The 71,676-nt window shown below is 46.7% G+C and overlaps 2 protein-coding genes and 1 non-coding gene across 4 annotated transcripts; 1 reads left to right on the plus strand and 2 right to left on the minus strand.

Annotated features, from left to right (window-relative positions):
• Window positions 1-12,649: 12,649 nt before the first annotated feature.
• LOC112937673 (small nucleolar RNA R71) lies at window positions 12,650-12,755 on the minus strand. The gene has a single exon (XR_003240336.1). It is a non-coding gene; the product is annotated as a small nucleolar RNA R71 (small nucleolar RNA).
• Window positions 12,756-19,428: 6,673 nt separating this feature from the next.
• On the plus strand, window positions 19,429-23,232 carry LOC4324537 (CRS2-associated factor 1, chloroplastic-like). Of its 2 annotated transcripts, XM_015766428.2 has the most exons (6): window positions 19,453-20,216; window positions 20,834-20,961; window positions 21,224-21,260; window positions 21,348-21,449; window positions 21,833-21,960; window positions 22,033-23,232. In XM_015766428.2, the coding sequence occupies exons 1-6, from the start codon at window positions 19,598-19,600 to the stop codon at window positions 23,035-23,037; spliced, it is 2,019 nt and encodes a 672-aa protein (XP_015621914.1). In that variant the 5' UTR covers window positions 19,453-19,597; the 3' UTR covers window positions 23,038-23,232. The 2 variants fall into 2 exon arrangements, with proteins under 2 accessions (NP_001415065.1, XP_015621914.1); NM_001428136.1 differs by having other exon boundaries at window positions 19,429-20,216; window positions 21,224-21,449; window positions 22,033-23,230.
• Window positions 23,233-49,829: 26,597 nt separating this feature from the next.
• LOC112937700 (uncharacterized) lies at window positions 49,830-54,247 on the minus strand. The gene is made up of 5 exons (XM_026022571.2): window positions 54,053-54,247; window positions 53,882-53,965; window positions 53,120-53,351; window positions 50,368-51,239; window positions 49,830-50,274 (listed from the first exon to the last, which is right to left on the minus strand). Exons 1-5 carry the CDS (start codon window positions 54,245-54,247, stop codon window positions 50,119-50,121), a joined length of 1,539 nt encoding a protein of 512 aa, XP_025878356.1. The 3' UTR covers window positions 49,830-50,118.
• Between the last annotated feature and the right edge of the window lie 17,429 nt (window positions 54,248-71,676).

The raw sequence follows: 71,676 nt of genomic DNA on the forward strand, positions 1-71,676 counted from the left end.
GTTCAAAACACTCGTACATCAATCAGACCTCACTCAAAGCCACCTACAGACTTTACCTATAGCCCACCTATTCGATCTTCATCTCGTAAAACTGACATAGTAAAATTACGATTATCGTGCAGTAACATAACTACTTGGAAGTGGTAACATGCACCCATTATGCAGTAACACTTCTACTTTTGTGCAGTAACAAGTATATACTTTTGTGCAGTAACAAGTATATGGTTAGCATGTGAGGCTTTAACCCATATATTTTTGTTTCGATTCCTGGTCTACTACAATTTTACTACGATGTTACTGCCAAAAGTGCAGTAACGTCCTATGTGTTCTACAGTAACGTCATGTGTTACTGTACTTTTACAACAATGTTACTACTAGAGCATAGTAACATGTTATGAGTTTCGGTAGTGAAAGATATTAGAATTGATAATCATATTACTTTCTCACAAAATTCTTGAAACAAATAGCATCATTAGATAAATTGGTTAGAAGAATGTTCTTTGAACTATGAGGTCATGGGTTCAAGTCTTAAATTTGGCAATTTATTTTTTATTTTTCTAGAAAAGAGAAAAAAATGTTTCAGGGAGAAAAAAAAACAGAAAAAAGAAAGAGAGAAAGATCAGGAGGAGGGAGGGGGAGCGAGAGAGATCGGGAGGAGGGAGGGGAATCAGCAGAGAGAGGGGGGAACAGGAGGGAGAGAGGGGAGGAGGGAGGGGAAGCAGGAGAGAGAGGGGGGAACAGGAGGGAGAGAGAGAAAAAAAAACAGAAAAAAGAAAGAGAGAGAGATCAGGAGGAGGGAGGGGGAGCGAGAGAGATCGGGAGGAGGGAGGGGAAGCAGGAGAGAGAGTGGGGAAGAGGAGGGAGAGAGAGGGGAGGAGGGAGGGGAAGCAGGAGAGAGAGGGGGGAACAGGAGGGAGGGAGGGATACGGATGAGAAAGGGAGGGGGTATAGAATAGTCTTACCATATATATATATATATAAAACTAATAAAAATATTTGGATTTTTCCGGTCGTCACCTCGAGTCCTTACGGTGATTTTTCATCCCACCCTCGAATCCCAATCGCAAGCCAAAAAAAAGAAAGTCCGAATCCCAATCGCTAGCCAGAAAAAAGAAAGTCCGATTCAATCAAAAGGGCGATAAAAAAAATCTATTCGTCTGCTTCGTCCGTCGCCCACATCACGCGTGCCCCCTCTCCAAATCGGAATCATCACAAAATCATCCCCTCTCCAAGTCCCAATCCAAATCGGAATCATCACAAAATCATCTAAAATCTAAAATAGTTCATAGGAAATCAACAAATTATAGTGTAAAACAAATCACACAGGAGGGAGGGGCGAGCGCTACTCCTTGCCAGACCTCCACGCCGCCTCGCTGCCGGGAGCTGTCGACCGGCTGCTGCTCCAGGGATCCGCCGACCAGCCGTTGCACCGAGAGGGATCCATCGCTGCGCCGGGGATCCGCCGACCCGCCGCTGGGCCGCCGCCGCCGCCTCCCCTCCTTCTAGATGCGGCGGAGGGGAGGGCGCCACCGCCTCCCCTCCCCTCCCGCCAGATCCGGGACACCGGATCTGGCACACAGGGCCGCCTCCACCTCCTCTCCCGCTGGATCCAGCGGATGGGAGGGCACCGGCGGCGCCGCCGCCGAGACACTGGGCCGCCGCCCCTGCCCGCCGCCTCCCCTCCCGCCGGAAGGAAGGGTCTGCAATTCCTTATTTCTATCATCTCATGCAAAACGAGGAGAATGCAAGGCAAGGGCGAGAACAATAAAAGGAACAAATCCTTTTAGGAGGGATTGCTGGTCTTCTTAATCCTCTATTGGGCACAAGAAAAAGGCTTTTTTGCCTTTTTCTTGTGTCGATTCTTCTTGTATTGTATCGAAATATGAATCTTTTTTCTTCCTATTCGGCAAAGATTACTATTTCTTCTTTATTTGGGTCTGTCTCTTGAACCTCTTTTGCTTAGGTTCAGGCGATGTAGTGGACAAAAAGAGGGAAAGAAAATATGGCGGGGGACAAATTTTTTGTGACCAAATAGAATTGCTTGACTTGTTCAATTAAGTTCAATTTAGAACTTACAGAAATTTTGCAAAAAAAACGGATACCACCTGCAATTTTCTCGTCGCTGGTAGAGGGAGGGAGAGCGGAGGAGGAGAGAATGAGAGAAGGCGCGCGGGCGAAAGAGAGAGGATTAGTGCGAGAGAAAGAAACGAGGCGCGGTGGGCGGAAGAAACGAGGCGCGCGGCTCCCACCGCTTTCTCGACGTATGCGGATGCAAAAGTCACGGACTGTGACTTTTAGTCACTCACGGTGTGACTTTCAGGTCATATCCATCCGTCCGTTCCTTTTTTTTTGACTAAAAAAATTAAGGTTGCAATTTGTTATTATGTGAAATAACGATATCTATATCTATCTACTCTATACCTAATTACAAAATAAGTAAGGATTCCGTAAATTTGTTTTGTCTGTCGTTATATTATTTTTTTTCTTCCACAACGCGGTTTTTTTATCTGGTTTATTTTCCGTCTGATTGGTTTTCTCTCAGGTTTTTTCCGTTCAGCTTTTTTTTTGGCGCGTGGGTTTTTATGGTTTGTTTTTTTCCCGTCCGATTGGTTTTCTCTCAGTTTAGGGTTTAGGGTTTAGGGTTTTTTCCGTCCGATTGTTTTGGATCGAAAAAAATAACTAACTGGCAACACAACAAAAAAACATGTATATTATTAAAAAAACAGATCAACCAAATCAAACGAAAAAAATGAGCGACCCAGAATAGACCTGAAAAAACCATGTTTATTATTAAAAAACCAGATCGGGCAAAAAATACTCGGAAAAAACCATGTGTATTCTTAGTGGGTCACGATTTTTTTGTTGTGTTTTTTTGGTGGGCCCTGTTTTTTCCAACGGCTGTTTTCGATCAGTTTTTTCTTGTGCACACGGAAGGATTGAATCCCAAATAGAGTTACCTAATCTCTATCTTTACCTATTATAAAAATTGAAGATGATTTCATACTCACCTTAATTTTCATCCGTCATCTGTGTTAGACACGTATAAAACCAAATTGGACCGGAAAAAACAACCAACTGGAAACACAACCAAAAAACCAGATCGAACAAAAAAAACCATTGTATTATTAAAAAAAATCAACCATGTCTATTATTAGAAGAAAAACCAAATCAAATGGAAAAAATGAGCGACCCGGAATAGACATGAAAAAACCATGTTTATTATTAAAAAACTAGATCGGGCAAAAAAAACTCGGCAAAAACCATGTGTATTGTTATAAGAAAAACCGGATCGGACCGGAAAAAATGAGCGACCCAGAGGTCACCGTTGTCGTTTCTGTCTCTATCAATAAAAACAATTTTGTTAGTCGCGTTCTGCTGTTCAGGTGTTCTTCGTTGCCAATGTCCACCATCAATAGATGACTCCAATTGTTGGACACATCCTACCACAGTCCGCACCACCGTTTGATCGTCAGACTATTCACGCTCATCTTGAGTACTATGAGAATATGAGTATATCAATGTGCAATGGTGGTTTTTATCCATCCTAATTATCATTAAAATTTATAATCAATACCTAGCCTAAGAAACAATTAATCCGTAGCGAAGCACTGGCATTTTGCTAGTGTGTGTGTGTGTATATATATATATATATATATATATATATATATATATATATAGAGTATGTGTTCCAATAGTATCTACTACTAGATAAACGCTTTTCTCTCCCGGTTCGCAACCCCTTTTACTCTCAGGTAGCGAACTGGGAGAAAGAAACTGGGACAAAAGATGACAATCTTTAGTCCCGGTTCAAATACCCGGGAGTAAATATTCATCTTTAGTGGCTGAGCCATGTCCCAGTTGGTCCCCTTTTCTTTTTTTTTCATTGTTTCTTTCCTACTTACAAGGTTAATCCCTGTATTTCTTCCCAAATCGAGTAGGATTCATATCCCAAATCAAACCCCAAATCCCCAAATCAAAGTAACATCCCAAATCATTCACATCACAAATCGTAAGTTACTTATACAAACAAATCAAGTACATCACAAATCCTTAAAAAAAATTACACACAAATCAAATACATCACAGATTATACATCTCAGATCCATGTAATGAATCACAAATTCTAAAAAGAGAAATTATACATCTCAGTGAATCACATATTATCAAAAAAAAAGAAAAAAAAAGAAAAAAGGGGACATCGACAAAGGAGAGGGCGACCGGCCGCCTCCATGCATGCGCGCCGGCCACCGCTTGCCACGGCCGGCCCCGCCGGCCGCTGCCGGGCTCTGGCCGGCCTGCCCCCCGCCGCCGACCGCTGGATGGGATAGGAGAGGGGAGAGGAGGAGGAGGAGGAAGGGGAGGGTGGACGAGGAGAGGGGAGTTGAGGAGGAAGGGGATCTAAGGGGTAGAAGGAGAAGGGATGATCCAATCTTATCTAAATATCTTGGTGAGGAATTTCTCGTGTGGGACTTAACCAATTAGAGATGGGAGAGAAATATTTACTCCCGGTTGAAGTTTCTAACCGGGACTAAAGATGGATTTTTAGTCCAGGTTGGTAATACCAACCGGAATTAAAGATCTAAATAAACTTTACTCCCGGTTGGTACTACCAACCGGGACTGAGGTGGTGATTTTTAGCCCCGTCTGGTAGTATCAACTAGGACTAAAGATCCTTGGCCCCCTGACATGCCTCTGACAGGGGATGAACCGAGACTAAAAATGATCTTTAGTCTCGGTTGGTAACACCAACCGGGACTAAAGATAAAAAATCTTTAGTCCCGGTTGGAACGGGACTATTGTGAAAATCGGCCGACCCAGCAAAGATCACTTCTCCAGTAGAGACCATTTATCTGCTTTAGGATCCATGTTACTGATCAAAACAGCGTATTAGATATGTTAGCGGGTTAAACCCGATTAGAGATGGATGATATGTCATCCCAAGATCCAGCTTTCCATTTTTACTATACTAGCTGTTTCCATATAAGCTTGCATGCATCAACTTTCCAAATGAATATTTGTCACGTCCCGATAAATTTATCCCGAAATAAAATTCATTCTCTAAAACGAAAAATAGAATTAATTAAAATTCGAATGTGGCCCGGAGAATTTTTGTTAAATTCTCCTTGGTCTAAAATGAGCCCTTAAATTTTACTTGAATTTTCAGAGCACCAGAAATAATTATTAAGCAACAAAAACAATTATCAGAGTTTATTAAAAAGAAAAACTAAAAATAAACCCTCTCCTCCCTTTGGGCCAAGCGTCCCTCTCTCTCCCTCGGCCCGCGGCCGAAGTCCTTCTCAACTCCCTCTATTTTTTCTTCTCTCTCTCTCTCTTGGGCCGCCCTCCTTCCCCTTGGCCCAGCTCCCTTCCCCTCCCCCTCCCTCCCGGCCCACTCCCTCCTCCTCCCTCTCTCCCCCGGGCTGCCTCTCCCTCCTCTCCTCCTGGGCCAGCCGCCCGGCCCAATCCGCGCCCCCCCTGCTCGAGCCGCGCCCCTCACGCGCGTTGCACGCGAGCTGACGTCGCGCCCGCGTGGGGCCCACGCGGCGGTCGTCGTCTCCTTCCTCCAGCCGCCCGGCCTTCCCTCTCTTTCCCGAAAACTTAGCTCCTTTCCTCCCTCAAATCCGTGCGATTAAATCATGGGATTCCAAAATTGATTATAGCGAATTAATCCCCTTTCCCTCCTCTCTCTTTCCCCCACAATTCCCCCTTGATTCATGCTTTTAATCACCCGGAACGCCCGCGCCAATCCCGGCCGCTTTCCATGGCCACCGGCCGACTTTTCTGCCGCCGTTCTCACCTCTCCCGTGCCCGGCTCCCTCCCTCGGCGTCGCAGCAGCCGCCCCTACCGCCTCGCCCGCGCGCCGGTCGGCCGCGCCGTCTCCTCCCTCGGCGTCGCAGCAGCCTCCCCTCCACCGGCGTCGCCTTCGTTTCGCGCGGAAACCCCCGGAGGTGCGTCCCTGCCGGCAACAGTGGTGTTGCCGCCACTGCTCCGCCTCCAGCCGCCTTTGCCGCCTCGCCTTTGCACCGGCCGACGTCGCCACCACCTCCCTCGGCTCCGCTTCGCCGTCCTCATCTCCGGCATCACCTCCTCCTCGCCTGAAGCTCGCCGGAGTGGCCTCCTCGTCGGTGTCCAGTACCTCCCCGTCTCCGGCCGGCTCCTGTTCGTCGCCAGTACGCCGATCGACGTCGCTGTCTCCTCTATCGACGTCGCAACGTCGTCCTCTCCTCCGGCTGCTCCTCTGTTTCGCCGGAACGCCGTCGCCCGTGCCGGCCTCTCCATCCTCCTCGTCGCCGACGTCCCTTCGGTCGGCCGCTCCTCCTCGCCGGCTCATCACCCCGCTGCACCACCATCGTCGGCATCGCAGCGGCGTGTTCCACGCCGTCCTCGTCTCCGTGCAGCTACTGTCGGCTGCCCTCGTCGCCTCATCGCCGGTCCCGGTCGTCGTCCTCATCGTCGTGGCATTCGTCCCTCCGTCAAGCCGATCGCGTTCGTCGCCCGCGTTTCGTCTAGTGTGCTGCTGCAGCCCCGTCATCGTCTTCGTCCTTGGCTCCGCGTCGTCAAGCCTTGTGTCGGCCGTGTCTCGCCTTCGTCCAAGGATCGCCGCCGAAGTCGTTCCCTCGCCGTTCGCCTCCGTCGTCCCTGAGTCGTCTCCGCCGCGCCCGTTCTTCGTCGTCGTACCCACGCCTCGTCGTGTGGTGGTAAGGATCTCTCCTTCACTGCTTCCGTCCTCGTCCTTTCGGTGTCGCCCCGTGCCCGTTGTGCGGCTGTCTACCCCGGTACCCGTGTACCGGTGTCGGTAGTCGTTCGTGTGTGCGTGTGGTGACCGTGTTTGTGTGCCCGCTCGGTAGCCGCGTGGTTTCCACGTGTGCAGCCCGCATGGTGTCTAGTGGAGTCCGTTTGTCGGCCACCCGTCTCGGTTGACACACGGGGTCCGCTTCCGTCGACCCGTGGACCGTCTCTGTGTACCCGGTCTGCCGTGGTCCCTTAGGTTGACATGTGCGGTCCGCATGTCAACAGCGCAGCCTTCCTGTCTTTTCCAGGCTAGCGCTTACACATGTTTTATAGTTGCAAAGCCTAATTACAATAATCCGTAAATCTCCATATAACAACATTAAACTTCGGATGACCATGTCTTGGTCATACGAGCTCCGAATCGACCTGTTCAAGTCTCCTAATGTTTGTTATAACCTAAAGAACCCTATGCTTTCTTTTTATGTATTGTTATTGTTTCTTTATAGGCTTGTAGCTTTGCTTGTGTGCTTCGCATAGCTTCTGTCGTTCCGGAGGTTCCCGAAGCGTGGTTCGTGGTCGTCGCCAAAGGTTCGGAAGGCTGTTCTCTCTGAGCAAGGCAAGTCACATCATCCTTGAGCATATTGAATCCCAGTTTATAAAATTATTTTGTTTTAAATTAATGCATTACCGTTTTATTTAAATTCCCGCGTTATCACTGTTTTATTTAGCCATGCCTATTTACCTTGGTTATGATTTTATTATTATTGCTATTGTTATTATTACCTTGTTCACCCTAGGATAAACAAAACCCCAACTAGTGTGTACTCTATTCATGGTTCCACTAGTATGAATTTAGGTAGATGCTTCGCTGATTAATTAGGCAACATTAGGTGGTTTTATAACTTTAGACTTTGGGAATTCTCATATCATTTGGACAGTATGGAATGGTTGGCTTATGTTGGAATTGGACACACCTCCCCCTCTTTTCAAAACCCCCAAAACGGTTTTAGGCTGGGCTCGAGGTGCGTGGTTGGGTTTTGTTAGTCGTACCTCGGGTACTATAAGGATTAAGCTCAGGCCTCTGTTGCAAAGCACTACCGTACTTCCACATGTCTAGTTGGTAAGGCATAGTTTGTGGCTCAGTCTGGTCATAAACAAAAGTACACGGATGGAGATGGACGAAGTCGGGGCTCGATGGACATCTCTAGGACAAATGAAGGCTACACGAGCTGCGGCTCGGTAGTCGAGACGTCATGGCACAGGGCCGGTGTTCTGCTGCTAGGGGCTCAATCCTGCCTACCTGTCTCGGGGGTTCCGGCCGTAGGCGGGGTTGGGTCGGTACTCTTGTTTATGGCTAGGATGGGTTGGGAACTATGTCACGTCTTTCGTCCGTATGCCGTGGTGGTATGTGGCACGTGGTTACGCGTGAGGAAGATGTGTCTTGTGGGTAAAGATGTACACCTATAATCAGAGTATAATCTATTCGAATAGCCACGCCCTCGGTTATGGGCAAGCCTAGCAATGTACCCAAGTTAGTGTTTTAATTCTTAAAACCTGCTTAACAACTAAAATATGGAATGGTTGGCCTGGGTTGGCTTGGGATGAGCTGGGACCTGGGTCTGGTTGCCAGTTCGGTCTGAATCATCGTAGGCCTTGGGTTAAGGCAGGTTCGTATGGGTTCACGGCCTTGAATAATAACATTGTGTAGCTCTAGAATCGTATTTATAAAATAGCTTTGGGCAACTAAGTGACTTTTAAATGCTGTTTACTGTAAAACTTAACCCCTATTATTATCCCCTTGTACCCCCTTGCATTAATCATGCATCTGCCGGTGTGGCTTGCTGAGTACTGTGGTTGTACTCATTCTTGCTCTATCTTCCCCCCCTTTAGTAAGAGAAGCTTTGGAGAAGAAGTCTTAGGTGAAGTCCTGGCTTATACCCCAGTTGAGCACCTGTGAAGATGGAGACGTAGGCCCGCTAGTCCGCTGCTGTTTATTTTTGTTTGTCAGGCCTGAAGTGCCTTTTTAATAATGTAAATATTATCGATATAATAAAGATGTGTCTTTTATATCATGTTTGTGTGGTGTACCCCGGCTTTTCCTGGGACGGGGATTAATACACTAGCGTTCTGGAAAAGGTATTTTTCCGGGCGCGACAATATGATTGTGATTGCATGAATGTAATTTATTTCCAAATTATATGTACATAATCAAACCCACTAATTTCGATGTAATTGCTTTATTTCCGTCCATACTAATTAATACTTTCTATGTCTTGTGTGTATATATATACGTGCAGCGATGGCATTCTATTTTTTACACACTCCAGTTTCATATCTCTATGCCGTTACACCGCTGGACGTCGACCGTATACTCGAGTCGCTACCGGCCTATCGTATACCGAGCCGTTACCGCAAACTGAGTTAAGTCTACTGGTCGTGCCACAGCTGTACACTAGCCATAAATCGTTCGTTCGCACGAAGTATAGTCCAAAGCCTAGTTCGTTCGGTCGTCCCGAGTTGCTCATTATTAATAGAGTCATTTTAAGCCACCGATTTTGTTCGCCGGTTCGGTTGACCGTTTGAGTGGTCTCGTATCACGGTGGGTTGACTCGTTGAGTTGATATCCCGCGAGGCTTGCTTACCAAAGTTATATTTCCATTGATCTATTTTGTTTAATATGTAATAATTGACTATGGTTTTCCGGTTAATAGTAATTACACATCTCATATTCTAAAATCTATATCCAAACAATCTGAGCTCCGTTTTAACCCATTCAAGTTTGTAGTGAATTTGTTGAAATGTCTAGAATCCATTAAAATTGGTTTCTTTTGCTGTTTCAATAGCCTTATTGCTTGTATTTCTTGTGTGCTTTGTTTGTCGTTTAGATTCCGGCAGTTCCGACGCTCCAGTTTATTTTGAAGTGGTTGTCGAGGTTCCGTCAGCTCAAGAGCAAGGCAAGTCATACATACAGCACTGATCATGTTGAACCTATTTTATAAAATCCCCTGCTTTCTATTAAATAGCAGTATTTTTGAACGTCATGTGGGATGGATGTCTATCGTACTCAGCCTGTTGATATCTCATGCCATTGATAACTTGGGATATAATTGATTAGATGATTGGTTTAGGAATGCTTAACCATGCTTAGATCAATTAGTTCACAATGGGATTCATAATAATTTAGTCCTTAATTATATGATGATGTACCACCATGGTTATTGTTTAATTAAACTAAATATGCTTAGAAGGTGGGTTGTGGGTGCATGGTTTTGCTAGTCTTGCCCATGACAATTAAGGACCGGTTCTCGAGAATCCCTGAAAGATATAATCATACTTACCACAGGCTAGCATGGGCTCCAGGCTAAATCTAGAGTATAACTTAACTTAGCTAACATACTACGGCAGTGATAGATGCGATGGTGCCGTTCGGACCTGGCTTTGGTCTCTGTTGTTTCCGGATTTACCTAGGCACGAGAGGGGACTGCCCGACTTGGCTAAAAAGGAGTAGGGCTGGACGAAAAGCTCGTGGCTCTTGTCTGGCTTGGCTCGGCTCGGCTCGTTTGAATTTGCTACCGAGCCAACCTAAGGTTTTAGCTCGTTAGCTATAATGAGCCAGCTCGAGCTAGCTCGCGAGCTGCTCACAAGCTAAACAAGTCTAGCCCAAGTAGCCATCTATGACTCATTTAGTGAAGGAGCCTGTTGACGGCCGTTATCGACCAGTTTCGACCATCAATATTACCCAATGTGTGAAGACTAGCTATTCTTGCAATGCATAAATTCCAAATAAAATATCTACTTCCACTATATACTATGCTACTAACATGTATGCAGGAGAAGCACATATAAATGGAGGAGAATCGACAGAAAATAGAAGAATGATCAATCAGACGCTGTCGAGAAGTAGCCTTGTGGATAGATGGGCTGATAATACAGAATTAACATGAGTAAACAAGCCCATAATTCACATCACTAGGCTGAGGAATAAACGAGGAGTACACTTGCCAAGTTCTGGGCCAGATGGACCAGACTAGGGTTCGGCCGAACCCCTAGGTTCTGCCGAACCATGGCCCAGAAATTCCACAGGCCGATAGTTATCGACATCCAATGGCGGTTATGACCGTTTCTACCTGAAGCAACCGCCGTGGACACTTTTCACAAGGAGGGAGAAAGATGCTCTTTGGATGCTTCACCATGCCACATGTCAAGAGGAGAGCAAAAATGCTCCTAGGATGCTTGGAGCATCTCCACACTCCCAAGGCACCTCTCCACCTATAAATACCCCTCCTCTCATTCATTCCCTCACACACCTCAAGAAGAAGATCAAGAGCTCTCTCAAGTATTGTTTAGTAGTTCTACAGATAGTGGAGTAGGAAATAGAATTGTCTTCATAGTCCTCGAGTTTTCAGGAGATTTCGGGTATGGCTTTAATAGCTTTCCTCTCTTCTTTTGTGAGACTTATTAAATTAATAGAATATTCTTCTTTATACAAGTTCGGTATTTTATTCCATTCATATTACTTGAGTGCTGACTTTACTTTATACTCGTGTAACAAGCTTTCCAGATAGGTGTATTGATGTGGGTTTAGTGTCCGATTATTCGGTTGCTCTATGTCGGTTGCAAGGATGTAGAGTAGTATTTTACTAATGTAAGCGCGGTGCTTAGATTATTAGGTACCACTAATTGGGGTTATATACTGCGGATGAGAGGTGGGCCGCTGATGGTTACAGCTAAGTACGGGTATTCCTCCGCGCCAGTATATAATCCTAAGTTAATTACTTGGGGAGGGTACTCCTCCGTATTTAGCCCTGGTTGTATGGTCATGACGGGCTAGGGTGGCTTCTCGAAACACCAAGAGGACACTGGGTACGGGGTATTGGTTGCATGACTGTATAATAGCAAGTATAGACTAAAGATGTATGTATACTAGAAGTACAGGAATGATACTTTTCTTATTCTTTCACCACTTAGCTTAGACTATATTTTAGAGTGAGTATTTCTTAGTTCTTTCTTCTGTGTGTCACCCTACCCTTTGAACTGAGTTAACCCCTGCATAGACTTTGATGTATATAAGTAACATATAAACTATTACCATAGTACTCTCTTATCATATCTTCCCTTGGGATAAAATAAATACGATACCTTGGAATACTCCCGGGTGAAATGCTACAATGGTATATCCGTGCGCTTGCGGATCACATCTGTAACCATAATATACCATGAGTATTTCTAGTGCTATTGCTGGAAATTATATTTCCAGTAGTGCCACTAAGAAATACCAAACAAGCATTTCTGGCGCCGTTGCCGGGGAAGATAAATGATTAAGAGTTCACTACTTGCTAATAATTTTATATTTACCTCTATATAAGTCACTGTCCTTTGTAGGCAAACCTTGTTTGTTTTCTCTTTTATGTGAAAACAGGGTAGTACAGGACTGGTTATGATCTGCCAACCAAATTCATATCTAGAGTCACTGGTGAAGTGAAGCCGACCTCGTGTCGTTCATCCTCAAGGTTACTCTATCGGCAACCAGACCAGTCAATTTCGCGCCACAAGAATTGCATGATACGGCTGAGAAGACCCTTTGCAAGTTTGCTGCTCCCTCTGTTGGGTAACATGCTAGATGGAACCCACGTCAGTATGGGAGATGGTGCTTTGATCTGAAAATCTGCTTAGTCAAGATGGCGCAGGCTTGCACATTCTGTGGCAAGCCTAAGGAGGATGCAAGTGCTTATTTACAGCAATTCCTGGAAAGCTGTAGCACGTATACCGTCAAAGGAATCAGACTCCAACTGTTGCCGCTCTCCCTCCTCGAGAGAGCAGAACAGTGGTTCTACATCAACCGTGTAACAGTGAATACCCGGAATAAGCGCTCAACGGCATTCCTCTCAAAAATTTTCCCGATGGGCAAGACCAACACTCCTCGTGGAAGAATATCTAGCTTTCAGCAGATGAGGGATGAAACCATTCTTGAAGCTGGGGAAATGCTGCAGGAGTACGTCACCACCCGTCCTCATCATGGGCGTCCATCCTGCAGAATTTCTTCAACGGATTAACCCTCTCGTCCTGGGATCACCTGGACGCTGCTGCTGAAGGAGCACCCTTCTCAAAGACGGTCAGTGATGCCAACCAACCTGATTGAGAAGATGGTCTCAAATATTGGTTGGAGCAAGGAACGACTCCAAACCCGTCAACGCGGCATGTACACCGTCGAAGGGATGGAAATGCTCGCCGCCCAGTTGGATCTCCTTATGAAGAGACTGGACAACAATGAGAAGGACGCCAAGCAGAGTGCCGTTAAGGCTTTGGGCTCTCACATAACATGTGAGGTCTATGGCAAAACCGGTCACTCTGGGACGGATCGTCCGGAAACCCGTAAGAACGTCATGCTCATGAACAACAACAATGGGTATCGTCCACAAGGAGACCAAGGATGGAGCATTGCTCCATAGGGTAGATCAAGAACGGACCGAACCCACAAGGAGGTCAAAGTAAAACCCCGAAGGACGAAAAGCCTCAACACTTTCATGATGAACTTCCTGGAGCGGGAAGAAACGAGGAACCATCAGTACCTTAAGCTGGCTTCCAAGAAGCCGGGAATACAGGTCAGGTCAACCTGCGCTCCCAGTTTCAAAGATGCCGCTGCCTGCACCTAAGACCAAGAAGGTATGGCGGATTAAGGAGAAGACACCCGTTCCTATACCTTCTGAACTAGGTGCCTCATCGAGCAAAATGCGTTGGAGGTACGGTCGTGCTCGTCGGACCTGAAACGACGTCGCTCTTGCCAACAGATAAATTGGTAGTTATCTCATATTTATTTTCCATTGCATCAAAGCATGTTTGAATTTTCAAACGCACATTGAGATTTGAATTTGAGGCGATTTCTTCAAATGAATTTTTGTGAGAAAAATAAAATGCAATTTTTGGCAAAATTTAGCACAGCCACCTTCACACTAGTCGTTGGACCCCAATGGCTGCTGATTTTTGCAGGGTAGCGGCTAGCGGGGCCCACATGCCATTACTAGCCGTTATCCATGCACTATATATGCAGCTCGGCTGGGAGAGGGAAGTCACACCACTTTAACTCATTTTCACTCCCTCTCAAAACCTTGCAAGCTTGCCTCAAATTCACACAATTTGCTGTACTTAGTTTAAACACTTTGCATATACAAGTTTGCTTTAGTTCGATGCAAGGTTAATCGGCGGGTATTTGCCTAACCCCCGTCCGAGTAGTCTTGTATTCTTGCTCTTTGTTGTAGCTATGAAGAAACGACTTTTGGGCATATTCAAGAGACAATCAAGCTCACGGACAAGAAGACATGATAAGCCGAGTACACCTTCTTCCGCGGATGCATCCATCGAGGAGGCGTACGTTCCACCAAGGCTGTACGACAACTCCGATCTCGACCTCGTGGGCGACCGGGAAATGCAAGCCTATCATATGCTGAAAGACCGAACGTGTGCTCAGACCTGAGCATACGACTCGACCTTCTGAAAAGGATAGGTGTGGATGCTGAGTTTCATATTGTTCAGCGTGCTATAGGTTGGGATAAATTTGCATGTGTAGATGTGCCGGGTTCCCGTTTGCTTAACATGCAGTTTTTATGTACCTTGCTAGAGGTAGGTGATGGGTTACCTTCCGGCTATTCTGCAAGGAATATCAACTTTCTTGGAAGACCTTAGCTTGCATCTAGGCTTTGACAAAACATGCAAGGTTAATTTCAGGAACACATTTCCTGATTTTAACAAGCGTATGTTTTAGCAAAGTATTTCGGGTCTCATCCTGTAAAAAGCCTAGAACTAGTGACATCCATAATCCTACCCTGGGGCTATTGCATAGGTTGCTTGGTTTTGTGTTGTTTCCTAGAGCTGATATCCGGATAGGACGAACTTATCCTCTTGTATGCCATGGTTAGAAAAAAAATCAGAGTTTCACCTGTTCAACCCATGATCAAGCAATGGTTAGAAAATGTGAAGTTGTCTAGTCCTGTTGAGTGTATTTATTTGGTGACTCATTTAGCATGAGGAGTTGGGACTATGCTTTATATGCAAGTATCTTGTATCCCTGCTACCCGCTCTTATGTTGGTGAGGCCTACTTGGTTCAATGCCACATACTCAAACATGGTCCAAATGATTCTCTTATATTTTTGTTTCCTGGCTATACAAATGAGATTCCGTAACCTATACGGGAGTTTCATTTGTATAACTACCAAGAACTAACCATTTCTCTCCAAGCGGAGTTGCCTTGTGATGTCCTATGCAGGTAACATGACGGATGGCGAGAGAAGCACCTCAGGAGGCGTCTTCCTCTTCACCACCAGAGCAGATGTATTTAGACAGTTGGGACCCGACCGTGCATGCCCTTGATTGGACCCAATTCATGCAACATGACACCGGAGGTTCGTCCTGGCAGAGTGCCAGCGACAGCCGGTGGCATGAGCCATAGGAGTTGCACTGGGGATACTCACGCTCCTTCAGTCCAAGTGGTCAACTTCCATCTTCTTGGATGCATTGCTCAGTCTCCTCTCGAGGGGGGTCTAGGAGAACTCATCCGGGGGACGGATACACTTGAACTGCAGGCAGTGAACGAGCAACACACCTTGGAGGATCATGTGGTACAGTCACGTGAATGGTAGCACTCTGTTGGTGCACAGCTCGCAAACTTCAACACTATGATGCAACAACAACAAGTTGGCAAAATTTTGCACGGCCACCACCACACTAGTCGTTGGAACCCAATGGCTAAATGTGGGGCCGGTTGGGTCCACCAGGGGTTCGGCCGAACCCCTGCATGGCACTGGCTAGCTGCAAATATCTGTAGGGTAGCGGCTAGTGGGGCCCATATGCCATTACTAGCCGTTATCCATGCACTATATATGAAGCTCGGATGGGAGAGGGAAGTCACACCACTCATTCTCACTCCCTCTCAAAACCTTCCTCTCAAAATTCATTCAAAGTTTTGCAAGCTTGCCTCAAATTCACACAATTTGCTGCATTTAGTTTAGACACTTTGCATATACAAGTTTGCTTTAGTTCAGTGCAAGGTTAATCGGCGGGTATTTGCTTAACCCCTGTCCGAGCAGTCTTGTATTCTTGCTCTTTGCTGTAGCTATGAAGAAAGACTTCCGGGCATATTCAAGAGACAATCAAGCTCACGGACAAGCCAACACGATAAGCCGAGTACACCTTCTTCAGCGGATGCATCCATGGAGGAGGCGTACGTTCCACCGAGGCTGTACAACAACTCCGATCTCGACCTCGTGGGTGACCGGGAAATGCAAGCCTATCATATGCTGAAAGACCGAACGTGTGCTCAGACCTAAGCATACAACTCGACCTTCTGAAAAGGATAGGTATGGATGCTGAGTTTCATACTGTTTGGCGTGCTGTAGGATGGGATAAATTTGCATGGTAGATGAGCTGGGTTCCTGTTTGCTTACCATGCAGTTTTTATGTACCTTGCTAGAGGTAGGCGATGGTGTACTTCCCGGTTATTCCGCAAGGAATATCACCTTTCTCGAAAAGACCTTAGCTTGCATCTAGGCTTTGACAAAACATGCAAAGTTAATTCCGCAGGCCGGTAGTTATCGACATCCAATGGAGGTTATGACCGTTTCTACCTGAAGCAACCACCGTGGACACTTGTCACAAGGAGGGAGAAAGATGCTCTTTGGATGCTTCATCATGCCACATGTCAAGAGGAGAGCAAATATGCTCCTTGGATGCTTGGAGCATCTCCACACTCCCAAGGCACCTCTCCACCTATAAATACCCCTCCTCTCATTCATTCCCTCACACACCTCAAGAAGAAGATCAAGAGCTCTCTCAAGTATTGTTTAGTAGTTCTAGTGCTAGTGGAGTAGGAAATAGAATAATCTTCATAGTCCTCGAGTCTTTAGGAGATTTCGGGTATGGCTTTAATAGCTTTCCTCTCTTCTTTTGTAAGACTTATTGAATTAATAGCATATTCTTCTTTATACAAGTTCAGTATTTTATTCCATTCATATTACTTGAGTGCCGACTTTACTTTATACTTGAATCAATATAGTCGTGTAACTAGCTTTCCAAATAGGTGTATTGGTGTGGGTTTAGTGTCCGATTATTCGGTTGCTCTGTGTCGGTTGCAAGGATGTAGAGTAGTATTTAGTAATGTAAGCGCAGTGCTTAGATTATTAGATACCATTAATTGGGGTTATATACTGCGGATGAGAGGTGGGCCGCTGATGGTGACAGCTCAGTACGGGTATTCCTCCGCGCCGGTATATAATCCTAAGTTAATTCCCTAGGGAGGGTACTCCTCCGTATTTAGCCCCAGTTGTATGGTCATGACGGCTGTCGTAATGAACTCGGCAGTAAGGGGTGGCTTCTCGAAACACCAAGAGAACACTGGGTACGGGGTATTGGTTGCATGACTGTATAATAGCAAGTATAGACTAAAAATGTATGTATACTAGAAGTACATGAATGATACTTTTCTTATTCTTTCACCACTTAGCTTAGACTATATTTTAGAGAGAGTAGTTGTTAGTTCTTTCTTCTGTGTGTCACCCTACCCTTTGAACTGACTTTGATGTATATAAGTAACGTATAAACTATTAGCATAGTACTCTCTTATCATATCTTCCCTTGGGATAAAATAAATACGATACCTTGGAATACTCTCAGGTGAAATGCTACAATGGTATATCCGTGCGCTTGCGGATCACATCTGTAACCATAATATACCATGAGTATTTCTAGTGCTATTGCTGGGAATTATATTTCCAGTAGTGTCGCTAAGAAATACCAACAGAGCCCACGTATGTAGCCAACGAGCCCAAGTGAAGTGGCTAAGCCCATGAAGGAAAAATGCAAATAGCCCTGTAGCATCTAGTCCTTTACTCATTTACTTGTCTGATGTCTCCAACTCTGGATCGAATCAATTGATTCCTTCTCTTCTCGTTCACCTAGTGACGCTGCTTCCTTGTTCTCGTTCCCCTCTTGCCGATTCTCTCATCTCGCGTTGCCATTGATTATCATATCTTCTCGTAGTGCCGTTCTAGGCCCCCAACCATCGACGCCTACCCTATTCAGATTCTCCTCGCCGTCTCCTTCACCGGCTTTGCCTCGCGGCACTCGACCTCTGCCACTCAACCTCTGCTTCGCCGGTTGAAGCACTGCCACACCACGCCATCATATCCCCTCTGTCGGATATTCCTCGTGTGCTTTTTCCTCGTTGACCTAGCTAGCCTGTTGCCAGTAGCCTTCACTGGGCAACAAAGTCGTGGAGGTCGCGGTACCCCACCTCGTCGCCCCACGCAGCAGTCATGGCTCCACCTCGTCACCTCACTAGCTTGGCTCACGAGCCAAACGTGCTAGCTCGAGCTTGCAGGCAAGCCGAGCCGAGATGGGGTTCTAGCTCGTTAGGATAACGAGCCAAGCTAGCTCGTTATAGCTCGTTATCCTAACGAGCTAGACTGAGCCGAGCTGAGCCGAGCCAGCTCGATGTCCATCCCTAAAAAGGAGGGGGTGAAACCTGAGGTGGGTATGTTTGGTTAGGGAGGGTTATATAAAGGGTTTTTTCATGATTTCCCCCTTTGCAGTATCGCGGTGGTACTTTGGGGCATGGTAACATATGTAGAATCGTGTCTTGTGAGTAAAGTTGTACTCCTCTGATCAGAGTTAAAACTATTCGAATAGCCGAGCCTGCGGTTATTGGGCGGTCAACCAGCTCACCGTGATTAGTCTCATTCTAGTTAATATGACATAATTAACTGGTGTAGTTAAGGTGGTTTGGTTGGGACTATTGCAACGTGGTTTAGCGTTGAGCAGTGATTTTTAATATTGCTTAATTATAATTATTGTTTTATTGTATTCACTTTATGATTTATAAATGCTGCTTTTGTTGCAAATATCCTATAGCCTATCCTTTGTGAATATCTTGCATCATACCTTGTTCCGGACATTGAGGATCCCTGTGGGTTATGAAGGAAGCAACGTGTTTTGGTCGTGAAGATTAAGTTTAGATTATTTGTTTATTTCTATAGCATTTGTAAAAATTATTTATTATTTTTGTAAGACGTGGATTTGTTTATCAAATTATCGTTTGTGTACTCTAGCTGGTCCTGGACAGAGATTTTATTACACATTCTACTTGGAGTTCAGGTAGGGAATTTCTGGGCATGACATTAGCTGAGAAGGAATTACTGGCGGCTAGCTTGCCATCGGCTGTGTGGCCGATGGCTGTGAACTTTTGGAAATTTTCATTGTCTTGAACAATTGAGCCAGCCGTGGCGACTGTTATCCCTAATTTTGCGGACTTGCTCTGATTTTGGGAAATGGAAAGAGGAGATCAAGTGGATAAATAACTCTCAACCAATTTTAGGAGATAAAAAAAGGCTCAACTGGATTTTGATATAAGGGCACACAAGAATTGTCATACAAGGATTGTCTTTCAAAGGTTCTAGACGCTGAGTGAGGCAGCCGGCCGTGCTAGCTTGGTCTACGACTCTATTTGTGGACGGGATAGAAGAGCGGCAGGCCGAGCGAAAAAAGGTAGGAATAGACTGTGCTAGGACTGAAAAGGAAAAACTTAATGGGCTTTTGGCTCAAAACCAAGAAAAAATTTTGATTAACTTTTTCATTATAGTGTATAGCAATCATAATATTTCAAGTTATTGCTCAGTTTATAATAGGTGTTGTTTCACTATGAAAAATACATTTACCCGTTGCAATTTTTTTCAGAGCGTGTACATTCCCGTGTTTGTCTGCTCCGGCTCCACCCGAACTCCGGCGCCCAATCCGCCGGCCTCGACGCCGGTTCGATACCCCCGATGTTATCCTGTGGGCGGAGGACCTAATCCTATCTATCCTGTTCCCCAACACCCATGGCAACTAGCCACCTCACCTCTCGCTCCCTCCTCGTCCAAGCCCAGTACCCCATCTCACGGCTCCCATCCAACCTCCGCCTCTCCCTCTCCCACCACAAGCAACCAGCCGCCGTCGCCAAGCGCCGCCGAGCCCCCGCCCCCTCCCACCCGGCCTTCTCTTCGGTCATCCGCGGCCGTCCCAAGAAAGTCCCCATCCCGGAAAACGGCGAGCCAGCCGCCGGTGTCCGCGTCACTGAACGTGGCCTGGCCTATCATCTTGACGGCGCGCCCTTCGAGTTCCAGTACAGTTACACAGAGACGCCGCGCGCGCGCCCCGTCGCGCTCCGCGAGGCCCCGTTCCTGCCGTTCGGGCCTGAGGTAACGCCGCGCCCATGGACCGGGAGGAAGCCGCTCCCCAAGAGCCGCAAGGAACTGCCTGAGTTCGACTCCTTCATGCTCCCGCCGCCGGGCAAGAAGGGGGTGAAGCCCGTGCAGTCGCCGGGGCCATTCCTTGCCGGCACGGAGCCGAGGTACCAAGCGGCGTCCAGGGAGGAGGTCCTCGGGGAGCCTCTCACAAAGGAGGAGGTCGACGAGCTCGTCAAGGCGACCCTCAAGACCAAGCGGCAGCTTAATATCGGTGAGTTGCATCTGATGCAGCATCACTCAATTGTACACATGGAACATCAACTAATTCGACAGATAAATGTCTGCAAGATTTGTTTCCCCCTTGGGCTCTGGTACCCTGTTATGTCTGTCTGTGTTCTTTTGTTTTCTTTCCTATAAAAGACTCGTGCTCTATGTGTTTTGGCTTTCTTTACAAAGCCAGATCAATAATAAATATTGAGTAAATTTCACAAAACTACAGGTATTTTTGCACAATTTATCAGAAAACTACAGATTTAAGAGCTTTCGCAAAACTACAGATTTAGTATGTCCGTTTATTGTACAATCTATCACAAAACTACAGATTTAAGAACTTGTTTCACAAAACTATAGATTTAGTGTATTCGTTTATCACAAAACTACATATTTAGTGTCTTCATTTATCACAAAACGATAAATCTAGTGTCTCCATTATCACAAAACTACAGGTTTTAACAAGGAAGGGGATGGAGAAAGAAAAATAAGTATATTTTGTTATTATACTCACCGATCACCGTGACATTTATCTCTTGAGTTTAGTTCTTATCATGTAGCCGCTTTGTCAGCCCTTTCTTGTATTCCTAGTCAGTCTCTCATTGCCAACTTTTGCAGGTAGAGATGGTCTAACACACAATATGTTGGAGAACATTCATTCGCATTGGAAGAGGAAGAGAGTGTGCAAGATAAAATGCAAAGGTGTATGCACGGTTGATATGGATAATGTCTGCCAGCAGCTAGAGGTCAAATTTTGCTACTTACCTCAGAATTCTTAAAATGCATACGGTGTACTACTCAGTTAAATTGGTGACTGTTTTATTTTTTTTTTCTTTATGGACCAATGTTCTAGTAACTCATCTGAAACTAATAGAATTTAGAAGTTGTCTTAGCTCTGGTTATTCATTAGTGAACTCCTTTCTGCTTGAACTTCTGTTTTCCATTTCCATATCTGGGAGCACCTTATCTGTGACTCTTCCCTGATTACTTCATATCATACATGAGCAGGAGAAAGTTGGAGGAAAAGTAATTCATCATCAGGGTGGTGTGATATTTCTCTTTCGTGGTAGAAACTACAATTACAGAACTCGCCCAATCTATCCACTTATGCTTTGGAAACCTGCTGCACCAGTGTACCCCCGCTTGGTTAAAAAGATCCCAGACGGCTTAACTCCAGATGAGGCAGAAGATATGCGCAAGAGAGGACGTCAGTTACCACCAATTTGCAAACTCGGTAAGTCTCTTTGTTTCCATGTAGTTGACTCCTTTAACTGCCTTTCAAATTGTGGAATCTGCAAATTTCATAGTTAAAAGAATGAAAAATATATGCGCTAGTTGCCAAAGTTTATTTTTGAAAATATTAGTGCCTTTGCAGCCAAGAGTAATGTCCAAAATAGGAAGTACCTGAGGGAGGTTGATGTCGAACATGAAACTACTACTTTTATTTGTCAGAAACACTTGAAATGTGGAATTACAGTTGAACCAATGCTGCTTCTTTTGCTGAGTGTGGTACATATTGTCTATCCACATTAGCCCATCTTCTTGCATAGCACTGTTCCATGTTTGTGCAGTTTGTTGTCATTGTTTACATTCCATTTTTTTTAAAAATTTTTAAAGGAAAAAATGGTGTTTATCTTAACCTCGTGAAGCAAGTTCGAGAAGCATTTGAAGCATGTGATCTTGTCCGGGTTGATTGCTCAGGTCTTAATAAAAGTGATTGCAGAAAGATAGGAGCTAAACTTAAGGTTTGGTAAATGCTCAGAATATTATATCGTTATGTTATTTTGTTCAAAACATGATTAATTCTACCTTTGCAGGATCTAGTTCCCTGTACCTTACTGTCTTTTGAGTTTGAACATATACTGATGTGGAGAGGAAATGATTGGAAATCATCCCTTCCTCCATTAGAAGAAAATGATTTTAAAGTGGCGAGCGACCAAATTTTGAATAGCAAAGAAGCAGGTTCTGGAAGTGCTCTGACCCCAATTGAGCTGGTCAACAATGCCACGTCTCTCAAGAAATGCAACTTGATTGAAGGTGCAGAAAAATTGGAAGATTCCATGAAGTCTAGTTTTGAAAATGGTATGATTTTGGGTTCTGCATGTGGAAACCCTGGAGTATGCAACTCTGAAGGTATAGATGGAACTGAGTCCTCAGCTGATGCTCCAATTGAATTTTCTCCTTCAAATTCAGCAAGGGATTTAGATCCATCTCAAACATCAACATTGTATTGCCAAAGCTCCCTATTGGACAAGAGTGAAAATGGAGAGCTCATTGAGATGTACCCTGACAGATGTGGAAACTCGGAACAATCTCCAGATGTACCAGAAGCTTTAACTTGTCTAATGGGCAGCAGTGATGAGATTCATGAATTGGAAACTATGAGGAGAAACTGCAAACATTTAAACGGCAGCGATGGTGTTAACAGTGATTCCATAGTCCCTTCCTACATGGAAGGAATTTTACTCCTTTTCAAACAAGCCATTGACAGTGGCATGGCACTCGTGCTGAATGAAAATGAGTTTGCTGATGCCAATTATGTGTATCAAAAGTCTGTTGCTTTTACAAAGACGGCTCCACGATACCTGGTACTCCGGCATACACCAAGGAAGTCCCATGGTACCCAGAAGACTGAGCCAGCCAAGAATGTAAGGATAAATAAGCATCTTGAAGAACATAAAGTATCTGATCATGTCAAAAAGAAAGAAATTGTCATGGGAGGATCAAGAATGCAGAGAAATGATCACGCACGAGAATTTCTATCAGATGTTGTTCCACAGGGTACCTTAAGAGTAGATGAACTTGCTAAATTACTGGCTTAAAGGTGATCGGTCCTTTATTAACCGAAGGTGTGTTGCGTTATCAACCTTGAATTAACGTGCAAAGTATATACATGTACATTGATATGGGACGTATAAAACTTTTCGTCAATTTGGTCATGCTGTGTAACTGATCACGCTTTCTGCATTGAAATGTTGGAATGTAATAATATGGAACGGCGAAGCATTTTCAGACAATGAGCTCTACCTATAGTGTGATCATCTAGGTTGTGTCCGTTAGCTATGGTTGGGAACCTTCCCACCTAGCACGCAAAACGGATCAATTCATTAGTGCATGATTAATCAAGTATTTTAAAATATTTAAAAAATGGATTAATGTAAATTTTTAACCAACTTTTTTATAGAAACTTTTTCTAAAAAACACACCATTTAACAGTTTAGATGTGCATGTGAGGAAAATGAGGACTTGAAGTTGGTAAAGTGTTCGAAATAACCCTTTTCAAACCATTGATCCTAAGCATATGCCTGGAAGTTGAAGTAAGATTTTATAGATGTAGCTTACTGTAAAATCAAGAAGTTGATTTAGATTTTGTGATGAAAATATTGGTTGTTTGCTGATGAAATTTTGGAGATTTATAGACGATTGATTTTGTGAAGTGAGAGTGTTCGGTTGACCCTGGCGATCAGACCAGCCAAACCAATGGTCTGACCGGTGGGATCTTGACCGTTGTCGGTTTCAGGTTGTCTTATTGGATATGGATGTTTCCTTTAGGGATTTGACTTTAAGATGATTTCTATGCATATGGATATTGTTGTTATACTAATATGAGTCAAGTTGGGACGAACTTGTGCTCGGAATATGGTTTCTTGGTTGTTTTACATGTGCAGGTGTTGCTTGAGGCCTCGGGAGAGTATTGCTGGTGATAGATTGGAGTTAACTTGGGAGAAGTTGATGTCTAGGTATCAACAGATTATAGGATCAAGATGTCGATTAGAGGGGGGGTGGTGAATAGACGATTTAAAAATGAATGGCACCTAATCAAAACTAACCTAAGTTGCTAGGCTTAGTGAGGGTTAAGTCTAATTAAGCAACTAAGTTATATTTTACAAACCTAGGGTGATAGTGGCTTAAGTATATCTCTAAGAAAGTAAATCACACTCCTAAGTTAAGTTTAGCAATCCTAGAGTGATATGATCTCAAGTATGTCTCTAGGAATGTAAATTGCACAACTGTAAATGCGACAAATAAATGAGACAAGGAGACAAAAGATTTTTTACCGAGGTTCGGAAATTCGCCGATTTCCTACTCCCTGTTGAGGCGAGCCCAACTCCACCGCTCAACTAGTATTAGGTTTACTAACTTTTTGCAGAGAATGATTATGAAGTAGAGGAGAATCGACATCAACTCGGACGATAAATCAATCGGACGATGTCGAGAACCAGACTTGTGTGTGAATAGGCCAAGAACTCAGAATTGACACGATGAATTAGGCCAAAATTCACAAGTCTGCGGAGTGGAGCAATAGAGGAGGCCACCAGCCGAAACTGGGCTGGATTGGCTAGCCCCAGGTTCGGCCGAACCAATCCTGGCACCGTTGGATCCAGGTTTTGGCATGGACGTCCAGGATTGCATCCCAATGACGGTTGGAGGGCACTTCGGACAATTCCCCTTCCACAACCGTCATAACCACCTCTGTATAAGGAGCTCACTCTCTTCACTTCAACACACACCTCAAGCAATAGCTCTCTCATTCCTCCCAAGTTTAGTTTAGTAGTATCTAGCTGGTGTAATAGAAATAGAATATGAGTCAGGAGTCCGGAAGCCTTCAGAAGAGTTCGGGTATGGCTCTAGCAGCTTTCCTTTCCTCTTTTGTAAGATTTGTACTTTTATTAGAATACTCTTCTATATATATTTATGGTATTGAAATACTTTCCGAGTATATGAGTAACTATTATACATTATGTTCTTGTTATACTGAATATAAGGCTAACTTATCTGGGAGATGCTTTGGTGCGGGTATAGTGTTTGCTTATGCAATTACTCTATGTCATGATGATGATATTATAGTAGTATCTAGTAGTTTAGACGTGGTGTCTAGATTACGAGATATCATTATTTGGGGTTATATATTGCGGATGAGAGGTGGGCCACTGATGGTGACAGCTCAGTACGGGTATTCCTCTGCGCCTATATATAATCCTAAGTTAATTTCCTGGGGAGGGTATTCCTCCGTATTTAACCCTGGTTGGATGGTCATGACAGGCTGCCGTAAGGAACTCGGCAGTCAAGCGTGGCTTCTCGAAGTACCAGGAGGGTATCGGATAGAGGGTATTAGCTAGTATATCAGTTAACTAGAATGTATGTATACTATGTATATTAGAAGTATAGGAATAGATTTCTTTTCTCTTTTTTTTTCCACCTAGCTTAGATAAATTATTACCGAGGATGAGTAGAAATGCTTGTGTGTCACTCTACCCTTGGATTATCTTAACCCCTGCTTAGAATATGATTATCACAAGTAATATATAAATTATTAGTTGAGTTCTCTCTACATGATCTTCCACGGGATAAAATAAATACGATACCCTTGAAATACTCTCGGGTAAAATGCTACAATGGTATATCCGTGCGCTTGCGGATGAACTCTGTAACCATAATATACCAGGAGTGTTTCGGCGCCATTGCTGGGAATTATATTTCTAGTAATGTCGTTAAGAAATACCAACACCGGCCCACGGAGAGGATTACCCAAGCCTCGATCACTAGGGGTAGTTCTTCCTTCACTCCGAAGGTGGTGAACTCCAAACCACTCACAACCAGCGTCGGCCTTCCTCCGCAATCTTCTCGGAGAGGTCACCGGGCAACTACTCCACAAGCCGTCTAAGAGGCGGCAACCTCCATGAGTAACAAGCAATGACGCGGCTCGGAGATAGCTCTACAATGGAAGCAATGCACTTGACTCTTGGCTAGAACAACCTTCAACCACTACAACGGATGAACACAAGCTCAAATGAGTGTGGGAGAGGTGCAAGGGGTGTATACAATTGAAGTGGATGCCAAGAGAGTCTCCTTGCTGCTGGTGGGGGAGTATTTATACTCCCACCCACCAAAACTAGCCGTTGGGGGGTGAAATCCCCCAACTCTGTGTACTGCCAGTCTGACCGGAGTTGTGTGGCCGGTCAGACCGTGCTACTCTGCAACGGCTAGTTTTCTAGTTGTTGTAGGGCTGTCATTGGGCCCCATCGGCCTGGCCGGTCAGACCGCAGTTGGGTGGTAGACCGGCCTCGGCTCGGTCAGACCGCCCCTAGCTCGGTCTGACCGAATGCGGCTCTGGCGGCTCTGGATCGCCACCCCGAGAGCCACAGGGAGAGGTTCCCTAGGCCGGTCAGACCGGGGTTCACCCGCCGGTCAGACCGGCTGACCTACGCCGGTCAGACCGCCACTAGGTGGTCGGTCTGACCGGCCCTGGTCACACAGCAGGCACAACAGGATAATGAGAGCAAGCCAAATCTAAATGCATAATGACCTAATGTGGAAATTTAAATCATCTCTTTGCTAGGTCATTACCCCTCTTAATAGTACGGCAAAGCTATAAATAAACTAGCACAGTTTGATTGCCCAATACCTCGATCAATTTAGAATTCAACTACTAGTTTACCGTCATCTATACTTTGCTTTGCGCCATCAATTTTTAGTCCATCGATAATCAACCATGCGCACACATGATGTGTACCTAACTCAAAACACATAACTCGATAGAACGGTTAGTCCACAATTAGCGCTTGTCATTAATTACCAAAACTAACAACGGGGGCCTAGATGCTTCAATCTCCCCTTATTTGGTAATTGATGACAAACACTTCAAACATATATAATCAAATATAAAGCACATGGATATATTTTTCAATGTATAGAAAATACTCCCCCTAAACATGTGCATATCAATCTCAAAGAACAAATTTGGAACAAATGCACATTTCAACATAGTTCAACACAAATACAACATATGATGTGAACTTCACATATAGATCAATCAATTGCATAGGATGGTCACAAATATATCAAAATCACATCCACCATCCATCATTGCACAAGTTCACATCAATAAACCATCCAAATCATAAAAGTTCATCCATAGATCATCCAAGTCACAAATTATCCAAAGAGGGCTCACAAATAATAACCTAGGCTATTACATGACCACGGAGGGCCCAAATCTCACAAGAGAGTTCAACAAACGATAAAAACACACAAGATAGATAATATAGCCCATTACATATAGATATAGCCCTCCCAACTTAGCCTAATAGATATGAGGACTAACCTCACTACTTCTAGTCCCAACCCACCTAAGATAGATGAATTTCTTCTCCCCCTTTGGCATCAAGGACCAAAAAGCTTCATTCTTGAGGAATAGAGGGAGGATGGGGTATAGGATAGTGAGACGAAGAGGAAGAAGGGTCACGGCAACGAGAATACACATAGGCATGTGTGTTTTCCATGGTAGTCATACGCCGGTCCAAAGAAGTGACTTGAGAGGATATCCTGGCAACCTCAGAACGAATGCCCCTCGCATCCTCATGCATTGCCTCAGCCCTCATGCTCGGTAGTTAGCCTTTGAATGCTTTCACTTAAGCTATTTATAGCCCCAAGCACCGAGTTGAAATAGTCCTGAGGAGGCATGCCAAAGTATGCATAAGGAGGAGTGAAGTACTCATTGATACCTTGAGGAGGAGGAGGTGCTGAGCTTGAGATTGCCCCAGGGTGGAAAGAAGGTTGCCTCATCCTAGGAGTATGGGGAGTGCCAAGCTGAAGACGAGGCTTATATTGCTTATGCTTCTTTAGATTGTTTCCAACACTCCCAAGCTGAGCTTGAATCTACCTCATAATGTAGGGCGCATGGTAAATTCATTGACTAAACGTGCCCTTGGATATTGCAATCTCTTGCATTATGAGGTTCACCACATCAAACTGACGACCCTGCATGATGGCATCTATCACATGCCAAGCCACCCCCTTAATATCATCATTATTCCCACATCGAGGGAGAATGGTGGCTCTCACAATCCTGTTCACCACACTACGAATAGTCATCAACCCTGCAACTTTCCCATGGGTGTGTCGCCTTCCATCTTCATAGAACTGTGAAAGATAATCAATGGAGAGCGGGTTGTGAGTATGCTCCTCATGCAGATCATCACCAAAGTCAAAGCGGATGTTGAGTAACCTCCGGAACTGCCTCCTAGAGATAGAGTACTGGAGGGTGTGTGACATCCACTTCATCTCACTACAATCACCGGCAACCCACGTTGTGGCATAAAATTGGCGGATGAGCTCCTCATCATAGTCTTGTGCCATAATGACTATGCAATCTATCCCCACAGCCCTGAAAAGGGCTTGCAAGCTTGTAAACTCTAGAGTCTCATTTATGTTCCGCCATGAAATCCACTTGTGCTTTGCAAAAGCCCTGCTCCTGTAGAGCTGCTCATAAATAGTCTTCTGGAAGGCCGTGTGAAAACGGGGATCAGTGGTGTCTCTAGGCCTCTTGAACTGATCATGATGCCTTAGGATGGTGTACTGAGCGGAGTTCCTGATGTTAACCACAAACTGAACAGAAGGATCAATTTCCATCTCATTTCCTTCTTCCTCATCCTCCCCACTGCCACTGTCATCACCATCTCCACTTTCCTCTTCACCCTCTTCCCGTCCCTCATTCACATCTTGCTCTTCTTCCTCACTTGCTCATATTCCTCTCCGCTCGACTCCTCATGCTCGCACTCGGGCTCTTGCACGGCCGCTTGATGACCATGGCGAGTGCGGGGAGGCATTGCTGAATCCAAAGAGCAATAAAGGAATATGAGCAACAAATTTAGAAAACACTCGGTTAGGCGGAAAGAAATTTTGCACTGCCGGTCAGGGGCGGTCAGACCGGTGGCCAATGGCCGGTCAGACCGCCCGTAGGGCTGACCAGACCGCCACTAACAAGTCCAAGCAAAAACTCTTTCACCACAACACAAATGATTCTAAATAGGCTAGGATAATTTTGCACAGGGTAAGATCGTGAATCAACAAGGATACGGTCTATTTCATCAAGATTGGAACAATGAGGGAAACTACCCTTAACCCTATTTGAGAGTAAGCACAAAAGGGAGAGTGATTTACCGGTTGAAAGGAGATGGTTTGCACGAAGAACAACCCACTAATTTGTGCAAATCCATAAGCACTTCTTCCTTCACCTAGAGTTCCAATCCATGGATCAAAAACTCAATAAAAAAACAAAAGAATCCATGGAATAGAGAGCGGAAGAGCAGGAGATTCACTTACGGTGTAACCGGAGTGAAATCCACGGTCAAACCGAGGGGATTTGGTGGAGGAGAGTGGCTAGGGTTTGAGAGAGGAGAGAGAGATGAGTTTTTCGAGTTGGGGATGAGTGGGGAAGAGAAGAGAAGGGGTAGGTGCAGGATGGAGAAGAAGAAGAAGGGCAAAACTACCTGGGCCCACCTCAGCCGGTCAGACCGGCCCTATGTGGTCGGTCAGACCGCCTCACCTGGTGTCACGTCTAGAAATTTAGCCCATATTTCCAGACTATTTTGTGTATTAAATCCCTGTCCAGGACCAGGACCAGCTAGGGTACACAAAACAATAAATTAATATACAGACCCAAATGTAAATAAAGCGTAAAATACTTACAGAAGAGGCACTTAGTCCTCACACCGAAAGAGAACGACAGCAGCAGAAAAGGCGATCCTAGCGGGGCTTCAGCTCCACTCCACAGGCAAAACTGAACTAGGGTTTGAGCCTTGGTCCTCTAACTTCATCTTCAACTCAGAAGCACTACACTTCTGAAAAGGGGGAACAACAGCAAGACTGAGTACAACCACCGTACTCAGCAAGCCACACCATTGATGCAGACGTGCAAGGGGATTCAAAAATGGCTTGTGGCTATTTGCATAAAGGCAGTTGTAAAACATTTTGTTGAGCAAAACAGTAAAACTGCTGATTAATTAAGGTAACATTAAATCTCTATTGATCAACACTACACCACGTTGAACAGGCCCAACCAACCCATCTGAACTACAGTGCATTGGGTCGATTTATTAAGTGTGAGACTAATCACGGTGAATCTGGTCGACCGCCCATAACCGTGGGCACAGCTATTCAAATAGTTTTACTCTGATCAGAGGTGTACAACTTTACCCACAAGACACAGCCCCACAACACGTTCCCGTGCGCCGACATGCCACCATGACATACTGGAAAGAGGCCGTGATAGGACCCTTCGCATAACCCCCTCTAACCAATCGCACCACACCTCAGGTTTCACCTCCACTCCTCGCAAGGCATCGGGCAGTCCCCTCTCGTGCCTAGGTGAATCCGGAAGCGACAAAGGCCGTTGCAGGGCCCATCCCGCTCCATCATGCCCACCCTTGCCTGGATACGTCGGCTAGAGGAAAGCTACACTACAAACCCAGCCGTTGCCCACGCTGGCTTGTGGTAAGTACGATAAGTTCTTCCAGGGCATCCCGCGAACCAGTCCTTAATTGCCATGGGTGTGACTAGCAAAACCATGCACCCACAGCCCACCATTCAGTCGCATTTTAGTTGGATAATTACGACCAATGAAACATGGCCAGGTGTCTCGAGCACGCAGCTCGTTCTGATGCTAAAAAGGTCTAATACTTCAATTATCCCATCAACTGAGCTAGTGGTAATTAAGCATGGCTAAGCATATAGTTCTAGCTGGGTCACATAAGTAACAAGAGCTAGTCGATTTATCACCCAAGGTTGACAAAGGACAAATATCAAGTAAACATGGCACAAGTGAGCAGATAGGTAAACCCGATTCCCATGTAATTGGCAAAACATGCATATTTATTTGCAAACAGTAAAACATTTGTAAAGTAGGCTCAACATGCTCAAGGGGAATGTGTGACTTGTTTTGCTTCTTCACTTGGATCTTCCGAACTCTTATCCTTGCGATCGCGATCTTCCGAAACGGCATAATCTACGTGCTGGCATGCAAAATGAGGAAAAACTCTAATAAAAACCAAGGAAACGGTACATAAAGAGTAAACAAACATGTGGATCTCAGTTTTAGATGAATTTTGCAAGTTGAATGGCCCAATTTGGAGTTCGAATGAATTATATATGAATTTTAGAAGTTTTGAGCCATTTAAATGGATTTCTATAATTATTATTGATTTATTACGCAATTAATGATTATTTTTCACAAGGAAAAGGGGGTTGCTGACGTCAGCAAGGGGTGAGGCGTGGACCGCGTCCACAAAGGGGTGGACCCACACGTCAGCGGCACAAGGGCGCCGGTCCACCGTGGACCGGGACCACCGAGGCGGTCCACCACCGGTCCACGGGAATCGACGGCCCGGATCGGCCCAAGCCGATCGGGCGGCCACGGGCGGCGCAACAAGGACACAGGCACGGCATGAAGCTGGCCCGGGCGAGCCATGGCACGGCAGCGGCACGGCCACCGGCGGCAACAGCCGACGACGCCGAACAGTGGCGAGCGGCCGGAAGACGGCGGCGTTCACGGGCAGCGGCAATGCAAACGGAAGGGAAGGGGAGCGGGAGGAGGGGCTCACCGAGCGTGTGGGCCGACGAGGCGGAGCCGGAGGTGGCCAGCGATGGGAAGAGGCGACGGTGCTCCTCAAGGAGGCGAAGCGGACGGTGCTCCGGCGGCCTTCCGCGAGCGGGAACTGGCGGACAGTGGCCGGAAGAACCTGGAGAAGAAGACAGGGGATTTAGGGAGCGAGGAGGAGGCACGACGCCGAGGGAAATGGCGGCCGAAAGCGGCAAGGATCAGCGAAGCTCACCTTGGACGGAGGAAAGCGGTCTCCCGTGATGATTCGTGAGGAGGGAGGGGTGGACGGGCAGTGCATGGTGACTGCGGTGCCGGGGAAGGCAACGACGCAGCGCGAGGTGGTCGGGAACGGCGTCGAGAGGCGGCCGGAGGCGGCTGCTATGGTGGCGGTTTGGGTGGTGTGGTAGAGTGACGGTTCTAGCGGCGGAATGGAGGAGCGGAGGGGATGCCGGGGTACGAGACGACGCAGTGAAGCCGTCGGTGGCGGTTGCACGGAGCGGTGTCGGCCTGCTGGAGGGCGTCGACGGGCGGCGGAGCTCGGGCCCGCGCTGCGGCGGTGTTTCGGAGGCGGAGAGGGTAAAAGGAGTAGGGGCCGGGGTGCGGCACGGCACGGCGATGCCAATGGTGGTGGCGGCACAGCGTGGCGGCGTGCGGCTAGAAGCATGGCGGCGAGCGGCGGAGCTCGGGCTCGCGTGGGAAGTGCGGGAGAAGGCACGACGGGCTCGGGAAAGTTGGGGAAATGAGCGAGGGGAGTGCGGGAAGGAGTTTTATGGGTGCGGGACAGCGGGAGGGGGCCGGGGCGATGCGGATTCGGGGCAGCAACCACCGGCGGCGTGGGGTGGTGACGTGGGCACGTGGCGGGGCAAACCAGCGCAGTTTTCTTGGGGGAAAATTGGGGAAATGGTGGAGGAGGTGGGGGGGTGCAGTTCCACCACTTGGGCTTGAGCAGGAAGGGCTGGGTGGTGCGGATTTTGCGACGGAGTAGGCAGCAATGGCGGCCACGGGCGGTTACTGGCGAGGTGGCTGGAGGAACGGGGAGGAGCTGACAGGTGGGGCCTCGGGTCCACCTGTCGGCGAGGGAAGGAGAGAGGAGGCCGGGGGGCTTATGTGGACTTAGGGAGAGATGGGGAGCAAGCGGGCCGAGCGGCCCAAAGAGGAGAGGGGAGGGAGGCTGCCGGGCTGGAGGGCAAAGAAGGAGGGAGAGGGATTGGGCCGAGGGCGGCCCAAAAGGAAGGAGAGGGAATTTTCTTTTTTTTCTTTTTATTTAATTGTTTAAATGAACTTTGTGACTTTAAAATTATTTCTTGAGCTCCGAAAATTCGTGGAAAAATCCGGAGAGTACTTTAGGGCACAGAGAATATTGCAAAATATTTCTGGCCAATGATTTTTATGGGAAAATTTTAAGTCTACCATTATTTCACTTGATTAAATTGCTTTAACTTTTATTTAATTTATAGAAAATGATTTATTAATTGATTTTTAATCCCGAACGAAATCGAGGTGTTACAAATCTACCCCCCTTACAGGAATCAAGTCCTAAGATTCGGGTATGGTTAGAAAGAAAGCTGGGTGTAGGCGGTCTGATCGATCTGGCCGATCTGCACACTGCATTGATCCCTTTTGTTTTAAACTGACTGATGGACTGACCAACCAGCATAACTTAACTGAACTGACTGGCATCGACCATTCTATTCTTTTGCTCAAAACAACCGAACTGACTGGGATTCGACCCTGGAGTTCTATTGCTTCGCAAAACTTAATTGATTAGCTCTACTCGATCTGACCCTGACCTGAATCACGAGGGCTCATGGAACTTCCTGTCCCTGTACTGAACTGCTAGCATTATCACCTTTTGGTAACCTGAGAGCTCACCAAGCAGACTAGAAATTGGCAGATCTTTCATGAAATCTTGTATGTGAGCCTGCATGAATGACAGATTCTAACTTTACTTTGACCTGCTCCTGACTACCAGAACTATTCTAAGAGGCTGCTTGACCGGTCTTTCGTCTGAACTGCAACTGTACCTGATGTTACTTCTCTGATGTGAATTGTTGTCCTGGCCTCACGGGTGTATCTTAGAATTCAATCGGATGACTTGAGATCGGCATGACTCTATTGACACCTTGTAGCTGGCTTCTTCGAGTACTACCTAAATTGTTGTACTGGGTTGAATCTTTAAGGGAAATGGCGACGAGGTGAACCAAAATTCATCTCTGCGACCTACCCCCCTTACAGAGAGTAGTCATACTTTCGGGTGACCGGGAATAATTGAACTATTGTCCTTCAAGAACAATCGACACTTCTCGGATTTACGAATGGCCCTGACATTGAAAACAGAAAACTTCATCGATCAATCAAAATAAAGCAATGACGATGCACTTTCATCCAGGTCAAGGCTTGGAACTTAACCCTCAGTTGCTGATAGGAAATTCCACATAAAGAAATTCTCATTTAGCTCTTGATCTTACTAACTCTTGACTACTTCCCAATCAGTTCTACTGCTGGCATATTTAGCATGCTTCTGGCCTGACTTCGGTGTCATATGCTTGAACAGATTGCATAGTCGACATTCTTTGAAACACATACTGACCACTTAACAGATCAAACTCAAGAGTCCTTCTCATGACATAACATCACACGTCGATTATTCTTTTGCTGACTCTTCCTGTATTGATGAACTGTAAACCCTGCAACTGCTTTCCCAAAAATATTGTAATCTGCACGGCTGCCAGAAACTGACTTTGATGCTGTCGAGAGTTTCTGTTCTTTGATCATAACAACTTCGCTTTCATATCTTCGGTAAAGCTGATCTGTCGAAAAGAGGTTCTCTGCCACACACCCTGCTGACTACACATTTCTGAACCTGATTCTTGGATATTTCTTGCCCATGTATGGAACAATTTCTGCCAACTTCCGAGAAACATCATGAGGATTTCTAGAATTCGTAGTGGTTCCTTCGAACATATGGAGAACCATCCATGATTCATAATCGTACCACTAGGGTGTAATTGTTGCTTACCATTCTCTAACAGTTTCCAAGGGTAGAGAGTTCCCAAGATTCCTTGTATGATGTTACTTCTGAATTTTTTTTTCATTACTCCCTACACTTGAATACCCTTGATACTACCTTTAGAGAGATTTCATAGTGTCGAGCGCTATGGATCCAACCATTGTCACTTCCTTGGTTAATCCTTTCTTTACTCGCTCGCAAACAGGTTTTGGAGCACAACAAAAGTGCGATGAGTTAGAAGGGAAACTCTTGGTTTCTTGTAACTTGCAGATACACATGTTAACTTGCTTTTGCATACTCAAAGGTGAAAAGAAGAGAAACGCTTGACTCCTACTCTATTCAATATTCCCTTTTCAACTATATCACTGGATTGGAACTTCTATGCACAAGGAAGGTATTTGAACACCAAAGGCCTGTGCACAATTGTTGACTCTTGCTGACAGAACTGCTGATCAGTAGCACATTTACCCATTGTGATTCTGACATGGTTGACTTGTCCTTTTGTTGGTTACTAGCTGAAGCTCCCACAAGAACAAAACTTTGACTGATGACGTTCCTAAGACAAACATCAATCCTCTTGGTAGCTAAAAGGAACGAGACCTTCTCACTATCGGTGCAACTCTTCTGTTAATTTCTTGCGAGACCTCTGAATTGGAGCAGTATGAGATGCATGGCTGATGTTGACAACCACATTGAAGTCTGATGCTTGAGACATTGATTGCAGTCGCTGCTGAAGAATTGAGCCGTCTCTCCGTAGCTAAAGTAGATCACTGATTTCCTGGCTTCGTCTGCTCTGCTGGTGCTGATTCTGTAATCTTGAAGTGATTGCTAGAGAAACAATAGAGACCTTGTCAGTGCACTTAATGACAATTCATCATGATGGAAACTTTACACCCAAGTGACGGTTGGTAGTACTTCTCTTTCTAGGGTCTTTGGACTGGATCTGACCACTTCATACAGGAACTGATGTAACTTGAGGAGACAAAGGAGTTTTAACCATGTTGCTGACTTGATGAGACTGACGCTTTGGCGCTGAACAACCTTTTGAGAGATGATAGGTCTTCCAACAATTGGAAACAATGGTGGACTATCTTTCTTGGTCTCGAGAGTAGACCATTACTGAGGTGGTGTCCCGGCTCAAAACGATTGAGACACTTCTCACTTGATGGATCTTTGATGTGCACTCTTCCCGCTGTGCATGCTCCCAACTGAAACCAGAGTAGAGAACTCATAACCTTGGTGACAATGTTATTACTATCACTGTGGGTTGCCACTGCAGATGGAGCTAGGGGAAGAACGGAACTATTGCTACTGCTGTTACTGAGTGCCATAAGTTGACGAACAGGTTGCAAAGTTGTCTTTTGGTCTCTCATTGCCTTAGCTAGTACCAAACTCAATTGATTATCCTTGAGCACATGGTGCATTCCCTCACACAAGAATCGTGCATCCTTTCTCTGCCAAAGACTGGACTGCAGTGTACCATAGTTTTTGTAAGCAAGCTAACCTGGACATTTCTTCTCTCCTGGGCACAGTGCCCTATTGTCGGTCGTTTTGACAAATAAGTCCAATGGGTGATTGAACACTTTGTAAGAAACTGCCCTTGTACACCATAACCACCGTGGGTAGCACTTGCTGCTTCAGGGATCGATGGTGGCTTAGCTGTGCTGGTTTCCTCAGGACACGACTGTACACCGGCAGGGGTTGTAGGTGCTTCCATTGGACAACAATGGCGTTGACTCTGACTCCGACTCCGGGCTTGCACCTGAGCTTGTATCTATTGTTGGGGACACTGTCGTTGCATCTACTGCATTGGACTCTGCGGTGGCTGCATCAATCTATGACACATTGTTGGTAATTCTTACGGTCACAGATAAAATCCGCAAGCGCACGGATATACCGATGTAGCACTTCGCCTACGGAGTATTCCAATGGTATCGAATCCAAGGAAACGTGTGTGATCAGATCTTCCTCCGGTTAATCCAAGGACACCAAGCAAATGATAGGCCAGGATATACAGGATTTTCTAGTGAGAAACAGTGTCTAGGGAAAGCTTAACTTTAATCCTAATGCAATACTTCAGGCACTGGCAATCCGCTGTTCCCAGATGTCGCTCTACTATGCACCCGGACAGGAAGGACTTAAGTGATCTTGAGGGTTGTCACCACCTCTACACCTACCTCAAACAGAGTGTGGGATACGCAGCCATTACTATATTGAATATTATATTGAATTCAGAGTAATAAACAGAGGAGAAGATTACCGACAACTCCGGAATTCTTCCGACTTCTTCTACTCTACTCTCTTCCTATTCTAGTATACAATATAGTACAATAGAGCCTCTTATAATTCAGCTCAAGCTTGGAAGTGTGTGTGTGTGAAGTGAGGGAGTGATGTCCTTTTATAGGGCAGTTATGACGGTTGTGAGAAGGGGAAATGTCCGAATTGTCCCGCAACCATTATTGGGAGAGCATCTGGAGCGTCCACGCCAAACCCTAGGATCAACGGTGATCGGGGCGGTTTGGCCGAACCTGGGCTGGGCCCTCCTAGCCTAGCCTTCGGTCGGTGGACTCCCTAGACTCTCCTCTGTCTATTTCTCGGAGTTTTGGGTTGATTTACTGATGTTTTGATGAAGTTCACAACCCTTCCTTGTATGGATACATAATTCTCACTTTAGTCTAGATTTCCTCCCAACATCAGGGTTTATCATCTGCATACAAATATACACCAACACTTGTGGAATATGTGAGATTAAGCACCTATCACTATGTTGGATGTTTTATTATCTAAACTTTATGCAGATGGGATTTTTATAAATTTTCGCAAACAAGCTCTTTTCCTCATGTTGACTTCCTCTCTTGTCTCTCAAGGATGTATATTTTCTTTTTGGATCCTCAATCAAGGCAAAGTGTGCCAAAATCTACCCTATTCTAAGGCTGATATGTGGAGCTTGGTAGGGATAAATTGTGACATACTTGCATCATATATATATTGTAAAGCTAAAAATACGGACTCAAGAAGATCATCAATCATACTTCTAGATCAAGAGTCTTTATTTGTGGTGAAAAAAAAATGGAAAAGTAAAATCTTTTGTGGAATAATGGAAATGATTCTCCCCTTTTTCCTATACTTCCTCCTCCCTTTTGTTTTCTTGGCATGAATATGGAAGGGGCATGGCTATATTTTCTTTCCAACTTTGCTCAATGATTTGGGAGCAAGCATTTATTTTCTTCTTCTTTTTTTTATTTTTTTTTCATAGTCATGCCTTTCCTCCCCTTTTTTTTCATTTTTCTTTTTGCCGAGAACTTTTTTAGGAGAAGAAAGCATAGTCTAATGTAGAAGTTTATTCGAATGGAATTTTTGTGGAAAACCAACTTCCAGTTTAGAAGCTTAGCTTAATTATATATGTGGAGAAATGGAAATGGAAATGACCCCTTGATCATGGGAGTACGAAAGATATCTCACACGAGTCACCTAAATTTAACAAAGCTCAATATAATGTCAAGCAGTCATATGCATGATAAGGTTCATCAAAGATATACTTGCATATGGCCTTGGTAGGTATAAAATGAAGTCAATTAGGAGGATTGTGCTTTTTAAAATGATTTTATTTTGTGAAAAATAATTTCCCAAGAGTCATAACAAGAGTTACAAGAGTTCCCTTCATCTTGAATCATCTCGCATAAAGCAATTACTTAGATGCATAAGGTTCCCTAAACATGGATGGTTGTTCATAAGCACAAGTTCGGCTGAGAATAATGAATATACAAGATCAATCACATGAAGAATTTCATTAGTTGGAAATTTTATCTTTCGCTTATGCTTGAACCAATTGTTTTCTGAATTTTCAGCTCAAATACTATACCATGGTGGAGATATACAGATAAAAGACGTGCTCTCCTGCTTACCTGTGAAAACTGGGAGGTATTGGGGCCAACACTGGTTCGGCCGAACTACTCTGGTGCCCAATACCTCTGCAATTTTTTGCAGAGTTCAGTGCCTTCCAGGTGTTTAGACATTCAGTAATTTTCAGATTATGTGCACGTCAGAAGCTGTGATATCTCCCCCATACTTATTAAACATGAAACAAAACAAATTTTGACAAACATTGGGGTTAACACCAATGAGCTACATTATTCATAGCAAGTGCTTATATGATTGGAAAAACAAAAACCAAGCACCTACTACTATTTTACTCATGGGAAAGGAAGCATCTAGTTAGCATAATACTTATTTTCCTTTCCCATTTCTACGATTGCGCGCTTGATTTTAGCGCACAAACCGTGACTAAGGGTGTCGAAATTATTTCTAATTTCAGCAAGCTTTATCCCTAGCTCCGCGTTGCGATCCCTAATCTCTATGTTCTCTTTGTGGATTTTCTTCACTTGTGCGCGAGCATATGGATCGAGGGCTCCGGCGACTTCACCTCATCTTCTTGATATTGGCCGGGAGCCCTCACAATTGGAGGGGGCGTCAAGTGATGCTTAACCTTCATAGGTGGAGGTCTACGGGATTCTGCTGCCCCCTCCTTCTCCTATGTCGTTAAAGGCCGGAGTAAACCCTTGCCATACCCACCGCCGGGAGTTCGCACTCCCTGAATGCAGAATCGCTCCTCCTTCGGAGTGGATGGAGTAGCGGTGGGTGTGACATACTTATGGAACACCTCATTCCCTGCCTTGGTGAACAGGGTGCCCACATAGCGCTCGGCGGGAGGCGGCGCGGCCTTCCCGTCATCTTGAAAAAGGCAACGTGCCTTTAAAAGACCGAGCTCTCCCGTTGTCGGCCGACGCGCAGGCGAATCCCCCCGAAATTTTGTCTTTGTGACATGGCGAGGGGAGAGGGATCTTGCTACTGAACGGGGAGCCGAACGGGGCTGAGAAGGGTTCGGCCGAACCAGGGAGCTCGCCGACGGGCTCCAGAATCGCAGGGGAGCCCGACACTGTTGCGAGGGGCTGCGCCCACAGTGCATTCACCCCTTCCATGGTGTATTGCTCTACAGGGATCAATTGATTCGCCGGTGTCGGCTCTCCGTCAAGGTTGTGTGTGGAGTTGGAGGAAGAGCCAATGAATGGGATCAAAGATTTGCCAGCCATTGGTGAATTAGAGGTGATGGAGAACGGAATTGAGATGAGAAGAAGAGGAGGTTTGCAAAAGTGGGAGAGAGGAAGAAGAACAGGGTTCTGGGTCTGATACGACTGATCTACCTCCGAATGCGCATCACAACATACTATAGACAAGCGGGGGAGACTGAGGTTCAAAATTGGGGCTGATCGGGCGCCTGTCACACCCTGAAAATCGCTAAGTTATAAATCGTTGTGAAAAAAGGAATTTTTAGAAATTATTTAATAATTAAAGTAATTGTGTGAATAAAATCTATGAAATTTTTGAAAGTTAAATTGATATAGATAAAATTTTATTAAATACTTTGTGTGCCCAAGTATTTTCAGGATTTTTCTTGGATTTATTTGAGCATTGGAAGTATTTTTAATAAATGAAAGATCATTTCAGTAATTATTTAAATTAAAAAGTTGATTAAAATTTCTCTTCTGTCCACTCCTCTCCTGTCTCTCTTCCTTAGCCCGCAGCAGCCCACTCTTCCTTTTTGTCTTACTTAGATAAAGTCCATTTTGGGTCCCTCTTGCAATCAGGCCTAGTAAAGAAAAGGAAGCCCGAAAAGAAGTCTATTTGACAGAGCCAGTTCATCCCGATACCGCGCCAATCTCCACCGAATCCGTCGCATCCCGTGCTCTGTTTCCAAAATTGGTTGCAAAAACGGATTCCCCTCGATCTCCTCTACCTTGTCCCTAAGAAACCCCTTTGAATACCGTTGTATATCGCGTGAATTCGATGCGGTTTTGAGCTCCGTTTTTCCGGCGAACCCTAACTAATCCGTCGCCGATTCTTCCCGTAACCGAGCCGATCTCTCCCTCTTCCGGCTATAAATAGCAGTCCCAAGACCTCCTCTTCCGTTTGCTCCTTTTTCCCGAATTTTTCCCTAACCCTAGAGCCGCCGCCACGCTCGGCTTTGCTCTCCTATGCTGGCCGCCGCTCCAGCCACGTCGCGCCGCCTCCTCGGTCGACCCCGACCTGCGCCGTCGCCTCCCTTGGCTTCGCAAGGGTGAGAGCTACCTCGGCCACTGGTTGTTTTGCGCCAAATCCCACCAGAAGGTTGCCGTCGCCGTGAACCAGTGGGTTATTGCCGTGGTTTGGTCTCCAGCCGTGTCGTTCGTCGTCGTCCATCGTCGCTTTCGGACGCCGTTGCTTCCACTGGATTCGCAGCTGTGAGGAGAAGCCCGTCCACCCCTCCGTTGCCGCCGCTTGTCGCCGGAAAGCCGTCGCCATCGTCAACCAAGGTCGCCGCCCTTTGGAGCTCATCGCCGGCCATCTCCCTCGCCGTCTGTCGTCGCGTAAGTGGTGGTAAGGGCCGTGCTTAGAAATATTAGCTCATTAATGGGATAAATTATGCTTCACTATTACTTATGGTTCTATTAAATGGTAGCTCACGATGGGCAATCGTGTTATGATAATTAATTGATAATTAAAATATGATTAATGGTGGGTTGTGAGCACATGGTTTTGAAGGTTGTGCTCATAACAATTAAGGACCGGTTCGCGAGCTACTGTTGTGAAACATTAACCGTGCCAACCACAAGCCAGCGTGGGCAACGGCTTTACCTTTTGTATAGTATGGTTCATTACGGGGTGCCAGACTGAGAAGTGGTGGAGATAAGCCCACGGGGGTCGCTGGGGAGTCCATGCCTCTGGTTTTTGAGGGGGTGACTACGATCCAGGAAAGATGCACTGCTTTGAGTTGAGCTATGCGAGAGGTCTTGTCACAACTACACAAATGGTGACATGTTCAGCATGGGCACATGATGATATGGTGACATATTGTGGAGTTGTGTCTTGTGGGTACAGTGGTACACCTCTGGCTTGAGTAAAACTATTCGAATAGCCGTGCCCGCGGTCATGGGCGGGTCTAACAATGTCTTTCGTGATTAGTCTCATACTTCTTACCATAATAAATGATGCTATAACTGGTAATAATTTGATTAGCTCCTGGTTTGGAATGGTGCATTCCTGGTTTGGAGATAGATCTTTACAGCCGGGTATGGTTGTTCAGGTTGGTTGGGCCTGTGCAGCATGGGTGTGCTGTTCAGTGTTGATTAATATTGATGATTAATTACTCTATTCTTTTACAATTCTTAAATGTTTGCTAAATGCTGCTTTTGCAAATGAGCCATATATTTTGCCATTGTTTGGTATCCTTGTGCACCTGCATATTTGCTGTGTGGCTTGTCGAGTATTCCATGTACTCACCTTGCAATAATCAATCAAACCTCGGTTGAAGACAAGTTGCGAAGGAGAAGACGTTTGGCTTATACCCTAGTTGAGCTGCCTGTGGGAGTAGAGTCGGAGCTTCGCTAGACCGTAATTCCGCTGTTGTTTTCTCTTTTCTTTTGTAAGTATGTAACGTTATTATTATGATGAATCTGTATATTAAATTATCGGTTTGTGTACCTCGGCTGATTCCTGGACGAGGATTTCATGCACAAATTAGTTCAGAAATTACTAGTGAATTTATGGGCGTGACAAGTTGGTATCAGAGCCATCTCGACTGTAGGATAAGTCAAATGGTCAAACTTTAAGGAGGAATTTTCCGAAAACATGATTTGTGAAAATTTTCCTTTCTTCCTTCTCCAGAATTCTCTGTAAATCATTTTATCATCCTCTCCCCTCCCGCTTTCAACTTGAGTAGTTCTGAAACTAGTTGTTTAAACTTGAAGACATCGATGTGGTCTTCTTATGGAGATTGAGTCAAGTGGATCGAGGAAAATGAAGTTGATGGTCAATCTGAAGTGCCCAAATGTCAAGATGGGATCGTGCATTAGAACCTAAACCACCAAAGTGACTCTAAAGAATAGTTAGTAGGGTAGAACGTTTGTTGCTTGCTTCTTTGTAGGTATTGTTGCATTTCCCATCATTGGTGTTGTTCAGCGATGAGCATGTAACGATACTAGGTTGCTTGTTTAATCAACTTAAACAATATAATGGTCTACATACACCAGATTAGTATTAACCTGGTTAAGGTCTGTCTTTAGTGTAACCCCTCTCTTTCTATCTTCTCTAATCTGCAACAAATGGTGAACATTCGCGCCAGTGGAAGTGGGAACAATAACAATGAAGGGAACCCAACTCTTACTCAAGTTCTTGCTCAACAGACTCAGTTAATGAACATGATGATGCAGCAGATGCATAACCAGCTCAACCAAGGGTACAACAATGCTCCACTACCCCGGAGCAAGCTAGCTGATTTCCTTCGTGTGAGGCCACCTACCTTTTCTAAGAAGCAGGTGATTGGCTGCACACTATTGAGAAGAAGTTGAAATTGCTCCAGTGCACTGATCAGGAGAAAGTTGTATTCGCTTCACATCAGTTGCAAGGATCTGCTTCAGAATGGTGGGATCACTTTCGGATGAACAGAGCGGAAGGACAACCAATCACTTGGGAAGAGTTTACCGAAGGATTCAAGAAGACACACATACCTGCAGGAGTGGTTGCTTTGAAGAAGCATGAGTTCAGGGCATTGAAGCAAAAGGATCGTACCGTGATAGAGTATCTTCATGAGTTCAACCGTCTAGCACGTTATGCTCTAGAAGATGTGCGTACTGACGAGAAAAGGCAGGAGATGTTCTTGGAAGGCCTGAAGGATGAACTGTCAGTTACGTTGATCTCTCATGACTATGCTGATTTTCAGCAGCTAGTTGACAAAGCAATTCGATTGGAAGATAAGAAGACTAGGATGGACAACCGTAAGAGAAGAATGACTGTTTTCCAGGAGGCACAGGGTAGTAGCCAGAGGCAGCGTATCAAGCCACTCCAAGTTGGTGAATCAGGTCTGACATCTCAAGAACAATCGCAACAGATGAACATCGGTGGTGAGATCAATTCAGAGACTAATGCAAGCAATGAAGTTAATATCGAGCAAGCTACTCAGTCGGAGCCAGTTCAGCAGGATCAGTCTCAAGAAGGTAATAGTAGTGCAAGGGAGCAGCGGGTATGTTTTAATTGTTATGAGCCAGGTCACTTCGCAAGAAAGTGTCCGAAGCCAAAGCATCAGTAGCCGCAAGGTCAAGTCAACAACATTGTCGTCACAGGAGCCAATGCAGTGCCAGTTGCGTCTTCAAGTGTTACAGTTCAGCCACCAGTCTCAAATCAGCAGTAGTTTTCTTTAAAGCCTTAGAATAATTATCGGAGTTATGGAATAGGATAGACTGTAGTTTAGCCGTTCCGAATCACGGGACGAGATTCTTTGTAAGGGGGGTAGATTTGTTACAGCCTAAATTTCCATTTCAGGATTTATAAATTGTTAATAGAAATTATATTAAATGTTCATTAATTTACAAGTGAAGTTAAATGTGGGAAATAAAATTTCCTAAGTATAAAGCATGGCTGGATTTAATTTTTATTAAATTCTCTATGATTAATTATACTCTCTGGAATTTTCTCGAATTTTCCAGTGCTCAATTCCTAAATTCTAATAATACAAAAAATATTTCAGTAATTCGTTAATCATTAAATTAATCAATTAATGATCTAATTATAATTATGTTAAATGATTTTCTTGTTTAAAAATCCTTAAATTATAAATTGTTGTTTAAAAGGAATTATTAGAAATGATCTTAAAAGCCTAAAAGAGAATTTCTAATTTTAATTCTCTAAATATCAAAATAAAAGTGGGCTAGATAAAATTTTATTAAATACTTCTCTCATTTCTATAGTTCCTAGATTTTTCTGGGATTTATTTGAGCAAAGGAAGTATTTTTAATAAACGGAATATCATTTCATGAATAATTTAAATAGAAAAAGGTTTTAAATCTCTCTATTGGCTTTGGGCCGAAAGTCGGTCCAAGTCTCTCTCTCCCCGGCCTGCGTGTGCTCGGCCCAGCCGGCCAAGTCCGCCACGCCCTCCCTTCTCTCTCTCAGCCGCTGATAGGTGGGGCCCACCTGTCAGTCGTCTTCAACCTCCGGCCGCTCCTAGCCGCGTTGCAAGCCGCCGCCTCCTTCCAAAATCCGGCCGCCACCTTCCTTCCCCGGCCAAATCAATTGAGGGGAAATAATCTCCTCGATCTCCTCTTCCTTTTCTCTTTTGGAAACTTCGGCTAATTTCGTTTGGAAACCGACGGATTTGAGCTCGATTCGGATCGATTTTTCTTCCTCCAACCATAGCTTTCCTTCTCGGCGCCGATCGCCGTGGGCCTCCATCGACACACCTAGACCCCTATAGAAGGACCTCCGGGACCTCCTCTCTGCATCACCATCTCCACCTTCGACTGCCGCCTTCTCTAGCGTCGCCTCCGCGTGGTTCTTTGTATCGCCGCCGCCGGCGGGTCTCCAGTCGGTCCCGCTGTCGCTTCGGTCATCGCCGTCGGTCGCCGTCTCCTTCATCAGCATCGCGATGTCGTCGCCGTCCTCGTCCCGTCCTCCGTTTCCGCCGCAGATCATCGGAGCGCCGCCGGCACCGTCGACTCGAAGCTCTCCACCATCATCGTCGATCCAGCCACACCGCGCCGCCGTCTCAGCCGCCGCCTTCGGTCGCTGTCGCCACCGTCGAGATCGCAAGGAGGAGCCGCACCTTGTCCACCCCTTCGTTGCCGCCGTTTCCCGCCGGAGCACTGCCGTCACCACTGACTCGAAGACCGCCGCCGTCTCAGCCGCCGCCTTTGTTTGCCGTCGCCCAAGTGCTCGGTGAGTTCACTGTGCCGATCCCTACCTGTTGGTGCCCTCCGTTTGTGCTGACGAGCATAGTGTGCCGAGCCGCTGTCGGCGATGACATCATCGCTGATGTCAGCGCTTTGTCAGCCGTAGACCCGTGGTAGACCGGATCGATCTCGGCCGTCCGATTCGGTCAAGTTTAGGTCAATTAGATCTTGGCCGTTGGTTCCGTGGACCGCTTCTGTGAACCCGGTTTACCGTGGACCGTCCTTGATGACGCAATAAATCTCTTTTCCTTTTCAAAAATAATTCTTTATTGCGCCATAATTCAATTAAAATCCATATAAATGCTTTAATGCGGTTTATTCTTTAGAAATTCATAACTAATACATTGTAACTCGGTTTAATGCGGTTCAAGTTGCAAAAGTTGTATAAAATAAAGATCTATATATTAAAATTATCAATAAATTGTGTTAAATTTATTCAATCCTTTTTAAATAGGCTTTAATTATATTTAATCTTGTAAAATTGGTAATTAATTCTTATGAAGTCAGAATGAGGCCGTTCAAGTCTCATAATTGATCAAAAATTTTGATCTACATGTTTGTTTACTTTATATGTATTGTTTATTTGGTTTTTATTAGTCTTTTTTCTCGTTTTGCGTGTTAGCTTGTCGTTTCCGTCGTTTTGAAGGATCGTGAGTGCGTCGGAAGTATTCAAGAAGATTAATTGAAGACCCTTTATTGCAAGGCAAGTCACACAGATCCCAAACACAATTCCTTTGAGCATGTTGATCCTATATTTAAATTCTCTATTTATTTCAACTGTACATTTATTTTCGAATGTCACCGGCTGGTGTGAAACTATTCCTTTGTTATGGCCACTTTGCATTGATTACTCTATCCTTTGATACCTTGGATTACAATTTGACTAGTTGTACTTATATAATGGTTCAACTAGATGTATTAGATGTAATTGCTTAGCCATGCTTAGAAACATTAGCACACAATTGGGATAACTAATGTTTCACTATTACTTAATGATGGATATTTAATTGTATCTCACGATGGTTAATAGTGATTGGTTAATTAATTAATTTGCCAACTAAAACTTGATAATGGTGGGATGTGAGCACATGGTTTTGATAGTAGTGCTCATGACAATTAAGGACCGGTTCACGAGTTTCGGTTGTAAAACATTAGCCGTGCCAACCACAAGCCAGAATGCGCAACGGTTGGACACTTTGTATAGCAAGGCTCATTGTGGTGTGCCAGACTGAGAAGTGGCGGAGATAAGCCCACGGGTGTCGCTGGGGAGTCCATGCCTCTGGTTTTTGAGGGGGTGACTACGATCCTGGAAAGGTGCGCTGCTTTCAGTTGAGCTATGCGAGGGGTCTTTTCACAACTACACAAATGGTGACATGTTCAGCATGGGCACATGATGATATGGTGACATATTGTGGAGTTGTGTCCTGTGGGTACAGTGGTACACCTCTGGCCAGAGTAAAACTATTCGAATAGCCGTGCCCGCGGTCATGGGCGGGTCTAATAATGTCTTTCGTGATTAGTCTCATACTTCTCACCATAATAAATGATGCTATAACTGGTAATAATTTGATTAGCTCCTGGTTTGGAATGGTGCATTCCTGGTTTGGAGATAGATCTGTACAGCCGGGTATGGTTGTTCAGGTTGGTTGGGCCTGTGCAGCATGGGTGTGCTGTTCAGTGTTGATTAATATTGATGATTAATTACTCTATTGTTTTACAATTCTTAAATGTTTGCTAAATGCTGCTTTTGCAAATGAGCCATATATTATGCCATTGTTTGGTATCCTTGTACACTTGCATATTTGTTGTGCGGCTTGCGGAGTATTCCATGTACTCACCTTGCAATAATCAATCAAACCTCGGTTGAAGACAAGTTGCGAAGGAGAAGACGTTTGGCTTATACCCTAGTTGAGCTGCCTGTGGGAGTGGAGCCGGAGCTTCGCTAGACCGTAATTCCGCTGTTGTTTTCTCTTTTCTTTTGTAAGTATGTAACATTATTATTATGATGAATCTGTATATTAAATTGTCAGTTTGTGTACCTCGGCTGATTCCTGGACGAGGATTTCATGCACAAATTAGTTCGGAAATTACTAGTGAATTTCTGGGCACGAAGATTCTATTGTCTACAACGAACAAGATCGCATAAGTTAAAAATGCATCGGCTTGTAGTTGATAAAATTAACAGAAGGTGAGAATTTTACCAGTGGGACATCGTCAGGGAAAAGGTTTGTCAAATACATGGACGGTGATTGATGGAACAGGTGTTTTTTCCATTCTATCCACCATCGGTCAAAGGCCATGCTCCTGAATGTCCTTAGTTTGATGTTGTCAATATTGCCAAGAGGTGGTCCTGGTAGATTCAGCAGCCAATCCATCATATGGAATGATGAAATCTCTCCTCTACTTTGAATCCTGTCGGCAAAGAATAGGCTAATTGGCAGTTGACCCATGCCGAATTGCCTTGCAGCGCTTGTTGGATGATAGAATTCGTAGGTCATCTGGATATTCTTATCTTGATAGATGCCAACAGGGATGATACAGGGGCTGATAGCTGTTGAGAATACTTCTCTGGATTTATCATATTTTTCAGAGTTGATTTCATCGAATCGAAAATCACATGTTAGTTCAAAGCTAGCAGATCCTTCATATGCAAACCAGATCCTATCATTCTTGGGGAACCCATCATAGAAATTGTTGAACCACTCCTTGAAAGGTTCGGTCGATAGCTTGGACACGGCGCTAACCGATGCTGCTTCTCCGAAGGACATACATCATCAGCATGTGGTGCTTGTTTCTCCATCGTCCCTGACGATCGGCTCAAATCTTGGGAATTCTACATTGGCTAGTGCTGGCTGATTGGCAACTTTTCTGGTATGAAGATTCAGCCAAATTTGGAGTAACCACGATGGACCCCCTGTGCCGATTGTTTTTCCAGAGGCTATCTTGTCAATTGCAGTATTGAGGGTCTGATACAAGTAGCCCAGCAGATACTTGCCAAGGGGAAAATGCTTCTTTTCTACCAGATTTTCATCTACCCGTTACCAGTTTGCGGTCGGACCATAGGTTGGACCACAGAATAAGAACTTTTCCAGCCACATCATAAGAAAAGCTGTGTTCATGGCAACCGGCCCAGTCACATCACTCTTGGGGTAACCGGCCTAGTTCCCATCTTCTTGGCAACATAACCTGACCAACCACCTATGCTTCTGGTTTTGAACTCATGGGTAAGTTAGGTGTTCAGGCTGGACAAGTTAGCTGATGAAGTGATATCTAGACCAGTGATCATGATGATATCTAATAGTATTGGGGTCATCGGTCCTTGAGAGAAAAGGAACGTGTTCATGGCTGTGGACCAAAAATAGGTGGATGCTATCATCATGGGTTCATTCCTTGCCATACTTGCTGCAGTTAAGGCCAAAGCTTGCGATATGTCGATTTCGTCCCAGTGGGCTAATTTGCTAGCCAACATCCTCTTGTACCAGGCAAGCCAGCTGACTTCGGTTGATGGCCAGGATTTGAAGGTGCCTTTCCAAGGGCTAAGATCTGGATTGGCAAATCTAAAGGGGATTCGGTTGGTTTCTCCATTGATGAACTCTATGGGGTCTAAGTTGCCGATTGGGCCAAGGAAAAACTGGAATTCATCGGCTACGCTAGGAATTGCAACCTGGTGGGTGAGATGCTACAGAGGAGGAAAATCGAGGATTGAGCGAAAGAAGAACCAAATCTATGAGGAAAAGAAGGGATTTAGCTGATGGGTACTTACTTCGACGTATTCGGTGGCCGATGAGCTCGGTGGACTAGCGAAGGTTGACATTGTCGTTGGCAGAGATTGGAATCGTCGGAATCGTCTGCGGATCGCCAGAAAGCTTGAAGGGTGTCGCCGGAGAACTCAAAGGAGAATATTGGGGAAAGTTTTTGGCTAGAGCGGTTAAAACGGAAGTGACGCCGTGAAACGAGAAGAGCGGTGGTTACTATTTAAAAGGGAGCGCTGTAACGGCCAAAACGGAATCGGTTTTTGAAACCCTAGATCGGCTCGGAAAAGAAATTTGAGAAAATCCGCCACATTACAAATAATTACAAATATAGCGGACTTGGGGGGCATGTGTTGACGACCAAATTTGGTAAGATATGAACCAGGTTCGACATTGGAATCGAGGCGGATTCGGTAAAGAGATAGATTCGAAGAACAGAGTATGCATCGGCTGCAAAGGCATCGGCTGGAGTCTGCATCGGCTAAGATGGATCGGACAGAGGACATCCGATACAGCTGATAGAGGTGATGTAGCCGATTCTGATGACGATGGTTTCAAGGATTTTTCTAGAAACGATCAAAGTGCTTCACGAGGATTGCCACGATAGAGATAAAGCTCTTGGATAGGAAATTGTATCTATTAATTAGGATATTTCATGTAATTTCCTTAGAGATATGTTTGGGCAAAAGTCTGCCGCAAAGACTTATGGTATTTTAGAGTTTGTTAGAGATAAGTGTCGTGTCCGGCAGGGACATATTTTGTAATCTCGGGTATAAATAGAACCCGAACCCATGTAATCAATTATCAGACGATCAATACACTTTCGGTGCATCGCCACCCTTTTTACTTTTGTTCTATTTCGACGAGTTCTTACTTTCGGGTTGAGCTTCATCGATTCGATCTTCAACTAGAGGTAAACTTGTCATGACGGCTTGCGTTATCAGGATTAGTGCTTCCATCTTTATGACACTCTAATCCTGTTCATGTAATTCATCGAGTTATCATAAATATAATCTTTGTGAGCGTGCGGGCCGACGAGGCGGAGCCGGAGGTGGCTGGCGATGGGTAGAGGCGGCGGCGCTCCTCGAGGAGGCGAAGCGGATGGCGCTCCGGCGGCCTTCCGCGAGCGGGAACTCGCGGACAGCGGCCGGAAGAACCTGGAGAAGAAGACAGGGAGTTTAGGGAGCAAAGAACAGGCACGGCGCCGAGGGAAATGTTAGCCGGAAGCGGCAAGGATCGGCGAAGCTCACCTTGGACGGAGGGAAGCGGTCTCTCACGATGATTCGCGAGGAGGGAGGGCTGGACGGGCTACGCACGATGACTGCGGTGCCGAGGAAGGCGACGACACAGCGCGAGGTGGTCGGGAACGGCGTCGAGAGGCGACTAGAGGTGGCTGCTATGGTGGCGGTTCGGGTGGTGTGGTGGAGTGACGGTTCCAGCGGCGGAATGGAGGAGCGGAGGGGATGCCGGGGTACGACATGACACAGCGAAGCCGTCGGTGGCGGTTGCGCGGAGCGGTGGTGGCGGGAGCAACGGTGGCGACCGGCTAGAGGGCGTCGACGGGCGGCGGAGCTCGGGCGCGCGTTGCGGCAGTGTTTCGGAGGCGGAGACGGGAAAAGGAGTAGGGGCCAGGGTGTGGCATGGCACGGCGATGCAAATGGTGGTGGCGGCGTGGCGCGACGGCGTCTGGAGCGGCAGTGGCGTGCGGCTGGAAGCACGGCGGCGAGCGGCGGAGCTCGGGCTCGCGCGGGGAGAGCGGGAGAAGGCCCGATGGGCTCAGGAAAGTTGGGGAAACGAGCGAGGGGAGTGTGGGGAGGAGTTTTATGGGCGCGGGAGGGCGACAGTGGGCTGGGGCGATGCGGATTCGGGGCGGCAACCACCGGCGGTGTGGGGTGGCGACGTGGGCGCGTGGCGGGGCAAACCGGTGCCGTTTTCTTGGTGGAAAATTGGTGAAATGGTGGAGGAGGTGGTGGGGGTGCAGTTCCACCACTTGGGCGTGAGCGGGAGGGGCGGGGTGGTGCGGATTTTGCGACGGAGTGGGCGACAATGGCGGCCACGGGCGGTTGCTGGCGAGGTGGCTGGAGGAAGGGGGAGGAGCTGACAGGCGGGGCCTCGGGTCCACCTGTAGGCGAGGGAAGGAGAGAGGAGGTCGGGGGGCTTATGTGGACTTAGGGAGAGAGGGGGAGCGAGCGGGCCGAGCGGCCCAAAGAGGAGAGGGGTGGGAGGCGGCCGGGCTGGAGGGGAAAGAAGGAGGGAGAGGGATTGGGCCGAGGGCGGCCCAAAAGGATGGAGAGGGAATTTTATTTGTTTTTTCTTTTTATGTAATTGGTTAAATGAACTTTGTGACTTTAAAATCATTTCATGAGCTCTGAAAATTCGCGGAAAAATCCGGAGAGTACTTTAGGGCACAGAGAATATTGCAAAATATTTCCGGCCAATGATTTTTAAGGGAAAATTTTAATTCTCCCATTATTCCACTTCATTAAATTGCTTTAACTTTTATTTAATTTATAGAAAATGATTTATTAATTGATTTTTAATCCCGAACGAAAATCGGGGCGTTACACCTGGCCATTCAGACCGGGATCAGACCGCCAGGCCCGCTGCCGGCTGTGCACAGCCCTTGCACAAGCCGGCAACCCCCACACAATAAAATCCAACAAAAAAAATTTTTTTGGAGCAATTTTGAAATGTATGAGTTGAAATATTTCTTATCATCCATAATAATTGAAAATTATGAAGACTTGCAACTAAACTCACTTAAGTGCTAGGAGGTGACCTATTATGGTCTATAGGGTTTTTTTGGCTAAACTGATTTTCAAATAACTTTTAAATGATTTGGTTTTTGAAATAGATTTGAATACCAAAAACATTTGAAACCTTCTCCTCTACCAACTTTGTTTAACACTTTTCTCAAATTCCTCCTCAAACTCATTTTGAAGATAAATCCCATTTTGGCCAAAAATAAAAATCTAGTTTCTTCAAAAGAGGACCAAAAGGGCATTTTCATTGAAACTTCATTTTTCTTGCAATGTGAGGCTTGGAAAACATATGGGGAACCTTTTGAAATATTTTTCAAGAGATAGTTTTCAAATTACTTTGATTTTGCAAAAGTTTTGACTTATGTTGACTTCTAGTTTATTTGCTCACACACAAAGAGAGTTAGAGCACATGTAAGAGTGCAAAACTCCCCCTTAATGTGACATGCTCCATTTTCGCAAATAAGAGCCAAATGACAATAAATCCAAAGCATAAGCACAAATAAGAGCAAATAGGCAAAATGAACAAGAAGCAACCATCGTGCACAATCTCAAGCCACATTAGAGAAATCAATCACATTTAACTCATTCCTCAATTTGCAAAAGTGGGTTTCATCAAGAGGCTTGGTAAAGATGTCAGCTAGTTGATCCTCGGTTCTTATGTGGCTAATGACTATGTCACTCTTGGCAACATGATCTCTTAGGAAGTGATGGCGAATGTCAATATGCTTGGTTCTAGAATATTGGACCGGATTGTTGGCTATCTTTATGGCACTATCATTGTCACATAGGAGTGGGGTTTTGGTGAAGGATATACCATAGTCCAACAAGGTTTGTTTCATCCAAAGCAATTGGGCACAACAACTACCCATCGAAACATATTCCACATCGGCAGTAGAGAGGGCTACGGAGTTTTGTTTCTTGGATGACCATGACACAATGGATCTACCAAGTATTTGGCAACTACCGGATGTGCTCTTTCTATCCACTTTGCAACCGGCATAATCCGAATCGGAATAGCCAACTAGCTTAAACTTAGTACCTTTTTGCTACCACAAGCCAATAATTGAGGAATGCTTTAAATATGTTAGAATCCTTTTCATGGCCACTAAGTGACACTCGTTAGGAGCGGCTTGAAACCGTGCACACATGTAAACACTAAACATGATATCCGGCCTAGATGCGGTAAGGTAAAGCAAGCTACCAATCATAGAACGATAAAGCTTTAAATCTACCGGTTTACCCCCCTCCTCCTCATCAAGGTCGAGATGCCCGTTGGTTGCCATAGGTGTCTTGATGGGCTTCGCATCCTCCAAGCCAAACCTCTTGAGTAGATCCTTGATGTACTTGGTTTGGCTCATGAACGTCCCGTCCTTGAGTTGTTTGATTTGAAGTTCAAGAAAGAAGCTCAACTCTCCAATCATGGACATCTCAAATTCCCTAGACATCATATCACCAGACTCCTTGCAAAATACCTCATTAGTAGAACCGAATATGATATCATCAACATAAATTTGGCAACCAAAGAAATCATCACCAATGATTTTTGTGAAAAGGGTGGTGTCAACTTTTCCAATTTTGAAATTCTTTGACAAAAGAAAATCTCTCAATCTTTCATAACAAGCTCTAGGAGCTTGTTTTAAACCATAAAGAGCTTTTGAGATTTTATAAACATGGTTAGGATTTTTAGGGTCTTCAAAACCGGGTGATTGTTCAACAAAGACAAGTTCGGCAATTTCACCATTTAGAAAAGCACTTTTCACATCTATTTGAAAAAGTTTTATATCAAAATATGATGCAAATGCAAGAAGGATACGAATGGGTTCAAGTCTTGCCATGGGGGCAAAAGTTTCACCGAAATCCAAGCCTTCAACTTGTGTGAAGCCTGGCGCCACCAATCTTGCCTTGTTTCTCACCACCAACCCGTTCTCTCTTGCTTGTTCCTAAAGACCCACTTTGTCCCTATGACATTGTGGTCTCTAGGTCTTTCAACCAAAGTCCATACCTTGTTTCTTGCAAAGTTGTTGAGCTTTTCATGCATAGCATTTACCCAATCCGGATCACCAAGAGCTTCATCTACATGTTTTGGCTTAAGACAAGAAACAAACAAGTAATGTTCACAAATCGAAGCGACACGAGATCGAGTTTGGACACCCTTACTAATGTCACCCAAAACCTCGTAAATTGGGTGATCCTTGGAAAGAGCGGTGTGTATCCTTGTTAGCATAGGTGGATCTTGTGCCTTCTCCTCCTCCACTTCAACTTGAGCTTTTCTTGGCATAGCGGAAGTAGATAACTCATCTTGAGTGGAGGTAGATGGCTTGTTTTCCACTTCAATAGGCTTGACATCTCCAATAGACATGTTCTTCATAGCTCTTATCAAGCCTTCATCACCTACATCATCCAAATTCCCGTGCCCCTCTTAGGAGCCAATAGTCTCATCAAATTGAACATCGGCGGTTTCTTACACAATAACTTTGTTCTTGTTGTAGACCAGGTATGCCTTGCTATTGGAGGCATATCCTAGAAGAAACCCTTTTCATCACACCGACTTTCAAATTTGGTTAGTCTAACACCCTTTCGGTGTGATGAAAAGGGTTTGGCCCCTTGATGCTGGTGGGGGAGTACTCCCACCCACCAAAACTAGCCGTTGGGGGCGAAATCCCCCAACTCTATGTACTGCCGGTCTGACCGGATGTGTGTGGCCGGTCAGACCATGCTACTCTACAACGGCTAGTTTTCTAGCCGTTGTAGGCTGTCATTGGGCCCCATCGGCTTGGCCGGACAGACTGGAGTTGGGTGGCCGGTCAGACTGGCCTCGGCTCGGTCAGACCGCCCCCAGCTCGGTCTGACTGAATGCGGCTCTAGATCGCCACGCCGAGAGCACCACAGGGAGAGGTCCCCTTGGCTGGTCTGACCGGCATTCACCCGTCGGTCAAATCGGCCGACCTACGCCGGTCAGACCACCACTAGGCGGCCGGTCAGACCGGCCTTGGTCACACAGCAAGCACAACAGGAAAATGAGACAAAGCCAAATCTAAATGCATAATAATCTAATGTGGCAATTTAAATCATCTCTTTGCTAGGTCATTACCCCTCTTAATAGTACAGTAAAGCTATAAATAAACTAGCACAAATTGATTGACCAACACCTCGATCGATTTAGAACTCAACTACTAGTTTACCGTCATCTATACTTTGCTTTGCGCCATCAATTTTTAGTCCATCGATAATTATCCATGCGCACACATGATGTGAACCTAACTCAAAACACATAACTCGATAGAACGGTTAGTCCACAATTAGCGCTTGTCATTAATTACCAAAACTAACAACGGGGGCCTAGATGCTTCAAAGATCATGCACGATACTAAAAGGCTAGAGAACAATGGACGTGGTGATAAAGAATCTATATAGTATACTGTTGGCGGATGTTAAATGCTGATTCTATACCGCCAACATCTGCATAAAGTTTAGATAATAAAACATCCAACATAGTGATAGGTGCTTAATCTCACATATTCCACAAGTGTTGGTGTGTACAGTTGTATGCAGAAGATAAACCCTGAAGTTGGGAGGCAAATCAGACTAAAGTGAGGAAAATTATGTATCCATACAAGGAGGGGTTGTTAACTTCATCCAAACATCAGTAAATCAACCCAAAAACTCCGAGAAATGGATAGAGGAAGGTCCATGGAGTCCACCGACCGAAGGCTAGGCCAGGAGGGCCCAGCCCAGGTTCGGCCGAACCCCCTTGATCCTGGGGTTTGGCGTGGACGCTCTAGATGTTCTCTTGCAGTTAAGGGAGTTCTTTTGATGTGAACTTTGTTTAGCAAGCATGGTGGAATAAACTCATTCATAGCACAACAATAATAATATCATAAAGAATATCACAGAGTTCCACAAATAGCACATAAATCATGATGCAATCGACTGCATAAGTACGCAGCCCAAATAGAGTTCATCCAAAAGCTACATCGAGCTAATCATCAAACTACTCGTCAATCTAGGTGGGGGGTGTGTCTCGCGCTATCCAAAAACCATATGAAGCGAGAGCGAAGTCGCAGTAGACCTCCATTCTAGTCGTCCAACCATCCGCAGGATCCTTGCGCGGGAAGAGGGTATCGCATGCTCATGCAAATCTGAGTCCCCACGGCTCAGAGGTGGTGGCCTCCGGATCTGGCTTGGGCTTCTTGCCCGGGGTCGTGTACTCTTGCGGGCAGTGCTGAGGGTGCGAGGGCGTCCAACTCACAGTTGCGGGGCAGTTCGGACATTTCCCCTTCTCACAACCGTCATAACTGCCCTATAAAAGGACCTCACTTCATTCACTCTCACACACACTTCCAAGATTGAGCTGAATTATAAGAGGCTCTATTGTACTATATTGTATACTAGAATAGGAAGAGAGTATAGTAGAAGAAGTCGGAAGAATTCCGGAGTTATCGGTAATCTTCTCCTCTGTTTATTACTCTGAATTCAATATAATATTATCTTGTGAGAATTATCTCTTGGTTAGTTCCTAAATAGCATACGGGATTATTGTTCACTATAATCAACTAAAATATAGTGATTGCTTTGGTTAGTTATAAACACTAAAGTAGATTCTAACTGCTTAGACGTGGTGTTTAGGTAATTATTATCCAGTAATTGCTGCGTATCCCACAGTACGTTTGAAGTAGGTGTAGAGGTGGTGACAGCCCTCGAGATCACTTAAATCCTCCCAATCCGGGTACGTAGTAGAACGACATCTGGGAACAGCGGGTTGCCAGTGCCTGAAATATTGTGTTAGGATTAAAGTTAAGCTTTCCCTAGACACTGTTTCTCACTAGTAAATCCTCTCTATCTTGGCCTATCATTTGCTTGGTGTCCTTGGATAAACCGGAGGAAGATCTGACCACACACGTTCCCTAGGATTCGATACCCTTGGAATACTTCGTAGGGGAAGTGCTACATCGGTATATCCGTGCGCTTGTGGATTTTATCTGTAACCGTATTAAATACCAACATATACAAGAGGGATTGTGTACGTATGGAAAGAGGAGTCAAATTTAGGATCCGAATTCGGGAAGATTAATAGAGATAAGGAAAGGAATAAGTTGGATACTTGCAAGAGAGTGTTTCCTACATGGTTAGGAGTTCTAAGTTGTGTTAGATTCGTGGGCTTTGCACAGCCTACCTCATGTATAAATAGAGGGGGAGGGTGTGGCCTCCTGGTATCGGTTTTAGAGAGACTTGAGTTGAGAGAAAAGTTAGGGTTTCGAGTTTAGTTCGAGATTTTGTGAGGGCTGCTGTTGATGCACTTTGTAAATACTAGTTGATGCAACAAAGTTAAAAGTTTCAATGTACATCTTTGAGTTTATTATCTACCGGTGTTTTCTAGGTCCCGACGGTCTAGCTGCAGTGTGCGCGCGGTTTGACAGGTGGGAGTGTAGCAGTCTGACCGCAGGTGTTTGGGCGGTCTGACCGGCAAGGTTTCGGTGGTTTGACCGGCGGCAGGTGGGTGTTTTGACCGGTGGCGACGAGCTTCGTCATCTACTCCATTCGAGGTAAATCTTTTATTCCGCAAAAGATTTTAGGTTTTTGGTTTATCCTACCATTCAACCCCCCCCCCCAAATCTGGTAGGTTTTTTTTGGTCTTATTCGATCCTAAACTTACGATGTACAATTTTTTTATTTATTGGCTTATTGCTTTCCTTCACGTATACCTTTCACTGTCCATTTGTTATACTCCTTCAATTAAAAATATAACAACATAGCGCATTATAGGTCGTATTATTAAGATAGGTCATTCAATACTAGATTATTATATTATATCAAACAAATAACTAAAAATTAAGGAGCAATTGCATTCTTAACCTTACTTTCAATTGTAATTACAATTTTACTTTTTTTTAGGGTTCATGATTTTGCCTTTTTTTTCAAATCGAGGCTACAATTTGCCGAGAAAACGGACGTTATGCCACTCCCTAAACTGGGTTCGGATGAAATGCTACTCAATACAATGCACCGGATAAAATGCCACTCAATATATTGCCTACCGAATGAAATACCACTTTGGAGATTTTTGTACCCAAAATGTAACTGTGGAGAGAGAGAGAGAGAGGGAGGAGAGCATCGGGAGAGCCGGTCGGGCGGCGGCGGAGGCGGCCGGCGGTGACGACGGGAGGAGGAGGACGGGGCAGTGACGACGGAGGGAGGAGGATAGGCCTCGCCGGGCGGCGGAAGGCGGTGACGGGGGGGAAGGGAGGGAAGATAGGGCGGCGGGCGAGTCGCAGTGAGGACGATGGGGCGGAGGAAGGAGGAGGCGACGACGTGTGGAAGGAGGACGGGGCGGTGAGAACGCCTGGGTGCCACCGTCGCCGCTCGCTCGCTCGCTCCTCACCGCCCCGTCTGTCACGACCGGAATTGACCCAACGGGCGTTCCTTACGTGCGTGTATTATTCCTTGTCCCAGGAGGCAAGGTACACCAAAAGTTGATACATTTCAGAGTTTATCAAGCGGAAGCGTAAATAGTTAATTTATTACATGGGCGGCGAAGGCCCAGCACACACAAAGACAAACGAGAAACAGCGGAAGACTAGGGCGACGACCGCAGGCGCTTGACGGCAGGCACGAGCTAGACACCAAAGCCTTCATCTTCCAGGGGCTCCTCTTCTGGGTTTGGGAAAAATTGAGCAAGACTGAGTACAACCACCGTACTCAACAAGACACACCCACAAGTGCAGGATAAATGCAAGGGAGTACAAGGGGGTTGTAATATAAAGGGTTAGGTTTTGCAGTAAACAGCATTAAAAGACACTTAGTTGCTCAAAGCTATTTTGTAAACACGATTCCAGAGCTATACAATATTATTAATCAAGGCCGTGAACCCACACGAACCTGCCTTAACCCAAGGCCTACGATGATTCAGACCGAACTGGCAACCCGACCCTGGGTCCCAGCTCGTCCCAAGCCAACCCAGGCCAACCATTCCACATTTTAGTTGTTAAGCAGGTTTTAAGAATTAAAACACTAACTTGGGTACATTGCTCGGCTTGCCCATAACCGAGGGCGCGGCTATTCGAATAGATTATACTCTGATCAGAGGTGTACATCTTTACCCACAAGACACATCTTCCTCACGTGTAACCACGTGCCGCATACCACCACGGTATACGGACGGAAGACGTGACATAGTTTCCAACCCATCCTAGCCATAGACAAGAGTACCGACCCAACCCCACCTACGGCCGGAACCCCCGGGACAGGTAGGCAGGACTGAGCCCCTAGCAGCAGGACACCGGCCCTGTGCCATGACATCTTGGCTACCAGGCCGTAGCTCGTGTAGCCTTCATTTGTCCTAGAGATGTCCATCGACCCCCGACTTCGTCCATCTCCATCCGTGTACTTTTGTTTATAACCAGACTGAGCCACAAACTAAACCTTACCCACTAGACATGTGGAAGTACGGTAGCGCTTTGCAACAGAGGCCCGAAGACCGGTCCTTATATGGCCGAGGTGCTACTATCAAAACCATGCACCCCGAGCCCAGCCTAAAACCATTTTGAGGGTTTTGAATAGAGGGGGAGGTGTGAATCCAATTCCACAATGATCCAACAATTCCATAGTGTCCAGGTGATGAGAATATTCCCAAAGTGTAGAGTTGTAAAACCACCTAATGTTGCCTAATTAACCAGCGAAGCATCTACCTAAATTCATACTAGTGGTACCATGAGTAGAGTGTCCACTAGTTGGGGTTTTGTTTATTCTAGGGTGAACAAGGAAATAATAACAATAACAATAATAAGGTCATAACAAAGGTAAATAGGCATGGCTAGATAAAACAGTGATAACGCTGGAATTTAAATAAAGCGATAATGCAATAATTTAAATCAAAATAATTTTATAAACTGGGATTCAATATGTTCAAGGATGATGTGACTTGCCTTGCTCGCTTTCCCAACCGTCGGCTTCAACTTCCACGAAGAGCGGATCTTCCGAAGCTGCAGCGTCTACACGATCAATGGAAAAGAAAAGGCTTTTACTCTAATAAACTCCATATAACAAGCAGGAACAAAGCACAAAAATGGGTTCTTGACTTCTTAAGGAAAAATTAGAGACTTGAACGGTCCAATTCCGAGTTCAAACGGCCAAGTTATGACCATTTGAAGTTTATATGCTCTTTAAATGAATATTTGCGAATTTCTTCATTTAAATTTTAATTTTAAAAGGGTTTATTGCATCAGCCGAGGGGAGGGGGCGAGCGGACCGGGTCCACGGGAGTGGGACCCACGCGGCAGCCTCACGATCCACGGTGGACCGGGTGCACCCGGGCTCACACCGGCCGGCGCCGTGGGCCCCACGCGTCAGCCACACCCGAGGGCGCGAGCGGCTGACGGCCAGGCCCCACGCGGAAGCCGCTCGGTGCGCCCGAAGGCGGCCACGGCGGCGCGGCCGGCGGGAGGCGGCGCGCCCGCGCCCCTATGGTCGCCGGCGGCGGCCATAGGCACGGCGGAGCGGCGGCCGAGAGAAGGGAGGGAAAGGGGGAAATGAGGCGGCGGTCCACGGCTCACCCTAGGTCGACGGCGACGACGAAAAGGCGGCCGGAGCGGAGGAAGGCGGCGGCGCGGTTCGGGTCGACGGGGACGGCGGCGCTCCGGCGGTCGACGAGCGAAACGGAGGGGTGGACGAGGTCGGCGAGGATGCGGCGAAGCCGAAGGAGGCGGTGCCGAGGTGGGAGGTGGTCCGGGGCGACAACGACGGTGGACCGGAGCTCGGCGGCGACGGCGGAGAGAGAGAGCGACGGCGCGAGCTCGATTCCGGCGAGGAGGAAGGGCGGCGAGAGGCGGAAACGGACGGAGGAGGTGCAGGGAGGGTTTATATAGGGTTGGAAGGGGGAGAGAGCGGCCGGCGGGGAAGGAATAGGTGCGGGAGGTCCGGCCGCCATCAATGGCGCCGGCGAGATTTGCGGGGGCAAATCCGCCCGTTTGAATGCGAGGGAGAGAGGGAAAAATGGGGGGAAAGGGAGAGGGAATCACGGGGAATAATTCCCCCCTATTGATTGCACGCGGGGAGGACGGGGACGGCGGGATTCGCGGCGGCCGCGGCGCTAGGGCGCGGGCGAGGCGGCGGGAGGAAGGGGATGATGGGTGGGCCCCACCCGTCAGCGAGGGTGGCGGGCGGGCCCGCCCGTCAGCGGCGCGCGCGCGGGGAGAGGCCGGATGGGCCGCGGGGAGAGGAGAGGGAGGGGGAAGGAGATGGGCCGAGCCGGCCCAAGAGGGAGAGGGAGGAAAGGGGACTTTTTAGAGTTTTTCTTTTTATAAAATCATTTTAACTTTGTTTATTTCTTAATAATTATTATTTGTGTTCTGAAAATTCCACTAAAATTTATTTACGCATTTTAGGCTTTTAGGAAATATACAAAAATCCTCCAAGCCTTATTTGACTTTTAACTTTGCACATTTTAATTGTTGGAGGCTTTCACACGGATTTTAATTATTCTAGGCATAATTTAGAGGATGTATTTTAGAGTCGTTTTGGGACGTGACAAACCTACCCCTCTTAAACGGAATCTCGACCCCGAGATTCGGAAGAACTGCCGAAGAGATTGGGATGGGCTGCCTTCAGCTCGTCTTCACGCTCCCATGTAGCTTCTTCCTCGGCGTGGTTGCTCCATTGGACCTTGCAAAAACGGATTACCCAGTTCCTGGTCCTGCGCTCCATGGTGTCCAGGATTTTCACGGGCCTCTCCACGTAGGTCAAGTCTTCGCGAACTTCAATTTGCTCTGAATCGGCCTGCTCGGATGGCACTCGAAGACATTTCTTGAGTTGCGACACATGGAACACATCATGCACGTTGCCCAAGGAGGCGGGCAGCTCCAACTGGTAAGCGACTTCCCCGCGTCGAGCAATGATACGGAAAGGACCCACAAACCGAGGTGCGAGCTTCCCTTTCGTCTGAAACATGTGTACACCTCGCAATGGCGTGACCCGAAGGTACACAAAATCGTCCACTGCGAATTCCAGGTTACGGCGTCGGTTATCTGCATAACTCTTCTGCCGGGACTGTGCCACCTTTAGATTATCCCGAATGGTTCTGACTTTAGCTTCAGCCTCTCTCAGGATATCAGTCCCGAACACTTGGCTTTCCCCAACTTGGTCCCACAATAGCGGTGTCCGGCATTTGCGTCCATACAACGCTTCATAGGGTGCCATTTATAAGCTGGCTTGGTAGCTGTTATTGTAGGAGAACTCGGCATAGGGGAGACTCTTATCCCAGGTCTTCCCGAAATCTAGGACACATGAGCGAAGCATATCTTCTAGGATCTGATTTAGACGCTCGGTCTGTCCATCTGTCTGCGGGTGATACGCGGTGCTGAAATTTAATCTGGTACCCAGCTCTTCTTGGAGCTTCTTCCAAAAGTGAGAGGTGAATTGGCTTCCCCTATCAGATACAATTTTCTTAGGAACGCCATGGAGACTCACGATTCTAGCGAAGTAGAGCTCGGCTAGTTTGTTCCCTCCATAGGTGGTCTTCACAGGAATAAACCGAGCTACCTTGGTTAGTCGGTCCACAACTACCCATATAGAATCATATCCGCCTTGGGTTTTTGGAAGTCCGGTGATGAAATCCATCCCAATTTCATCCCATTTCCATTCTGGTACTTGGAGAGGTTGGAGAAGTCCGGCCGGTCGTTGGTGCTCTGCCTTGACACGCTGGCACACATCACAAAGGGCCACGAACTCTGCAATTTCCCGCTTCATACTAACCCACCAGTATTTCCCTTTCAAGTCTAAGTACATCTTCGTACTGCCAGGGTGAATGGAATAAGGACTTTCGTGAGCTTCCTGAAGTATCAGCTGTTTAAGTTCCCTGTCGTCTGGAACGCATATCCGATTTCCGTTCCATAGGGTTCCGTGTTCATCCTCTGTGAAACCAGCGGCTTTACCCTGTTTCATATTCTTGAGGAGTCCATGCATATCCGGATCATTCTTCTGAGCCTCGCGGATTTGATCGAGCAAGGTGGGCTTGGCTTCCAGCGTAGCCAAGAATCCACGACCAACTATGCTTAGGTTCAAGGCTTCCATCTGTTGATTAAGTTCGGGTGGAATGCCACGGACGTCAAGAGTGTTGCAATGGCTTTTTCGACTTAGAGCGTCGGCGACCACGTTGGCCTTACCAGGATGATAGTGAATTCCCACATCATAATCCTTGATGAGTTCTAACCATCTCCTCTACCGAAGATTCAGATCCGACTGGGTGAAGATGTATTTCAAACTCTTATGATCAGTATATATTTCACAGCGATTCCCAATGAGATAGTGCCGCCAGATTTTTAGAGCATGAACTACCGCGGCTAACTCCAAATCATGGGTAGGGTAGTTGCCTTCATGAGGCCGTAGCTGCCTTGAGGCATAGGCCACCACATGACCTTCCTGCATGAGCACGCACCCCAATCCTTGGCGCGAAGCGTCACAGTACACCATGAAGTCCTTGCGAGTATCCGGTCAGACTAAAACTGGCGAGGAAACCAACCTTTCCTTGAGAGTTTGGAATGCCTTCTCGCATTGCGGGCTCCACACAAATTTCTCTTCTTTCTTCAACAACTGTGTCATGGGTCGAGCGATTTTGGAGAAGTTCTCGATGAACCTCCGGTAGTATCCTGCCAAACCCAAGAAGCTGCGAATTTGAGTGACTGTCTTGGGTTGCTTCCAATCAATGACGGCGGTCACTGTTTCGGGGTCCACAGCGACTCCTTTAGCAGATATCACGTGCCCTAAGAATTTGACTTCGGACAACCAAAACTCACACTTGCTAAGTTTGGCATACAATTGATGTTCCCGCAACTTTCCCAACACCAGACGGAGATGGTGCTGATGGTCTTCCTCTGATTGTGAGTACACCAGAATGTCGTTAATGAAAACCACAACAAACTTATCCAGGTATTCCATGAACACTTTGTTCACTAAGTTCATGAAGAAGGCAGGAGCATTGGTTAAACCGAACGACATCACCGTGAATTCATACAGTCCGTATCGCGTGGTGAATGCGGTCTTCGGGATATCTTCTTCACGAATACGTAATTGGTGATATCCGGAACGAAGATCAATCTTGGAGAATACAGTGGCACCTTTAAGCTGATCGAACAGATCATCGATCCGGGGAAGAGGGTACTTGTTTTTGATAGTAACTTCATTGAGAGCTCTGTAGTCAACGCACATCCTCTTTGTCTTGTCTTTCTTCTCCACAAAAATCACAGGAGCACCCCAGGGGGAAGTACTCGGCCGTATATACCCCTTTTCTTTCAACTCTTCCAACTGTTTCTTGACTTCGGCCAGTTCATTTGCTGCCATACGGTAGGGTCGCTTGTACAGGGGAGTGGTTCCTGGAGCAAGATCTATCCGGAACTCAATCTCTCGCTTCGGCAGCATACCGGGTAGTTTTTCTGGAAACACGTCTCCGAACTCTCTGACGATGGGGATTTCTGACAGTCCTATCTGATGAAGTTCTGAACTACCGACAGAAGTTGGGGGTGCAAAGAAAACAACCGGTTGTTCCGGCCCTCGGTACAGAGTGACAGTGCGTCTTGCGCAATCCACTACTCCTTGGAATTGAGCCAACCAATTCATCCCAAGGATCACATCCAAGTTCTTGGTGTCTAGAAGAATCAGATCCGAGGGAAAAGGAATTCCCTGGATTTCTATAGGAATGGCAGGGCTATAATACTTTGCTGTCATAACCCCTCCAGGGGTGGTGATGAGCAGAGGGTTCCTAAGCCTTTCTATCCCCAACCGATTTCTCCCCACGAATGGCACAGATATAAACGAGTGGGAAGCTCCAGAGTCGAACAAAATGGTAGCAGGGATGGAATGAATGAGGAACGTACCAACGATGATGTCTGGAGTTGTCAGCACGTCCTCGGCCGTCACGTGGTTCACACGTCCCCGAATGACATCCTTACCACCGTTGTTGGAGCGGGGAGGCGCTTGGCCTTGCTGGCGCCTCGGCTTTGGGCATTTATCCGCAAAGTGCCCATGCTCGAAGCAGTTGAAGCACAGACGCTGCTGACCTTGAACGTCCCTGCGGCCTTGACCAGGCTGCACGGCTGGCGTAGGGGGACGGGGCGCACGAGTCCCTTGCTGACTCTGCTGTTGCTGCGGCTGTGGGATGCGCACCACGAATTGAGGTCGGGGCGCGGAGCGAGGTTGCTGCTGCTGTTGCTGCTGCGAGGATGATCCCCCTGGATAGGGATTGGTGTAGCGGACCCTTTGGTTAGCCCCCTGTTGATTGCGGAAATTCGCCAAGCGACGCTTGTGCGACTCCAGTTCCTTGTGCTTGGCTTCCAAGCGGATGCTCTTGTCCACCAGACGTTGGAAATCCGAGTAGTCCCCGGAGACCAGACGCACGGACAGCTCAGGATCCATTCCTGCCAAGAACTTCTCTTACTTCTCCTCATCTTCACGAACATCCTCCGGGGCGTACCAGGCCAGGTTGTTAAACTCATGCAAATACTCCATCACGGAGCGGTTGCCTTGCTTCAACTCTCGGAATTCCCTTTTCTTAAGGGCCATGACTCCGGCGGGCACATGGGTTCTCTGGAAAGCGGCGGTGAAGCGGGCCCAAGTAATAGGTTGCCCCTCTAGCTGCGTAGCCTGGAAATGGTTCCACCATAGAGATGCGGGCCCCTGCAGTTGGTGGGCGGCGAAGATGACTTTCTCCTCATCACTGCACTGCACGGTGTCTAACTTTTTCTCCACGGCATGCAACCAATCCAATGCATCCACGGGGTTATTAGAGCTAGAGAAGGTAGGCGGACAGATGCGGAGGAACTCGGCGAGTTTAGAGTGTTGTGGGGGTGGTGGTGGAGCATTATGTTGTGGCGGATTTTGGATGTGGTGGAGGAAAGCAGCCATCATGTTGGCCTACTGGGCGACGATTTGGGTGAGGATGGCGTTGGTGTCTGGTGGTGGTGGTGGAGGCGGAGAAGGAGGTGGAGGTGGGCTGACATGGTTGTTGTGGTTGCTGCCTTCGGGGTGACTGCCTTCACCGGTAGCAGCACTTCTCCTGGTTGTCACCATCTGAAAATCCCACACAGAACCAGCAAACAGAGAGAGCTGACAATTAAAACTAACCACCCACGACTACCATAATTCTTGAATTTATTACTGCTATTAAATTGGTTCATTAAAGTTCAAGTTGCTTAAGCAAATAAAATAAAGACAGGCTCCGACACAGTTATACCACACACCGGCATAACCATGCCCCATACGACTCTAGCAGAAAAACAAAAAACGAGAAGAACACACGCGCAAGCCTACTAACTGCTCGTCTACTGCTGCGACGGGCCAGGGCGGAAGGTGAGCAACAGCGCATCCTCCGTACTGCCAACGCCGGAGGCTCCATCCTCCTGAGGAACCACGGGCGCGGGCTCGGCACGAGGGGTCTCGACGAAGCAGGTCCACGCCAGGGACTGACGAACAAGCTCGGGCCTGGAGGTACTCTTGCGGGCGGTGATCTTCAGGCTGCGGCAGACGCGGCGACGCTTGGGGCGACAGACCTCTCCCTGGGCGATCTTGAGCTGACGCAGCTGCGCCTCCACTGCGTCTAAGTCCTTCTTCAACTGCAGATTCTCCTGACGCAGCTCCAGGATCTTCATGTTGTTCTTGACCAACCCGCGACGCACCATCTGATGGAAGTCGATACGGGCCGCGTCGTATGCCTCCACTGATGCAGCAACGGGGGTTCCCGATCTTTCGATGAGAGGAGGATAAACTTCGATTTGGGGAAGGATACGACGTTGGCGGTCCGACTACAACTACCACAGGGGTGCTACGCCTTAGCAACCGGTACACCGACTCCACGTTATTGCTGTTCTTGCCGTGCCAAGAACAACCTTGAACCTGCAAGCAATCGAAGAACAAGCAAGAACAAGTTGACAAGGAAACAGCTCACGGCACTTGTCAAATGATGAAACTTAAACAAACCAAAATGGGGTTCTGAATACAAGTATCCGGGTGGTCTAGCCGACACACGCGAGTACAAGGAAGTAGCTGCAGCTAAACTTACATCAAAAACAAAACCCAAAGTGCAAAATGGTGGCTGCTAGGAGTTTATATAGGTGGAGGAATGACCAGGAGAGGAGGTGGGAGCAAACCCTAGGTTTTGTGGACCCCTAATGGGCTATAATGATACAAGGCCCAAGCCCAAGTTTCTGATGTAAAGAACTATTTTCGTCATTCTGAGCAGCCTGGGTCAAAGTTGATGGTGAGGCCACACATAGCTGACAGTAGACGACGAGATCTTTCCAACAAGTACTCATTTGCCCCGTTTGCCCTCCGGAGTGAAGAGCATTGACTTCATCAAATCAGCGCTGCTAGTGTTGCTTGCGATTTGGTTCCTCTCCCATATTCCTAACAACAAGTAGATCACAACAACCATTTAGTAGCACCCAATTCTGAGAAGAACTTGTATGATTAGCTAGGAATGACTTTACCTGATAATTAAGTTCACGAGCTCGAGCTCTAGTCATTGGTCCTTGCTGTGTAATAGGCGTGGTTGTATCGTTGGAAGGGATGTCCTCATCATCCACCATGTGCGCCAGGTGCATGATGGTAGCGTCATCCTCCGAGCTAGCATCCCGGAAGGTGGCGTAGTCGCGGGCTCCTCCGCGACGAGGGTGGTAGCGGTAGGGCAAGTGCTGCAACTCGTCCGGGTAGCGCTGGTGAAGAGTGCCGATGGCGAGGAGTGCGGCGTTCTGGCAAGCAGCGGAGAAGGAATCTCCACCCGCGGTGACCGCCAACGAAGTCCTCTCGGGTGAGCCAGTGAGGATCACTGCAGTAACCTCCCAAGCAGCGTGGGGCTCTGCATCGTCACCCTCCTGCTCCGGGAGCTGCTTGCCCTGGTAGTCCACTCCATGCGGATACCCCAGAACAACGCACATGCCCCGCAGTTCCAAAACGAATCCAGTCAGGTCCAGACCACGACGGTTGATGCTGCCGGCCATCTACAAACAAAAACAAAAGAGAAAAGCAACATTTTAAAGGTCAGATTTTGACGGTAAATGAAGCAGCAGGACAGAGAGAGACTAGAGGATTTTCACAAATAAGAAAGGATTTTTATTTTGAAAATATTGCTAAGGCTTGGGATCTACGGCTCGTCCTAGGGTCAAGGGGGCTCTGATACCAACTTGTCACGACCGGAATTGACCCAACGGGCGTTCCTTACGTGCGTGTATTATTCCTTATCCCAGGAGGCAAGGTACACCAAAAGTTGATACATTTCAGAGTTTATCAAGCGGAAGCGTAAATAGTTAATTTATTACATGGGCGGCGAAGGCCCAGCACACACAAAGACAAACAAGAAACAGCGGAAGACTAGGGCGACGACCACAGGCGCTTGACGGCAGGCACGAGCTAGACACCAAAGCCTTCATCTTCCAGGGGCTCCTCTTCTGGGTTTGGGAAAAATTGAGCAAGACTGAGTACAACCACCGTACTCAACAAGACACACCCACAAGTGCAGGATAAATGCAAGGGAGTACAAGGGGGTTGTAATATAAAGGGTTAGGTTTTGCAGTAAACAGCATTAAAAGACACTTAGTTGCTCAAAGCTATTTTGTAAACACGATTCCAGAGCTATACAATATTATTAATCAAGGCCGTGAACCCACACGAACCTGCCTTAACCCAAGGCCTACGATGATTCAGACCGAACTGGCAACCCGACCCTGGGTCCCAGCTCGTCCCAAGCCAACCCAGGCCAACCATTCCACATTTTAGTTGTTAAGCAGGTTTTAAGAATTAAAACACTAACTTGGGTACATTGCTCGGCTTGCCCATAACCGAGGGCGCGGCTATTCGAATAGATTATACTCTGATCAGAGGTGTACATCTTTACCCACAAGACACATCTTCCTCACGTGTAACCACGTGCCGCATACCACCACGGTATACGGACGGAAGACGTGACATAGTTTCCAACCCATCCTAGCCATAGACAAGAGTACCGACCCAACCCCACCTACGGCCGGAACCCCCGGGACAGGTAGGCAGGACTGAGCCCCTAGCAGCAGGACACCGGCCCTGTGCCATGACATCTTGGCTACCAGGCCGTAGCTCGTGTAGCCTTCATTTGTCCTAGAGATGTCCATCGACCCCCGACTTCGTCCATCTCCATCCGTGTACTTTTGTTTATAACCAGACTGAGCCACAAACTAAGCCTTACCCACTAGACATGTGGAAGTACGGTAGCGCTTTGCAACAGAGGCCCGAAGACCGGTCCTTATATGGCCGAGGTGCTACTATCAAAACCATGCACCCCGAGCCCAGCCTAAAACCATTTTGAGGGTTTTGAATAGAGGGGGAGGTGTGAATCCAATTCCACAATGATCCAACAATTCCATAGTGTCCAGGTGATGAGAATATTCCCAAAGTCTAGAGTTGTAAAACCACCTAATGTTGCCTAATTAACCAGCGAAGCATCTACCTAAATTCATACTAGTGGTACCATGAGTAGAGTGTCCACTAGTTGGGGTTTTGTTTATTCTAGAGTGAACAAGGAAATAATAACAATAACAATAATAAGGTCATAACAAAGGTAAATAGGCATGTCTAGATAAAACAGTGATAACGCGGGAATTTAAATAAAGCGATAATGCAATAATTTAAATCAAAATAATTTTATAAACTGGGATTCAATATGTTCAAGGATGATGTGACTTGCCTTGCTCGCTTTCCCAACCGTCGGCTTCAACTTCCACGAAGAGCGGATCTTTCGAAGCTGCAGCGTCTACACGATCAACAGAAAAGAAAAGGCTTTTAATCTAATAAACTCCATATAACAAGTAGGAACAAAGCACAAAAATGGGTTCTTGACTTCTTAAGGAAAAATTAGAGACTTGAACGGTCCAATTCCGAGTTCAAATGGCCAAGTTATGACCATTTGAAGTTTATATGCTCTTTAAATGAATATTTGTGAATTTCTTCATTTAAATTTTAATTTTAAAAGGGTTTATTGCGTCAGCCGAGGGGAGGGGGCACGCGGACCGGGTCCACGGGAGTGGGGCCCACGCGGCAGCCTCACGGTCCACGGTGGACCGGGTGCACCCGGGCTCACACCGGCCGGCGCCGTGGGCCCCACGCGTCAGCCGCACCCGAGGGCGCGAGCGGCTGACGGCCGGGCCCCACGCGGCAGCAGCTCGGTGCGCCCGAAGGCGGCCACGGCGGCACGGCCAGCGGGAGGCGGCGCGTCCGCGCCCCTATGGTCGCCGGCGGCGGCCATAGGCATGGCGGAGCGGCGGCCGAGAGAAGGGAGGGAAAGGGGGAAATGAGGCGGCGGTCCACGGCTCACCCTAGGTCGACGGCGACGACGAAAAGGCGGCCGGAGCGGAGGAAGGCGGCGGCGCGGTTCGGGTCGACGGGGACGGCGGCGCTCCGGCGGTCGACGAGCGAAACGGAGGGGTGGACGAGGTCGGCGAGGATGCGGCGAAGCCGAAGGAGGCGGCGCCGAGGTGGGAGGTGGTCCGGGGCGACGACGACGGCGGACCGGAGCTCGGCGGCGACGGCGGAGAGAGAGAGCGACGGCGCGAGCTCGATTCCGGCGAGGAGGAAGGGCGGCGAGAGGCGGAAACGGACGGAGGAGGTGCGGGGAGGGTTTATATAGGGTTGGAAGGGGGAGAGAGCGGCCGGTGGGGAAGGAATAGGCGCGGGAGGTCCGGCCGCCATCAATGGCGCCGGCGAGATTTGCGGGGGCAAATCCGCCCGTTTGAATGCGAGGAAGAGAGGGAAAAATGGGGGGAAAGGGAGAGGGAATCACGGGGAATAATTCCCCCTTATTGATTGCACGCGGGGAGGACGGGGACGGCGGGATTCGCGGCGGCGGCGGTGCTAGGGCGCGGGCGAGGCGGCGGGAGCGGCGGGAGGAAGGGGATGACGGGTGGGCCCACCCGTCAGCGAGGGTGGCGGGCGGGCCCGCCCGTCAGCGGCGCGCGCGCGGGGAGAGGCCGGATGGGCCGTGGGGAGAGGAGAGGGAGGGGGAAGGAGATGGGCCGAGCCGGCCCAAGAGGGAGAGGGAGGGAAAGGGGACTTTTTAGAGTTTTTCTTTTTATAAAATCATTTTAACTTTGTTTATTTCTTAATAATTATTATTTGTGTTCTGAAAATTCCACTAAAATTTATTTACGCATTTTAGGCTTTTAGGAAATATACAAAAATCCTCCAAGCCTTATTTGACTTTTAACTTTGCACATTTTAATTGTTGGAGGCTTTCACACGGATTTTAATTATTCTAGGCATAATTTAGAGGATGTATTTTAGAGTCGTTTTGGGACGTGACACCGTCCTCCTCCTCCCGTCAACGGCACCGCGCTCCTTTCCCTAGTCGGCGCCCTCACCTGGTCGGCGGCGCGTCCTCCCCTCGTCGGCACTGTCCACCCCCCTTAAGAGGCGCCGTCCTCCACCCCTTCTCGCCGCCCACCTCCGCGCGCTCGTTGCCCGCCGGCCACGAGCACGGCCCCCATCTGGCTCAGCCATCCCCGGCGCTCCTCTCTCCCTTCCTCTCTCTCCACGATTGCGGGTATTTTGGTCTTAAAACTCCTCAAAGTGGCAAAGTATACTGATGATAATCTATTTAGTGGCATTTTATCCTTTGTATTCTAATGGATGGCATTTTTGCACTCTTGTGGAGTGGCATATTGTCCGTTTTCTCCAATTTGCCCCTGTTCTGTTAGATCGGTTTGACGGTGTTAATTCTGGGATAAAAAGACATATATACCCTTTGCATATTGTTGCAGTTTGTCTGTACTTCTGTAAAAAAAAAAGTCG

Source organism: Oryza sativa, chromosome 1 (genome assembly GCF_034140825.1).
Source record: "Oryza sativa Japonica Group chromosome 1, ASM3414082v1".
In the NCBI taxonomy this organism is placed as follows: domain Eukaryota; kingdom Viridiplantae; phylum Streptophyta; class Magnoliopsida; order Poales; family Poaceae; genus Oryza; species Oryza sativa.

Bases quoted from the DNA above. Each gene is read 5' to 3' on its own strand.
- LOC4324537 (NM_001428136.1), top strand. From the start codon at position 19,598: ATGGCAACTAGCCACCTCACCTCTCGCTCCCTCCTCGTCCAAGCCCAG. The intron at 20,217-20,833 runs GTGAGTTGCATC...CAACTTTTGCAG, and splicing joins CAAGCGGCAGCTTAATATCG to GTAGAGATGGTCTAACACAC. The intron at 20,962-21,223 runs GTCAAATTTTGC...ATACATGAGCAG, and splicing joins ATGTCTGCCAGCAGCTAGAG to GAGAAAGTTGGAGGAAAAGT.
- LOC112937700 (XM_026022571.2), bottom strand. From the start codon at position 54,247: ATGAAGAACATGTCTATTGGAGATGTCAAGCCTATTGAAGTGGAAAAC. The intron at 53,966-54,052 runs GTTTTGGGTGAC...TCTTGTCTTAAG, and splicing joins AGGATCACCCAATTTACGAG to CCAAAACATGTAGATGAAGC. The intron at 51,240-53,119 runs GTAAACCGGTAG...CCTCGCCTACAG, and splicing joins CCTTGATGAGGAGGAGGGGG to GTGGACCCGAGGCCCCGCCT.